General features: G+C 45.3%; 1 protein-coding gene across 1 annotated transcript; it reads left to right on the top strand.

Moving 5' to 3' along the window:
- Positions 1–40,634: 40,634 nt before the first annotated feature.
- On the top strand, positions 40,635–71,114 carry LOC143770048 (uncharacterized). Its single transcript, XM_077259276.1, has 11 exons — positions 40,635–40,639; positions 40,876–40,932; positions 41,828–41,849; positions 42,366–42,384; positions 42,633–42,698; positions 45,962–46,036; positions 50,203–50,265; positions 54,251–54,325; positions 66,148–66,201; positions 69,569–69,619; positions 70,978–71,114. Exons 2-11 carry the CDS (start codon positions 40,897–40,899, stop codon positions 70,994–70,996), a joined length of 480 nt encoding a protein of 159 aa, XP_077115391.1. The 5' UTR covers positions 40,635–40,639; positions 40,876–40,896; the 3' UTR covers positions 70,997–71,114.
- Positions 71,115–72,089: the final 975 nt, after the last annotated feature.

The following is a 72,089-nucleotide window of genomic DNA, read 5'->3' as shown; positions in this document are numbered from 1 at the left end:
TGCTACAACTGCCTTGACCCAGGACGTGCAGTTTCCAGATGACAATCACCTGTCCTCTGAAATTTCTGCCCGCATTAGCTGCACCAATTGTGAGAGGGACTGGTTCACACACAGGATTCAGTTTGTTGATTGAAAACAAACGTGCGGTTTATTAAATGTTCATAATCCTAACCCATCTGGTTTAACAAAATAAAACAGCCTTTTACAGGTACAAAAAAGGTATAACAAAACGAAAATGGAAACTGACCAGTTCTTATAAAGCACAAGCTCACCTGTTTAAATGTCAGTCCTTTACTCTCAGACTCCAACATGGACTGAGCAGCACATACTGTACAAGGCCTCCTCACCTTGCACACACACACAGACCAAGTGAGACAGAACCAGATTCTTTAAATTGCATATTCCAAGACCTAGACTGGAGGTCAGTGAGCAACTGATGCCACCCAGCTATTTCAGCTGCTCTTAGACCCAGATCTATATTCCGGATCTATTAAAACACCTCTCAGCACTATGTGCGCTGGCGCCTGCTTCTCCGGGCCCACATCACCAAGGCTTCGCGTCTTGGGGATACATACCTCCTGTCCACGACTTTGATTTTATAAAGATCACCAGATCACATTTTGCAGAAAAAACACTTTTGTACTTTGGCTTTACATTTGATCACCCAGAATCCTCACTATTGAACGACACTCTCTGTAGTGGCTGACACTTTACTATAGATAATTGACTGCAGGGGCCACTTGACATTTATTCGTTAGCTACTGTGTACATTTTAATGGCTTCTAAAACATTCTACCTACATAAACTGTTTCCCTTCTGTGTATTCCCCTAGCCAACTAAAATTCTCTGCCCAGAACAGGGTCATTTGGTTTTCCGACACAATGATTCACTGCATGCAAGTGCATTAGGTGTTCTGTAGAGTGTGCCCAGTGAATGGAGACTCTGTGCAGAAATGCCAGGACGATAGAGTAGTCTTCGCATAGACGAACCAGAACAGACACCTTATGTTCAGAAAGGATGCAAATTCAAGTGTGCTTTGTGCAGTGTAAAGAAGATTGCTTGTCCGCTCTGTGAGATTGAGCACATTAAGTAAACTTTGAAAGATCATAGTAATTGAGGAATGTACTGGATTCTTCATCAGAAGCTTTCATTATTTACTTTTATTGTAAAGTCGTATGTTTCTAAGGCTGTGTGCACGCGTTGCAGTTTTTTTGCGTTTTTTTTCGCATTTTTTCGCTATAAAAACACATAAAAATGCATACATATGCATCCTATGATTTAGGCTACTTTCACACTAGCGTTAACTGCAATACGTCGCAAATGCGTCGTTTTGCCGAAAATACGCATCCAGCAAAAGTTCTTGCTGGATACGTTTTTTCGTCATAGACTAACATTAGCGACGCATTTGCGACACATTTGCGACGCATTGCCAAACGTCGCGTCCGTTTTGCGACGCTAGGGCGTGTGGTAGCGGACCGTCGGGAGCAAAAAACGTTACATGTAACGTTTTTTGCTCCCGACGGTCCGCTTTTTCCGACCGCGCATGCGCGGCCGGAACTCCGCCCCCACCTCCCCGCACTTCCCCGCACCTCACAATGGGGCAGCGGATGCGTGGGAAAAATGCATCCGCTGCCCCCGTTGTGCGGCGGAGACCACGCTAGCGTCGGGAACGTCGGCCCGATGCACAGCGACGGGTCTTTCCCGACGCTAGTGTGAAAGTAGCCTTAGAATGCATTCTGCAATTTTTGTGCACATGATGCGTTTTTTTTCTGCGAAAAAAACGCATCGTGGTAAAAAACGCAGCATGTTCATTAATTTTGCATTTTTTTCACGTTTTTCCCACTATAGAATGCAATGGAAACGCGGAAAAAAAACGCGCAAAAAAAAAAACCACGAAAAAAACGCAAGCGGATATTTTGCAGAAAATTTCCGGTTTTCTTCAGGAATTTTCTGCAAGAAATTCTTACGTGTGCACGCACCCTAAATGTGCACCAAAATGTAAGTACTTTAATTCGAAGGAATATGTATGCTATAGCTGGTGTAGTGCAGCGGGGTTTCCATATATACAGTCCTTGTTCCGAGCCTGTTGCCATGGACAATAGTGACGGACGAGCACTAAAATGCTCAGGTGCTCATTGCTCAGGTCGAGCAGATTGGCATACTCGGTTACTCGACCCGAGCAACAAGCCCAATGTAAGTCTATGGGAGACCCGAGTATTTTTACCGTGATCCCCCTCCGGGGTCCTTTTAAGGTCTAAAAATGTCTGAAAATGATGGAAACTGCTCAAATGACACAGGAACCTCATGGGGATCGCCCCTGGAAGCATTTCTGACTCTTAGGTCACAGCTGTACAGGTGCACAAAAGCACATACAAAAACGAAACCCAAATGGATTTTGCTGGGAAATATGTTAATGTACATCCTTTCCAGGGTAATGACTTGTATATAAGGCAAAATAATTAACCCCAGACCAAAATGTTCCTCCACTAGGGCTATGTTCACACACAGCGTTTTTGATGTGTTTTTCAACGTTAACATTGCTTTCATCCAATACAAATAGATTCACTGGGAAACGTCATTGTAACATTTAACAACCCTAGCTGGGCATGTGGTGTGTGACACATAAGGAGACCCATCTTGTTCATTTATGAAGGAGGGACTCTTAAAGTCACAAAACCTCTTTTTAGAGGGGCATCAGGTGGCATTAATATTCCTACATACAGTACATGTACATGGCACACACTTACATACATGGCACACACACATACATACATGTACATGGCACACACCTACAGTACTTGTACATGGCACACACACATATATACATGTACATGGCACACACTTATACACACGTACACAGCACACACTTATACACACATATATATGGCACACACATGCGGCACAACAAATGCTCATTTGATACATGTGATTCATATAAACACATACACATAGCTCACAGACAGCACACACTACACATACCACACACTGCACACACCTCAGATACAGGCACTGCTTTATGATGGAGGGAATGAATGTTCCACAATATGAACTGCAGCTGTGGTGATATCACGGTCACATGGCAGGTCACATGATCGTGATGTCACTACAGGTCCTCAACCAGTCTCTACATTGGAAGCTTCACTGATTATGATTATCAATGGAGCTTCTGCTTTAGACACTGGGGCCCCCAAGGGAGTTGGGGACCTAGGCAGCTGCCTTGTCTGCCTTGCCCTAATACCAGCCCTGCCTCCATATATACCACATACTAAAGGGGTGCTCCCATTGGGACAAGTTAACACCTATCTATGGGATAAGATCAGAGTCCGATCACTGGGAACCGCACCAATCGCCAGAACAGGGCACTGTTATCCTGTTAGCAAGCAGCGGCAGTACCTCCCATGACCACTGGCGCTGTCAGAGAGCACCTAGTACAGCTACTGCAGGCCCCAGAGAGGATGCATGGAGCAGCAGTGGAGCATGTGCCCCTCCTCTACCTTCTAAGGCCGGTTTCACACGTCAGTGATTCCGGTACGTGAGGTGACAGTTTCCTCACGTACCGGAGACACTGACACACGTAGACCCATAAAAATCAATGCATCTGTTCAGATGTCATTGATTTTTTGCGGACCGTGTCTCCGTGTGCCAAACACGGAGACAAGTCAGTGTTCGTGGGAGCGCACGTTTTACACGGACCCAATAGAGTCAATGGGTCCATGTAAAACACGGACCTCACACGGACATTCTCCGTCTGGGGTCCGTGTGCGTGCAGGAGACAGCGCTACAGTAAGCGCTGTCCCCCCCACATGGTGCTGAAGCTGGTATTCATATCTTCCCTGCAGCAGCGTTTGCTGTAGAGAAAATATGAAGAATAGTGTTAAAAATAAAGATCTATCTGTCCACCGCCCTCCCACCCCCTGTGCGCCCCCCCGCTGTCCTGAAAATACTCACCCGCTCCCACGTTGGCTGTCACTCCTTCCTCTCTGCCCCGCGCCTCCTACTGTATGCGGTCACGTGGGGCCGATCATTTACAATCATGAATAGTCGGCTCCGCCCCTATGGGAGGTGGAGCCACATATTCATGACTGTAAATGATCGGCCCCACGTGACCGCATACACTAGAAGCCGCGGCCAGACCAGGAAGCAGCGAGGGAGGCGGGTAAGTATTTTCTGACCAGCGGGGGGGCGCACAGGGGGTGGGGGGGCGGCGGACACATGGATCTTTATTTTACTATTCTTCATATTTTCTCTGCAGCAAACACTGCTGCAGGGAAGATATGAATCGCAGCTTCAGCACCATGCAGAGTGGGTACCACACGCTCCGTGTGGTACCCACTCGCCATACGGGCGGCACACGTGTGCCGCACGTATGGCCTCCGTGAGTTCCCAGGCACACGGACACGGATAACTCCGGTACCGATTTATTCCGGTACCGGAATTATCTGGACGTGTGGGACAGCCCTAACAGGGATAAAAGTTCTGGTGATGGCTGGAGTTCCCAGCGGACGGACCCCATTGATCTATAAATCATCACCGACCCCATGTGTAAGGCGATAACTTGTTCTAACTGAAAACACCCCTGTAATCAAGATCACATAATTACCGATCAATATCCCATACATTTCACAATTTTGCACTTCCCTGCTCTTGAATTTATAGCCAATGTTTCTAAGATCAAAGAAATATGAATCATTTACCAAAACCCGTGCTAACTAGTCCTGAAGTCTTATAGGATTTGGATACATTTTGTCAATGAAGATGTCAGCGGTCACCATTTGGACAGGGTATTCTGCCAGTGCTGGATTAGGTAGTATCCATGAGTCTGTCATAACTGACCATTCTTGACACTATTGTTGGATGGGCTTCTGGGGCTTTACTTTATAGGGGTTGTCTATCTTCAGGGATATTTTTTTTAAATGCGTGTATTTTGGGGTAGAAATTATTTTTGCAATGAAGTTTACTGTACTGTCTATTGCTGGCTGCAGAATTAGCTAACTGAGACTCTATCAGTGAGCTCCTTCTGTCAGTCTTAAATGCAAGTTTGCAGCTTTTTTATATTTTTTTTCCTGAGTGTCGCTTAGTAAATGTCAGTAGTGGTGCTCTATCACATCCTCTTTATACGGTTAGGATTGATCCTAATATCTGGTTGTGTTTTCTTCAGTTTACGTCACACCTGAGGAGCAACTGAGAAGACTGGTGTATTGTACCAAGCTTCTGCTGTGTCACCCATCTACAAGAAGGAGGTCAGTGAGAAAGCTAAGTTAAAGGGCACCTGTCACCCCGTTTTTTCCGTATGAGATAAAAATACTGTTAAATAGGGCCTGAGCTGTGCATTACAACAGTGTATTTTGTGGACCCCGATTCCCACCTATGCTGCCAAAATACGTTACCAAAGTAGCCGTTTTCGCCTGTTAGTCAGGCTGGTCTGGTCAAAAGGGCGTGGTGTCTTCCCCCAGATCTTGCTTAGTTTTCCGTTGGTGGCGTAGTGGTGTGCGCATGCCCTAGGTCCCGAATCCACTGCACAGGGGAGTGAAAAGATCACGATGTGCGCTATTTCATTGGTGATCGGTGGGGGCGGCCATCTTCCTTTGGCCGCGCGTGCGCAGAAGCGGCGCTCTGCTGGCCGCAGCTTCAGGAAAATGGCCGCGGGATGCCGCGCGTGCGCAGATGGAGATCACGGCCGCCATTTTCCTGAAGCCGAGATGCGAATTCTGCTTCAGGAAAATGGCCGCCGCGATCTCCATCTGCGCACGCGCAGCATCCCGCGGCCATTTTCCTGAAGCCGCGGGCAGCAGAGCGCTCCATCTGCGCACGCGCGGCCAAAGGAAGATGGCCGCCCCCACCGATCAACAGGGAAATAACGCACATCGCGCTCTTTTCACTCCCCTGTGCAGTGGATTCGGGACCTTGGGCATGCGCAAACCACTATGCCACCAACGGAAAACTAAGCAAGATCTGGGGGAAGACACCACGCCCTTTTGACCAGACCAGCCTGATTGACAGGCGAAAACGGCTACTTTGGTAACGTATTTTGGCAGCATAGGTGGGGAATCGGGGTCCACAAAATACACTGTTGTAATGCACAGCTCAGGCCCTATTTAACACTATTTTTATCTCATACGGAAAAAACGGGGTGACAGGTGCCCTTTAAGATAGTCGTATACTCGGATATTCCTAGTCATCCTTCTAACTTTATTTCTACTCTTCCTAGCGCTTCATGACAACCAACCCAGAAGCCTAAAGAAGGTATGCTGTAAGGAATGAAGAATGGCCAACTCCATCCATAAGCATCCAAGCCAGGGAGAAAAGGAAGAGGGAAGAAGAAGAAATGATGCTGAGAGAACTGCGGGACTATTTGGCTGAAGAAAAAGACAAGAATGAAAAGAAGGAAGAAGGAGATGGCAGAAAAGAAGATCAAACTGGACATTAGGCTCTCGAAAAGCAGCACAAGAAGAAGCAGGACCAGGCCGCACAACTTCCAACACCAAGTCAGCCAAGCCTCTCCCATGACATGGAAGAACATCATATGGACCATCCTGCTGGGACCTCTCTGACGATAACATCAGACATGGCATTACCGGCCCGTAAGTATAAAAAACACTAGAAATAATAGTAGCATAATATAGTGGCAATATATCAGTATTAGATTAACAAGAGTAATTTGATTAGTGATAATAAGAAAATCATAAAATAGTAATAAAATAAGAAGTAATAGCAGAGTGATCCAGGGTTCTATGACTGATAGCCTTTTCTTGGGGTCAAAAAGGAATTTTTCCCCCGTGACACAAATTGTCCAAATGTGTCCTGGGGTTTTTGCCTTCTTTTGGTCAACATTGTAGGAACAGGGTAGTATTAATGATAATGGAAAAGTTAGAATAATATAGTCATAAAATAGCAGTATTAATAATAGTAAGAATATAAAATAGTTATATCTATAAAAAGGCAAGAAGCTAAATTATAATAATTATAGTCGTAGCTCAATCAGTGCTGTAATGTGAAATAGTTATAGAAAAGTTAGAATAGTGCTATAATAAGATAGCAGGATGTAAATAATAGATATAAAATCTATAAAAAGAACAAAACCCCATAAATTATAGTAATAATAACTATAGTAGTAGTAGAATTAGCACTGTAATATTAGTTAGATAACTAGTAATAACATAATTAGATTTGATCCAGGGTTCTAGGACAGATCGACTTTTCTTGGGGTCAAGAAGGAAGTTTTCTCCTGTGACACAAATTGGCTGAAACTGTCCTGGGGTTTTTGCCTTCATCTGGATCAAAAACATTAGTAATATCATTATTAGAGTCACAAGAGTATTAAAAATGATAAAACTAATAAATAAAAAAGTAAATGATAAATGGTATGTTTTAAATAAATAATAAAAAGTGTAGCAATAATAATAACAGATTTATGAGGCAGAGTCCAAGTTAGTTAATAAGTTAGTGTTAAGTTAGTGTAAGGACCATCTGAAGAGGTTGCCTTGTTGTTGGCAGATGGGCTTGCATAATTTGTTCAAAATGTGTGCTAAGAACCTCACATTTACAATATTTTTCAGACTATAAGATGCACTTTTTTCCCAAAAATTTTTGGAGGAAAGTGGGGGATGCAACTTATAGTCCAGATATACCTTACTTAGTCCAGCTGTGGCTGAGGGGGAGCAATATCAGTGGAGGAGCGGGTCACAGGAGGCAGGAGACAGCTGCTGCAGCTAACTCTTGTGCCCACTGTTATAGAAAATGAATATTCACTGCTCCCCATGCCCATTATCCCGCCCACCTCTCTGTACTGAAGCCAGCACCTAGAAGAGGGCGAGACTTTGGGTGTGGAGAGCAGTGAATATTTATTCTCCTTGATAGCAGGCAACACTGTTAACCACAGTGGCAGGCTTCCTGCAGCAGATGGTCGATCATGTGCCCTATGTTAAAGAGAGTTAATATTCACTGCTCCCCCCTAGAGATAGGAGGACATATGGATGTTCAGGTCAAGTGTAATACAGTTACAAAAAGTTCGGGCTCGGGTACCAGAACAGTACCCGGACCCAAACCTGGACACCATTCACTTGAAAGGGGGCCCGAACATTCAGTGTTTGCCATGTTGTCATGTGCATGACAGTGCAGCAAACACCGCCTCTGATCGGCAGTAAAATCATCACCGCCGGTCAGACAGCCCCGGTTCCGACGCTGTGAAATGACAGCATGAGCGTGCAGCTATGATTGAAGGTATATAGTTTAACTCCAGTCATTGGTGTTGGCTGATGGGCCGACACCTGCTGCCGCTAATAATAGTAAGAGCAGGCAGCTGCTGATAGGAGTATTCATCAGCTGGCACCTGCGCTGTAAATAATTCATTTGAGAAAACAATGGCATGGGTTCCCCTGTATTTTTTATATCCAGCCAGGCAAAACTCACAGCTGGGGGCTGCAACTGTCAGCTGTCAGCTTCAGCAAGGCTGGTTGTAAAAATAAAGGGGTCCCCACACCGTAATTTTTAAATTAAATAATTTAAGAAAACAACATGGGGTCCCCCATTTTTGACAACCAGCCTAGCTAAAGCAGCTGATATTCTAACACTGGTAAGGAGCCATGAATATTGACCCCCCTCAGCCTAAAAATAGCGTCCCACAGCCGCTCAGAAAAGGCACATCTATTAGATGTGCCAATTTTGCCTGACTCTTCTCACTAGTAGCGGTGGAAAGTGGGGGTCATTTTTGTAGGTGTGATGTTGTCACCTTTGTATTGTCAGGTGACATCAAGCCAACAGATTAGTAATGGAGAGGCGTCAATAAGACACATATTTATTACTAATCCTATAGTTGTATTGTAAATAAAGAGACAGCCAGAATACAGTATTTTACTTGAAATAAAACAAAACACACCTTTCCGTTTTTATTTAAAAATAACAAACACAGTTATACTCACCTAATGCCTAATTCAACTGAATCCCTTGTCTCCTGTAATAAAACAATAATAAAAAACAACAATATTTTTGACTAAAATGTAAATTTTTCTTTTATTCTGTAAACTTCAGACAACATGTCTCTGAATTTCAAAGCAATAAATTTTTTTGGGGGGGGGGGTTTGACAACGAAAAATGGTCAAAATTAAAAAAAACAGTGCTTTCTGACATCAAATGATGCAAAGAAAAAAGTTCATAATCATTTAGAAACAACAATACTAATGTTTTAACTCAGAAAGTGTTAAGAAATCATTATTTTGTGGAATAACCATGCTTTTTAATCACAGCTTTCATGCGTCTTGGCATGCTTTCCACCAGTGTTTCACACTGCTTCTGGCGCAAAAATGTAAGCAGTTCTTCTTTGTTTGATGGTTTGTGACTATCCATCATCCTTTTTATTACATTCCAGAAGTTTTCAATGGGGTTCAGGTCTGGAGATTGGGCTGCCCATGACAGGGTTTTGGTCTCTTAATTTTTTCCAGAGCTCTATATATATGTATATACTGTATATTACTGTACATAGGTAGATAGAAGAAAAGCTGGCAATTCAGCAGCCATGTACTGTAAAATCATAGCAGGAGCCGACCGGATAGAATAGATGGATTACATACAGTAAAAACATATAAAATAGATAGTTATACAGACATCAGTGACAAATACAATTAGTAAAGTGTGTGTGCAGCTTACTGTACATGTATTTAATTATTAAAAGATTATTTTTCTGGAAAAAATTGTGTAATCTCCTGCATAATTTTGTTAGCCAGCAGAGGGAAAGCTGATGGTGGGGGTCGATGTTTATAGTCTGGGAAGGGGGTAATACCCATGGAGCTTCCCAGGCAATTAATATCAGCTCACAGCTGTATACATAGCTTTTACTGGCTATTAAAATGGGGGACCCTAAAAAAAATGACATAGAGTCCCCCTATAAACAATAACCAGCAAGGTAATGCAGACAGCCTATGAAGGGGCCATGGATACTGGCACCCGCCCCAGCCTAAAAACTTCAGCTCTCAGTCACCCTAGGAAAGGCACATCTCTAAGACGTACCAATTCTGGCACTTAACCTCGCTTTTCCCACTTGCCCTGTAGCGGTGGCAAGTGGAGTGATAGCTGGGGAGTTGATGTCACCTTTGTCTTATCAGGGGACATCAAGCCCCAAGATTATTAATGGAGATACCTTAATAAGATGCCCCCATTACTAACCCCATAGTCATATCGTAAAAAAACACAGACACCCAGAAAAAGTAATTTAATTGAACTAATGACACAGACTCCTTTAAGAAATCTTAATTATACCATACCTACGACCTCGCCCATTCCACAGACGCCATTGTCTTCTGCAAGAGAGTTAAAAAAACAAACAACAATATTCCTCATCTTTCCGGAGAGAAGATGATAATCCATTTGTCCCACGACGGGTCTAGCTCTACTACATCTAAATGGCAGGCTGTATGGTTGCATAATGTGACCATAAAGCCTGCCATCCAACAGAGACACTGAGCACCGTGTGCTCAGTGTCTCCATGTGAACTCCTATTAGCTGTCTGAGGGCACTGCGAGCATGAGAAACTTTTCCTATATAGTCGTATAGTCAGTATAGTCATCATTATTTCTCCATTTCTCACATTCATGGATTTAGTTTTATTATCTTTAGCTCCTTCAGAAATATCCGGGTGAGTATTTTATTAACAGCGGGTGGGCGCACAGGGGGTGGGAGGTGGTAGGGGACAGGGATCTTTATTTTAAACACGAAAAAAAAAAAAAAAGGATTTTTCATATCTTCTCTCCAGCGAACGCTGCTGTAGAGAAGATATGAATGGCGGCTTCAGCACCACGTTGGGGGGACAGCGCTTACTGTAGCGCTATCTCCTGCACGGCACACGGACTGCACACGGACAGCACCCGTGTGCGGTACGTGTTTTACATGGACCCATTGATTTTAATGGGTCCGTGTGATCCGTGCGCTCTCACGAACACTGAAATGTCTCCGTGTTTTTCAAACGGACACACGGTCCGCCAAAACACGCTGACATGTGCAGAGACACATTGATTTTAATGTGTCTACGTGAGTCAGTGTCTCCGGTACGTGAGAAAACTGACACCTCACATATCGGAATCACTGATGTGTGAAACCGGCCTCAGTGGAAGCCCTGGAAATGACTCTGCAACACATCCCTGCAGTATTTCACCAGATATTGTTCCCGAGCCACTTACCGTCCATTAGATTGTTCTACATATTTTCATGAGACATTTCTTAATGATTTTGATATTCTAAATTAAAACCTGATGATAATTATTACCATATTTTTGGGACTATAAGATGCACCAGACCATAAGAGGCACCTACGTTTTAAAAATGGAAAACAGAAAAAAAATTGAAGCAAGAAATTTGGTTCTCACGCACTATTATGGGGAGGGGTCCCCAATCATAGTATACATGTCCCCCATCCTGGTATACATGGCCTGCCTTCCTGATATACATGACCCCCTTCATGGTATTCTAGGACCCCACCCCATCCAAAGATACATGGCCCCATCCCCATCCTGATATACATAGTCCCTCATCCTGGTATATATGTCCTCACTTCCTGGTATTCATGGCTCCCCTTCCTGGTATGCATGGATCCCATCCCCATATCTTGGTATATATTATTATTATTATTATTATTATTATTATTAATTTATATAGCACCATTGATTCCATGGTGCTGTACATGAGAATGGGTTACATACAAGTTACAGATATCACTTACAGTAAACAAACTAACAATGACAGATTTATACAGAGGGGTGAGGACCCTGCCCTTGCGGGCTTACATTCTACAGGATTATGGGGAAGGAGACAATAGGTTAAGGGTTGCAGGAGCTGCGGTGTTGGTGAGCCAGTATCTCCGGTAGTGATGAGGAGGCAGTGGGGTCAGTGCAGGCTGTAGGCTTTCCTGAAGAGATGGGTTTTCAGTAGTGTTGAGCATTCCGATACTGCAAGTATCGGGTATCGGCCGATATTTGCTGTATCGGAATTTCCGATACCGAGATCCGATACTTTTGTGGTATCGGGTATCGGGTATCGCAACAACATTAATGTAATAATGTGTAAAAGAGAGAATTAAAATAAAAAATATTGCTATACTCACCTCTCCGACGCAGCCTGGACCTCAGCGAGGGAACCGGCAGCGTTGTTTGTTTAAATTTCGCGCTTTTACTTGGTTACGTGAAGTCCCGGCTTGTGATTGGTCAGGGCGGCCATGTTGCCGGGACGCGGACCAATCACAGCAAGCCGTGACGAAATTACGTCACGGCTTGCTGTGATTGGTCCGCGTCCCGGCAACATGGCCGCCATTAACCAATCACAAGCCGTGACGTCACGGGAGGCTGGACATGCGCGTATTTTAAAAAGCGCGCGTGTCCAGCCTCCAGTGACGTCCCGGCTTATGATTGGTCACGGCGCCATGTTGCCGGGACGCGGACCAATCACAGCAAGCCGTGACGAAATTACGTCACGGCTTGCTGTGATTGGTCCGCGTCCCGGCAACATGGCCGCCATTAACCAATCACAAGCCGTGATGTCACGGGAGGCTGGACATGCGCGTATTTTAAAAAGCGCGCGTGTCCATCCTCCAGTGACGTCCCGGCTTATGATTGGTCACGGCGCCATGTTGCCGGGACGCGGACCAATCACAGCAAGCCGTGACGAAATTACGTCACGGCTTGCTGTGATTGGTCCGCGTCCCGGCAACATGGCCGCCATTAACCAATCACAAGCCGTGACGTCACGGGAGGCTGGACATGCGCGTATTTTAAAAAGCGCGCGTGTCCAGCCTCCAGTGACGTCCCGGCTTATGATTGGTCACGGCGCCATGTTGCCGGGACGCGGACCAATCACAGCAAGCCGTGACGAAATTACGTCACGGCTTGCTGTGATTGGTCCGCGTCCCGGCAACATGGCCGCCATTAACCAATCACAAGCCGTGACGTCACGGGAGGCTGGACATGCGCATATTTTAAAAAGCGCGCGTGTCCAGCCTCCCGTGACGTCACGGCTTGTGATTGGTTAATGGCGGCCATGTTGCCGGGACGCGGACCAATCACAGCAAGCCGTGACGTAATTTCGTCACGGCTTGCTGTGATTGGTCCGCGTCCCGGCAACATGGCCGCCCTGACCAATCACAAGCCGGGACTTCACGTAACCAAGTAAAAGCGCGAATTTTAAACAAACAACGCTGCCGGTTCCCTCGCTGAGGTCCAGGCTGCGTTGGACAGGTGAGTATAGCAATATTTTTTATTTTAATTCTTTATTTTACACATTTATATGGATCCCAGGGTCTGAAGGAGAGTTTCCTCTCCTTCAGACCCTGGGAACCATCAGGAATACCGTCCGATACTTGAGTCCCATTGACTTGTATTGGTATCGGGTATCGGTATCGGATTGGATCCGATACTTTGCCGGTATCGGCCGATACTTTCCGATACCGATACTTTCAAGTATCGGACGGTATCGCTCAACACTAGTTTTCAGGTTCCGTATGAAGGATCCAAATGTGGTTGATAGTCGGACGTGTTGGGGCAAAGAATTCCAGAGGATGGGGATATTTTGGAGAAGTCTTGGAGGCGGTTGGATGAGGAGCGAATAAGTGTAGAGGAGAGAAGGAGGTCTTGGGAGGACCGGAGATTACAAGAGGGAAGATATCGGGAGATTAGTTCAGAGATATATGGAGGACACAGATTATGGATGGCTTTGTAGGTCAGTATTAGTAATTTGAACTGGATACGCTGAGGGAATGGGAGCCAGTGAAGAGATTTGCAGAGGGGGGAAGCGGAGGAGTAGCGAGGAGAGAGATGAATTAGTTGGGCAGCAGAGTTAAGGATGGACTGGAGAGGTGCATGGGTGTTAGCAGGGAGGCCGCAGAAAAGGATGTTGCAGTAGTCAAGGCGGGAGATGATGAGGGCATGCACAAGCATTTTAGTAGATTGACGGTTGAGGAAAGGACAGATTCTGGAGATATATTTGAGCTGGAGGTGACAGGAGGTGGACAGAGCTTGGATGTGCGGTTTGAAAAACATGTCAGAGTCAAAGGTTACTCCGGGGCAGCGGACTTCTGGTATGGGGGAAAGCATGATGTCGTTGATTGCGATAGATAGGTCAGGAAAGGAAGATCTATGGGATGGAGGAAAGATGATGAATTCAGATTTGTCCAAATTGAGTTTGAGGAAGCGAGAAGAGAATAAGGAGGATATGGCTGATAGACACTCTGGGATTCTGGACAGCAGAGCGGTGACGTCTGGGCCAGAGAGGTAAATCTGAGTGTCATCAGCATAGAGGTGGTACTGGAGTCCATGGGACTTTATGAGTTGTCCCAGGCCAAGTGTATAGACTGAGAAGAGTAAGGGTCCTAGAACAGAGCCTTGGGGGACTCCAACAAAGAGAGGGTGGGATGAGGAGGTAGTGTGGGAGTGGGAGACGCTGAATGTGCAGTTGGAAAGGTACAAGGAGATCCAGGAGAGGGTGAGATCTTTGATGCCAAAGGAGGAGAGGATCTGTAGTAGGAGGCAGTGGTCAACTGTGTCGATAGAAGAGAACAGGTCTAGAAGGAGCAGTACAGAGTATTGTCCGTTAGCTTTGGCGGTAAGTAGGTCGTTAGTGATTTTGGTCAGGGCTGTCTCAGTTGAGTGATGGGGGCAGAAACCAGATTGCAGATTGTCAAAGAGCAAGTTAGATGAGAGGAGGGAGGAAATCTCAGAGTGGACGTGATGCTCCAGGAGTTTGGATGCGAATGGGAGCATCGATATTGAGCGATAACTGGACATAGCAGTTGGATCGAGGATGGCCCCCCATCCATGTATACATGGCATCCCATCTTGGTATACATGGCCCAAATCCCCATTCAGGTATACATGGTTCCCCATCTTGGTATACATGGCTCTCATCCCCTTTCTGGTATACATGGCCCAATTCCCCATTCTGGTATACATGGCCCCATCTCTCTCAAGGTATACATGGCCCTCCATCGAGGTATACATGGCTTTTCTCTTGGTGTACATGGCCCCCATCCTTATCCTGGTATACATGCTCCCCCATCCTGGTATATATGGCTCCCATCCCCATCCTGATATACATGATCCCTCATCCTGGTATACATGTCCCCTCATCTTGGTATACATGGCTCCCATCCCAATCCTGGTATACATGGCCCCCCACCCATGTATACATGGCATTTCTCTTGGTTTACATGGCCTCCCATCCTTATCCTGGTATACATGATCCCCCATCTTGGTATACATGGCCCCCATCCTGGTATACATGGCCCTCATCCTGGTATATATGTCCGAAATCCTGGTATACATAGCCCCTGTCCTCATCCTGGTATGCATGGCCCCCCATCCTCATCCTGGTATATATGGCCCCATCCTCATGCTAGTATACATGGTCCCATCCTCATCCTACTATATATGGTCCCATTCTCATCCTAGTATACAACACCTATAGTCAAATAAATGGCCCCTATCCTGATCCTGGTATACATTGTCCCATCTCCATCCTTGTATACATGGCCCCATCCCCATCCTGGTATACGTCGTCTCCAATCCTGGTATACATGGCTTCATTCCCATTCTGATATACATGATCCCCCATCCTCATCCCGATATACATGGCCCCCATCCTTATTCTGGTATACCTGTTACCCCATCCGCATCCTGGTATAGATGGCCCCCATCCTAATATACATGGTCTGCATTCCTATCCTGGTATATATAGCCCCCATCCTGGTATACAAGGCCCCCATTCTGGTATACATGGTCCCCTATCCTCATCCTGGTAGACCTGGCACCCTATCCCCATCCTGATATACATGGTCCCCATCCCTATCCTGGTATACATAGCTCAATCCCCATCATGGAATAAATGGCCCCGTCCCCAATCTGGTACACATTGCTCTCCATCCTGGAATACATGGCCCCCATTACACCGCACACATAAAAAAATAAACGATTCCACTCACTTTTCTTCCCTGCTCTGATGCCAGCAGCTGATTCCAGCATGTAAGCAGCGCATGACAACACTGACATGCACCCCCCCATGCCGAGATCAGCTGCTGGAATATTCCCTGCTCCCCATGTCTGAAATTATGGGCACGTGGAGCAGTGAATATTCATTTTCTTTAATAGCGGGCACACAGATTTGCTGCAGCAGCCGGGTCCGGTATCAGCGTGAATACCCATATTTTTCTTCATCTTTCTTAAAATGTATTTTAAGTATTATCTCTTTTAAATTTGTCAAACTGCAAAGCAGTAACCTCGTATACATGGTCCCCATCCCGATCCTGGTATAAATGGCCCCCATCCCCATTTTGGTATACGTGGCCTCCATCCCAATCCCGGTATAAATGGCCCCATTCCCATTCTGGTTTACATGGTCCCCCATCCTGGTATACATGACCCACCTCCTCATCATGGAATATATAGCCCAATCCAGGTATACATGTCCCCCATCCCCATCCTGGTATACATGGTCCCGATCCTCATCCAGGAGCCCAGGAGCTGTGGTATGATCAGACCATGTTCCTGCACGGTCAGATATAACCATTACAAAGCACACAGCACATTTATAAGATTATCTCAGCACACAACTTTTTATTTAAAACACAACCAATTGTGGAAATTATTATTATTCAAAGATCCTTTGACTAAAATGAACTTTGTGGCAACCCCTGTAATTCTTTAACACAGAATACATTATGGACAAATGTATGCTTCCAACACTGTAGGAACAGTTTGGAGAAGGCCCTTTTGTGTCCCAGCTTTTCTGTCCCTCCTTGGTCAGGCCTTATCGGGAATACTGTGTCCAGTTCTAGGTACCACATTTTAAAAAAGACATTGAAAAACCGGAGCAAGTTCAGAGAAGAGCGACCAGGATGGAGTGCGGACTGCAAAGTATGTTCTAAGAGGAACTGTTAAATGATCTCGGAATATTTAGCTTATAAAAAAGAAGGCTAAGAGGAGACTTAATAGCTGTCTCCAAATATCTGAAGGGCTGTCACAGTGTAGAGGGATCATCATTATTCTCATTTGCACATGGAAACATGAGAAGCAATGGAATAAAACTGAAAGAGAGGAGACACAGATTAGATATTAGAAAAAACTTTTTGACAGTGGGGGTGATTAATGGGTGGAACCGGCTGCCAAGAGAGGTGGTGACTGATCGCGAATCGCCGATAGGTTGTCAGGACAGCCGTGCTTGTCATTACGGAGCTTCTCTGAAACGCTGCCTGGGGCCAGGCTACAAAGGAGACTGTGATCTCTGCTATATGCGCTGATGCTGTGACATTGCTGCATATAGCACTAGCAATCACACAATTGCATCTTCAATCCCCCTAAGGCGGCTAACAAGATCAGTAAAAAGGAGGAAAAAAAGTTTGAAAATGTATATATAAAAAAAAAAATGAAAATAAAGATATTGTAAAAATAAAAAAAAAATAAACAATTCAGAAAATTCCAAACATCCATCATAATCTAAAATCAATTAACTTGATCAGTAAACAAATTAAAAGGAAAAAAAAACCTCTGGAACGCCAAAATTATATTTTTTTGGTTGCCATAGTCCCCCCCCCCCCCAAAATGCTGTAACAAGCGATCAAAAAGTCATATCTATCCAAAAATACTACTAATTAGTGATGATTGACTAGTGAAATATTCGGATTAAGGAAAATCGGCACAAATAATTTCTAATATCCGTGTATTCGTCCCGAATAACGAATCCCATGCAAGTCAATGGGAAAGCAGAATATTTTTCTGCTGGACCCAACAAACAGGTCTGGGGGCATGGGAAGAAAGCTGAAATGGAAGAGAAAGAGCAAAATTTAAATGTGAACAGCATGGAGAAGATGCCTGCATGCCTTTCTGACTCGCATATGGTATCTGGAAATAATGTTGTCAGATTATTGCATTGGTTTTACAGATTTTTAAAAAGACCTACCAAACCAAACCCCAATTTTTTTTTAAAGGGAAAATGCTAAGAAACATGATTTTCTCCTTCATAATTACATGTACTATACATAACCAGAGGTGTAGTTAGGGTTTTGGTTTGGGGGGGGGGGGGGGGGGGGGAAGCTTCTCAATGGGCTTCTAACCAGGTAACCTTCATTACAATTCGGTGACACGCCCTAATACTGGAGGAGAACCTCAGCAGATGACCGCACTATTACTGAAGATAATCTCTATATAAAGACCAACATGGATATTACCGCCACATGGTCAGTGGTAGATACCAGCCCTGCAGAACATGTAAGAGATCACAGCACAGTTACAGATAATGACTTACCGCAGATGTTCTCTGATGGAATCGTTCACTTTTCCCGTCTTTTCCATCTGGCACAGACAGACATGACAACTTCATCCACCCAGGACTCATCTGCAGAGAATACAACAAAGACACATTTCACTTCTCACATTCCAGCCCCATCACCATCTATTCCCAACCTGCACAAACTCCTCATCCTGCTGATGCCTCAATACTGAGCCGCTGCTGCCATATGTGTCCATATTACCGCTCCTGCTGTGTGGTTCTCTGTGCCTTCTAAATTCTAAAGCAACCCTCTATAAAATAGTAATGCTGGGCGCAAGTGTCCTAGAAAACAGTGCCCACAATTTGCTCCCTAGAAAGTAATATTGCCATGTGTGCCTCTTTAATAGTCACAGTAACCTGAGATCAATTATAACAAGAAGTGCCCACTTTACATTTAATAATGTCCCGAGTCTGCCCCCTGTACATCTCCCCTATACATTATAATGCCCCCTCACTGTATAGTACCATCCACACAGTATACTGACCCCTTAGTAGCCCCCAAACTGTTTGATGGCTCCAACACTGTATGATTGCCCCTTCACTGTAATCTCCACACTGTATGACGGCCCATTAGATGGCCTCCATATAGTATAATGCACCAGACCATCCTAACTATAGTATAACGCACTCCCCATAGGTCTCCATATACTGTAGTATAATACACTCCCCATAACCCTCCATATAGTATAATGCACTCCCCATAGGACTCCATATAGTATAAGGCACAACCCATAGGCCTACTCTATAGCACAAGGCAACACCCATAGGCAGACTCTATAGCACAAGACAGCACCCCCATAGGCAGACCCTGTAGTATAAGACAGCACCCCATAGGTAAACCCTGTAGTATAAGACAGCACCCCATAGTCAGATCCTGTAGTATAAGGCAGCACCTACAGGCAGACTCTATAGCACAAGACAGCACCCCCATAGGCAGACCCTGTAGTTTAAGACAGAGCACCCCATAGGTAGACCCTGTAGTATAAGACAGCACCCCATAGGCAGATCCTGTAGTATAAGGCATCACCTACAGGCAGACTCTATAGCACAAGACAGCACCCCCATAGGCAGACCCTGTAGTATAAGACAGCACCCCATAGGCAGACCCTGTAGTATAAGGCAGCACCCAATAGGCAGATTCTGAAGTGTAAGTCAGCACCCATATAGGCCGACCCTGTAGTATAAGGTAGCACCCCACAGGCAAACTCTAGTAAAAAGCAGCACCCATAGGAAGACCCTGTACTATAAGACAGCACCCCATAGGCAGACCCTGTAGTAAAAGGCAGTACCCCCATAGGCAGATTCTGAAGTATAAGGCAGCACCCATATAGGCAGATCCTGAAGTATAAGGTAGCCTCCCTATAGGCAGATCCTGAAGTATAAGGCAGCCCCCCTACAGTCAGATCCTGAAGTATAAGGCAGCCCCCTATAGGCAGATCCTGAAGTATTAGGCAGCCCCCCTATAGGAAGATCCTGAAGTATAAAGCAGCCCCCCTAAAGGCAGATCCTGAAGTATAAGGCAGCCCCCTATAGGCAGATCCTAAAGTTTAAGGCAGCCCTCTATAGGCAGATCCTGAAGTATAAGGCAGCCCCCCTATAGGAAGATCCTGAAGTATAAAGCAGCCCCCCTAAAGGCAGATCCTGAAGTTTAAGGCATCACTCATATAGACAAATGTCGGGTGCAAGTGCCCTAGAAAACAGTGCCCACAATTTGCTCCCTAGAAAGTAATATTGCCATGAGTGCCTCTTTAATAGTCACAGTAACCTGAGATCAACTATAACAAGAAGTGCCCACTTTACATTTAATAATGTCCCGAGTCTGCCCCCTGTTCATCTCCCCTATACATTATAATGCCCCCTCACTGTATAGTACCATCCACACAGTATACTGACCCCTTAGTAGCCCCCAAACTGTTTGATGGCTCCAACACTGTATGATGGCCCCTTCACTGTAATCTCCACACTGTATGACGGCCCATTAGATGGCCTCCATATAGTATAATGCACCAGATCATCCTAAATATAGTATAACGCACTCCCAATAGGTCTCCATATACTGTAGTATAATACACTCCCCATAACCCTCCATATAGTATAATGCACTCCCCATAGGACTCCATATAGTATAAGGCACTCCCCATAGGCCTACTCTATAGCACAAAGCAGCCCCCATAGGCAGACCCTGTAGCACAAGACAGCACCCCATAGGTAGACCCTGTAGTATAAGACAGCACCCCATAGGCAGATCCTGTAGTATAAGGCAGCACCTACAGGCAGACTCTATAGCACAAGACAGCACCCCCATAGGCAGACCCTGTAGTTTAAGACAGAGCACCCCATAGGTAGACCCTGTAGTATAAGACAGCACCCCATAGGCAGACCCTGTAGTATAAGGCAGCACCCAATAGGCAGATTCTGAAGTGTAAGGCAGCACCCATATAGGCAGACCCTGTATTATAAGGCAGCACCCCATAGGCAAACTCTAGTAAAAAGCAGCACCCATAGGAAGACTCTGTACTATAAGACAGCACCCCATAGGCAGACCCTGTAGTAAAAGGCAGAACCCCCATAGGCAGATTCTGCAGTATAAGGCAGCACCCATATAGGCAGATCCTGAAGTATAAGGCAGCCCACTAATAGGCACATCCTGAAGTATAAGGCAGCCCCCCTATAGGCAGATCCTGAAATATAAGGCAGCCCCCCTACAGGCAGATCCTGAAATATAAGGCAGCCCCCCTATAGGCAGATCTGGAAGTATTAGGCAGCCCCACTATAGGAAGATCCTGAAGTATAAAGCAGCCCCCCTAAAGGCAGATCCTGAAGTGAAAGGCAGCCCCCCTATAGGCAGATTCTAAAGTTTAAGGCAGCCCTCCTATAGGCAGATCCTGAAGTATAAGGCAGCCCCCCTATAGGCAGATCCTGAAGTATAAGACAGCCCCCGTATAGGCAGATCCTGAAGTTATTATTATTTATTTATTTATATAGCACCATTGATTCCATGGTGCTGTACATGAGAAGGGGTTACATACAAGTTACAGATATCACTTACAGTAAACAAACAATGACGGACTGATACAGAGGGGCGAGGACCCTGCCCTTGCGGGCTTACATTCTACAAGTTTAAGGCATCACTCATATAGACAGATCTGGAAGTATAAGGCAGCACCCCTGTAGGCAGATCCTGAAGTATAAGGCATCACCCATATAGACAGATCCGAAAGTATAAGGCAGCACCCCTATAGGCAGATCCTGAAGTATAAGGCAGCACCCCTATAGGCAGATCCTGAAGTATAAGGTAGCCCCCTATAGGCAGATCCTGAAGTATAAGGCAGCCCCCCCTATAGGCAGATCCTAAAGTATAAGGCAGCCCCCTATAGGCAGATCCTGATGTATAAGGCAGCCCCGCTATAGGCAGATACTGAAGTATAAGGCAGCCCCCCTATAGGCAGATCCTGAAGCTTAAGGCAGTACCCTTATAGGCAGATCCTGAAGTATAAGGCAGCACCCCTATAAGCAGATCCTGAAGTATAAGGCAGCCCCCATAAAAAAAAAACAATAAATAAATACTCACCTCTCTTCCTCCTTGTTCCAGTGGTGCTCCGACCTACCGCTCATCTTCTGACAGTGGGCACCGGGTGTTGACGTCATCGCGTCCACTGTCAGCGTCGGCATCGGTGACGCCAGACGCTGACAGGGGGATGATGGGAGAAGGAGCGCAGCGCTCCTTCCCTCATCAGTGCAGTGACGGACGGGGGATCCACTACTGGCATCGCCCCCCCCTCCGGCCTGCTGAGGGGCCTCATAGCGGGTGGCAGAGCAGGGAGATTGAGTCTCCCTGCTCTGCCGCAGAAGGTAACTGTATCGGCGTGCTGCTCCGGGTGGGCCCCCTCTGAGCTCCGGGCCAATGGACCCCTCTGCCCCCCAGTAGCTATGCTACTGTATATGACACACAAAAAAATAAAAACCTTCCCTTTAGCATTTGCTTAAAGAGTTTTGGCTTTAGTTTTTTGCTTTAACATTTGTGAGGTCCCTATCTCATGCCAAATAGTTTGCCAGAAAGTGGAATACATATTCCCAATCCCTTTACAATGCCAGCTAAAACATCCCCATTTGAATATTGGGCTTCGCCCGCCATCACCACCATGTCAACCGCCATGTTATTATGTTGCCCTCGCTTCACATTTTCAGAGTGCCAGCAGGTGCCATGAAACCTGAGTTTGGGAAGGGCCCTCAGGTTGCCCTGTATCATACATTTGGGAGGTACCTCCCTCATTCAACATAGTTACCTAGAAAGTGGAACACATATTCTCCATCCCTTTACAATGCCAGCTAAAACAAGCCCATTGGAATTTTGGGGATCTCCCACCACCACGTCCACCACCATGTCATTATGTGGCCCTCAATGACAATTAGCAGAGTGACAGCAGGGCTAATGAAACCAGAGTTTGGTAAGGGCCCTCAGGTGGCCCTGTATCATACATTTGGGAGAGCCCCAATATTTAAAAAAAATGTGTGTCATTAGTAACACTCAAGGTTATTTGTTGTTAGAAGAGGGCACTTGGGATATTATATCCTTCAAAGGAGCAAACAGGGCCTATAAACATTACTATAATTACTCCCTCCCCAAAAATTAAATTGTGTCCCATAGAAAGTATTAATGTCCCTACTGTGCAAAGGCCCTGTTTGCTCCTTTGAAGGATATAATATCCCAAGTGCCATCTTCCAGCAACAAATAACCTTGAGTGTCCACTTAAAGTTAACAATGTCCCCCCTCAAGAAAAAAAATATACTGGAACCTGAGTGCCTCTATCAAAACTAATAATGTCCCCATTTTTAAGAAATAATGTCATCTGAGAGCCCACACAGCTCTGTAAATACAGTATGATGGTCCTACAGCCCCCAATACACAGTACGATGGTGCCCAAAGCCCTTTAGTATACATTGAGGACCGCAGATCTCCCTATATGTAGTAAAATGGCCACACAACCCCTATATACAATATGATGTCCCCACTGCCCCCTCTATATATATATAGTATGACGGTCCCCACTGTCTCCTATATACAGTATGAAGCAGGGCCGGCTCCAGGTCTTCGTGGGCCCCTGGCGAAAAAGTCTCAGTGGGCCCCTTCAACACATACCACAGTTCATGATGCACAGATACAGCAGAAAATATAGGTATAGTACAATGTCAAAGACTTCAGTTACTTCTTACATTATATGAGTGATATCTATAGTAAATTCTACAATAGCTGAGAAACCGGACAGTATAGCCCTCGATACAGTATTATGGGCACCACATAGCGCTCAATACTCAATAATGGCACACATATATTGCTCCACACAGCATTATGGGCATCAGATATTGCTCCATACAGAATAATGGCGCCCATATATTGCTCCACACAGCATTATCGGCATCACATATTGCTCCATACAAAACAAAGACGCCCATTTATTGCTCCATACAGTATTATGGGCATCATATAGTGCTCCACACAGAATAATGGCGCTCTTATATTGCTCCATAAAGTATTATGGGCACCACATAGCGCTCAATACAGAATAATGGCGCCCATATATTACTCCACACAGCATTATGGGCACCACATATTGCTCCATACAAAATAATGACGCCCATATATTGCTCCATACACTATTATGGGCACCATATAGTGCTCCATACAGAATAATGACTCTCTTATATTGCTCTATACAGTATTATGGGCACCAAAAAGCGCTCCATACAGAATAATGGTGCCCATTTATTGCTCCATACAGTATTATGGACACCATATAGTGCTCCACACAGAATAATGATGCTCTTATATTGCCCTATACAGTATTATGGACTCCACATAGCGCTCAATACAGATTAATGGCGCCCATATATTGCGCAAAACAGTATTATGGGCACCACATAGCGCTCCATACAGAATAATGACGCCCATATATTGGGCCACACAGTATTATGGGCACCACATAGGTCCCTACTGCCCCTATATATAGTATGAAGGTCCTCACTGCTTCCTGTATATAGTAGGAGTAGGAAGGTCCCCACTGCCCCCTATATATAGTATGAAGGTCCCCACTGCCCCCTATATATAGTATGAAGATCCCCACTGCCCCTATATATAGTATGAAGGTCCCCACTGCCTCCTGTATATAGTAGGAAGGTCCCCACTGCCCCTATATATAGAATGAAGGTCCCCACTGTCCTTATATATAGTATGAAGGCCCCCACTGCCCCTATATATAGTATGAAGGTCCCCACTGTCTCTATATATAGTATGAAGGTCCCCACTGCCCCTATATATAGTATGAAGGTCCCATTGCCCCTATACATAGTATGAAGGTCCCCACTGCCACTATATATAGTATGAAGGTCCCCACTGCCCCTATATATATTATGAAGGTCCCATTGCCCCTATATATAGTATGAAGGTCCCCACTGCTCCTATATATAGTATGAAGGTCCCATTACCCCTATATATAGTATGAAGGTCCCCACTGCTCCTATATATAGTATGAAGGTCCCCACTGCCCCTATATATAGTATGAAGGTTCCCACTGTCCCTATATATAGTATGAAGGTCCCCACTGCCCCTATATATATATATATATGAAGGTCCCCTCTGCCCCTATATATTGTATGAAGGTCCCCACTGCCGCTGTATATAGTATGAAGGTCCCCACTGACCCTATATATAGTATGAAGATCCCCACTGCCCCTATCTACAGTACGAAGGTCCCCACTGCCCCTATATATAGTATGAAGGTTCCCACTGCCCATATATAGAGCATGAAGGTCCCATTGCCCCTATATATAGTATGAAGGTCCCATTGCCGCTATATATAGTATGAAGGTCCCCACTGCCCCTATATATAGTATGAAGGTCTCCACTGCCCCTATATATAGTATGAAGATCCCCACTGCCCCTATATATAGTACTAGACTGTGGCCCGATTCTAACGCATCGGGTATTCTAGAATATGCATGTCCCCGTAGTATATGGACAATGATGATTCCAGAATTCGCGGCAGACTGTGCCCGTCGCTGATTGGTCGAGGCAACCTTTATGACATCATCGTCGATACTGTGCCTGGCAGCCTCGACCAATCAGAGACGCGGGATTTCCAGGACAGACAGACAGAAAGACAGACAGACAGACAGACAGACAGACAGAAAGACAGAAAGACAGACAGACGGAAAAACCCTTAGACAATTATATATATAGATGAAGGTCCCCACTGCCCCTATATATTGTACGAAGGTCCCATTGCCCCTATATATAGTATGAAGGTCCCCACTGCCCCTATATAGAGCATGAAGGTCCCCACTGCCCCTATATAGAGCATGAAGGTCCCATTGCCCCTATATATAGTATGAAGGTCCCCACTGCCCCTATATATAGTATTAAGGTCCCATTTTTATAGTATGAAGGTCTTCACTGCCCCTATATATGATATGAAGGTCCCACTGTACCATATCTATAGCATGAAGGTCCTCACTGCCTCTATATAATATGAAGGTCCACACTGCCCCTATATATAGTATGAAGGTCCTCACTTACCCCTATATTTAGTATGAAGGTCCCCACTTCCCCTGTATATAGTATGAAGGTCCCACTGCCCCATATCTATCGTATGAAGGTCCCCACTTCCAAAATACAGGTGCTTCTCACAAAATTAGTATATCATCAGTTCAGTTCTTCAATACAAAAATTGAATCTCATGTATTATATAGAGTCATAACAAACAGAGTGATCTATTTCACGTGTTTATTTCTGTTAATGTTGATGATTATGGCTTACAGCCAGGGTTGGACTCTAGTGAAATTGACTCTAGGGGCCCAACCTATGTCTACCATAAACGGTTTTATTACTTGTTCATTTTTTGATCTCTCACTAAAACGTAGCAGACTATACAGTGTAGTGCTGGTTCTCTGGATAGTGGTGGTTACAGCGGTTGGATCCCCAACGATTGGAACGGTATCGCCTATCCAGAGGAGAGGGGATTATTTTCATGTGCCCTTAGTAATATAGAAAATTATAAACAAATAATTTGTCCACGACTCACGCTGCATTCTAAGATCACATTATTAACCGACCTCAATACACCAGAACGTACTGTCAGTAAATGTGATCGCTGGTTGCTGATGCAAAAAGTCAAAAAGATTTGTTTTTTTTCCACTTGAGTGCCGTGGTCCAGAAAACTTGCCAGATGCAATGCAGCCACATTCGCCACACAGTTGACGAGTAGCCCCAGCAAAATATTACCACTGTGCAGCATAAGCGCTGCAACACAATTCATATGCAGCATCTTACTAAGGCCTCGCTCACGCGGCTGGAGAAATTGGAAAGAGAAATTGACATGCTGCAGTCTGGAAAGATGCGCCACTTGTCCGTCTCCGCAGATGAGTCGCAGGCATCTGTGGACGCACAGTGAAACAGTTGTATTTAAAGGGAATCTGTCACCCCAAAATTGGCCTATAAGCCAAGGCCACTGGCATCAGGGGCTTACCTACAGCATTCTGTAATGCTCTAGATAAGCCTCCGATGTATCCTGAAAGATAAGAAAAACAGGTTATATTAGACTCACCCAGGGGTGAGCCCGGTCCGATGAGCGTCGCGGTCCGGGTCCAGCACCTCCCATCTTCATACGATGACGTCCTCTTCTTGTCTTCCTGCCGCGGCTCTTGCGCAGGTGTACTTTGTCTGTCCTGTTGAGGGCAGAGCAAAGTACTGCAGTGCCCAGGTGCCGGGAAAGGTCAGAGAGGCCCAGCCCCTGCGCACTGCAGTACTTTGCTATGCCCAGTTCCAACAGGACTGACAAAGTGTGCCTGCACAGGAACCACGGCAGGAAGAAAAGAAGAGGATGTCATAGTATGAAGATGGGAAGCGCTGGACCTGGACCGCGACGCCCATCGGACCGGACCTCATCGGGACCGCCCCTGGGTGAGTATAATGTAACTTGTTTTTCTTATCTTTCAGGTGACATCAGGGGCTTATCTACAGCATTTCAGAATACTGTAGATAAGCCCCTGATGCCGGTGGCCTTAGCTTTTAGGCCAATTTTGAGGTGACAGATTCCCTTTAAACCAGGTATTGGTGCTTTTGACAGTGTGGAAAGGTGCCAAGTCCTGCTGGAGAATGAAATTTCCATCTCCATAAAGCTTGTTGGCAAAGGGAACTGCAGCGCCCCAGAGTCCTGGTCGTTGCAGTACTGTGGCTCCGCCACTATGGGGAGCTATGGTGCGTCTGATGGCACTGAAGGAGTTCATCTGATCAGGTATCACAGACACCAATACATTTCACAGCCGGGCCTCCGGGGGGAGCTAAGGGTTCTATTCACTAGGCCACTCCCCACCATAGTGGGTAAACTGGGGGTCAGGCAGGAAGTTAGAAGAGAAAGCTGACTGGGTTGGAACCAGGCAACACCTTGTGGCAGAGGGTGTTGTAGGGGAAGATACAGTAGGGTCTCTGTCAGGGGTGGGATCCTGGCAGAGGCTTGGCAACTTGAACGAACGTAACGGGACCGTGCCTGCTCAGGATAGCGGCGGTGCCCAGGGAAGGATTAGAAGCGAGATAGATTGTGCTGAGTGAGAAACGAGATCACGCAAAAGGAGAAACACCAGTAGGAGTCGTGCTGTAAGACCGAAGCAACATCCTACTGAGGCGCACTACCGGTGGCCGGAACGCCGAGGGAGTATCATAACATTCAGCTTCAAGCAATACTCCCAACAGCGGCAGGACAGTCAGTTTAAGGCGGGCTGTCTAACTTTAATCACCTATGCAGTCTTGGGGGGCAACTTGTGGAGAGGGGCGACTCTAGGGTCCCGGAAGAGCTCCGAGCCTACCCGTCAAACGGGTGCCGTCCCAACCAGAACATCAGGGAGGGACGGAGGATTAGCAGAACATCATCTAATCGAGTTGTGAGGGAACTTAAGAAACAGACACAACAGTTGTGGGGACTTTCCGTAAGCACAGCAGGGAAGGACCACAACACATAGCGCTAGAAGGAAGGCACCGATTTCCACCTGTGAAGAGAACTCTGGAGGTGCCATTGGACCGGCCGGACTTGCGCAGCCTGGTGAACCGTATTCTGGACTGAGGACCCAGAGACCTTCAGTAAAGAGGTAAAGAGACTGCAACCTGGTGTCCTCGTTATTTACTGCACCGCACCACTACAGCCTCATCACCACCATCTACATCATACCTATCACTGTGCGCCCCTCGGCAGGGTCACGGACCGGGCCTAGCCACCGTGACAACCCCAGAGCAGAGACTCAGAGGCCCGGTACCGGGTACCCCTCGGCCCTGCGGCGGTGGGGGCGCTACAAATTTTGGCGTCACGAACAGGATCTACTTAAGCCTGAAGAATCAGGTCATGTGTGCCTTGGAACTGTGATTTACGGTACTTTATTGAGAGACTGTGTGCTGCGCCATTTACCGCCAAAATCCGCCGCCATTGCAGCGCTGAGGAGAGTGCAGGAGAAGAGGAGGGGCGTGGAGTAGGCGTAGGCAAGCTGGAGAGCGCAAACAACAATGGCCGCCCAGTCTAAATATTTCTGTGTCCTGCGGACGTGTCCGTCAACAGCCGAGGTCCGCCTCCTGATCCTGTTTGGAGGGTGGAGACCATGGAGACGGGGCCGCCCACGAAAGAGACCACGGGAAGAAGACACTGGAGAAGGAGAAAAGATGGCGACACCGAGAACACCGCGTGGGACTGACCCGACCCAACCTGAGGCTGCGCCACTCGACATAGCCCCAGACGCGCCAACGTTGCGGGGACTGACCCTCACGGAACCACCGATGGGCCGACCCCCCTTGCCACCGTCTGAGGAGTGTGTAGCTGCAGCCGAGGCCCGCCGGATAGCACGCCGCTTGGAGGCTGATGCCCGCGTGCTCGTTCGGCTGGGCCAGCCCACGGAGGTCCACTTGTCTCCAGTGTCCCCTGCTCCTCCCAACCCGGCCACGGCTGAAAGTGCGCTGCAGACGCAGGGCCTGAAGATCATGCCAGAGGCCGAACACCTGCGGCGCTTGGTGGCTGCATGGCGAGACCGACCACAGCCGGCAACCCAGGTGGATCTGACTACCGTTACAGAGGTCCCCTCGTCCCACTGGGGTGTAGTGGTCTCCTTCAACCCCCGACATGGACGCGGGGTTATACAGGAGATCGGAGAGCCGCTACAAGTCCACGTGGACCAGGAGGAGGTAGAGCCCTGCGGAGGAAGATGCCCTCGCGACCTGGAGCCAGGTGATGCTGTGACCTACACCAGGTGGAGGAGAGCAACAGGCGAAGCTGGCTGGATGGCGCGGGGTGTCCAGCGGTGCGTCGCGCTTCAGGCCACCGCTGCAACGTCTGCAGATGGGCCTCCCGCCGAAAAGGCAACGGGACCTGACCCTGCGGAGCAGCGGGGAACCCGGACCCACCATGTACCTTGGGGGCGTGCAGGATCCTCGGTGAAAAGAACATCCCGGCGAGGGATCCTGTCGTTGTTGGGGCGGGACCCGATCCTGGAACCAGCAGGATGACCCGTTGGTCTGGTGAGGCCCGGGAGGAAACCACCTTCTTCCCCGAAGAACGAGTAAGCATGACTGCTTTAAATATGTACATAGTTCTTAACTGTTGGTTTGTTGATTTCTGATTTTGCTAAACCCGTCCAGGGTTAACTCTTAAAGGGGATCCTTCTGTTGACCCGGGATCCCTATTGTTTTGTTTTGTTTGTTTTTTCAAAGTTTTTGCACAAGTTTTTAGTTGAAAAGAACTGCTGAAATCATGAACAGTGCATGATACGAACTTTTTGTACATAGTTTGCACCTTATTAAAGGTGCTCCCTACTGGTTTTACTTAAAGAAGGACTCTTTGTGAAGATACCACACTGGAACCTTTGCTGAGTATGGACTGGTAGCTTGAGAAGGCGTGCTACCTCATAGAGACTTGGTCCCCTCTTAAAGGGGATGTTCATTTGTCGCACTTAAACGATGATATTGCTTTAAGACAGGTAGCAATAATGTTTTGACGAAAGAAAGTGATGATAATGTTTACATGAGTAAGTTATATGTGTTCAACTAGTTAATTGTGAAGAAATGCTGATGATGTTCCCTGAAAAGAAAAAGTGAAAGACAGTAGAAGGATGCAGTGGGCCCGTAGGGGTAGATGTGGTGTCCAGCATGCATGTTAGTGAGAAAGATTTATATAAAGAAAACGGTTGATAACGTTGATAGATAATTAGGATAGAAGGTAAACCCTGAGTCCTTATAGGAGTCATATAGAGATGGCTCAGTCCTTTAGAAATGAAAGTAATGTTATGTTCTATACCGTGTATAGTAGTTGAAAAGGCAGTAGGCCCGGGCTGAACGGGGCGGTCTTGTAATAGAAAGGAGAGGCAGTAGGTCTGGTGCCGTTAGGACAGGCGGTCCTGCAGATTTAAAGAAGGAGAATGAAAAAGTTAAATTGCCTTATAATGTGATTATAAGAAGGTCTTTAGTGGATTCAGAGTGTATGTCCTTAAAGGCAATGTTAAATTATTGTTCCACAATTTAGCACTTAGTAGAATACCCGGTTGGGTAAGAAAAGTTAATTGTAGCATGTTGCTATGATATTTAACCATGTTTGTAACGTTCAAGTGTCCTCACCTCCCATAAAGGGAAGCTCTGTTTAAATATGCTTATTGTTATTACACTCAACAAAACTGTATGTCTTTTTGCTAACTTGTATTGTTGTTTTCTTCCCAGTCCCGGAGTACTGTGTTTAACCAGGGGGGAGTGCAGCGCCCCAGAGTCCTGGTCGTTGCAGTACTGTGGCTCCGCCACTATGGGGAGCTATGGTGCGTCTGATGGCACTGAAGGAGTTCATCTGATCAGGTATCACAGACACCAATACATTTCACAGCCGGGCCTCCGGGGGGAGCTAAGGGTTCTATTCACTAGGCCACTCCCCACCATAGTGGGTAAACTGGGGGTCAGGCAGGAAGTTAGAAGAGAAAGCTGACTGGGTTGGAACCAGGCAACACCTTGTGGCAGAGGGTGTTGTAGGGGAAGATACAGTAGGGTCTCTGTCAGGGGTGGGATCCTGGCAGAGGCTTGGCAACTTGAACGAACGTAACGGGACCGTGCCTGCTCAGGATAGCGGCGGTGCCCAAGGAAGGATTAGAAGCGAGATAGATTGTGCTGAGTGAGAAACGAGATCACGCAAAAGGAGAAACACCAGTAGGAGTCGTGCTGTAAGACCGAAGCAACATCCTACTGAGGCGCACTACCGGTGGCCGGAACGCCGAGGGAGTATCATAACATTCAGCTTCAAGCAATACTCCCAACAGCGGCAGGACAGTCAGTTTAAGGCGGGCTGTCTAATTTTAATCACCTATGCAGTCTTGGGGGGCAACTTGTGGAGAGGGGCGACTCTAGGGTCCCGGAAGAGCTCCGAGCCTACCCGTCAAACGGGTGCCGTCCCAACCAGAACATCAGGGAGGGACGGAGGATTAGCAGAACATCATCTAATCGAGTTGTGAGGGAACTTAAGAAACAGACACAACAGTTGTGGGGACTTTCCGTAAGCACAGCAGGGAAGGACCACAACACATAGCGCTAGAAGGAAGGCACCGATTTCCACCTGTGAAGAGAACTCTGGAGGTGCCATTGGACCGGCCGGACTTGCGCAGCCTGGTGAACCGTATTCTGGACTGAGGACCCAGAGACCTTCAGTAAAGAGGTAAAGAGACTGCAACCTGGTGTCCTCGTTATTTACTGCACCGCACCACTACAGCCTCATCACCACCATCTACATCATACCTATCACTGTGCGCCCCTCGGCAGGGTCACGGACCGGGCCTAGCCACCGTGACAACCCCAGAGCAGAGACTCAGAGGCCCGATACCGGGTACCCCTCGGCCCTGCGGCGGTGGGGGCGCTACAGAACCGTGAATTGCTCTAAAATTTCCTGGTAGACGGCTGTGCTAACTTTGGTCTTGATAAAACACAGTGGACCTACACCAGCAGATGACATGGCTCCCCAAACCATCACTGATTGTAGAAACTTCACATTAGACCTACATATATGGAGGGAACTGGGGCCATCATATTATAAAAATGGGGGAACTGAGGCCATCATACTACATATATGGCGAGAACTGGGGGCATCATGCTATATATATATGGGGAGAACTGGGGCCATCATCCTATACAGGTGCTTCTCACACAATTTCAAAAAGTGAAACTCATATTATACAGAGTCATTACAAACAGAGTGATCTATTTCAAGTGTTTATTTCTGATAATGTTGATAATTATGGCTTACAGCTGCGACGACCACCAGGGCCGTGAGGTACTCGGAACCGGGTTGGACAGTTCTTTGGGGGAAGTCACGGGGCCGTGACCAGACTCCGTGGCCCTGGGCATGCAATAAAAATGCAAGGGGGAAAATTATATGGGATTGATTCGTGACGCCACCCGTGGTGCTCGGCAAGAGAAAAATCAGACAAACTGAACATTTTGCAGTGGTCTCTTAATTTTTGCCAGAGCTGTACATACTATGATGGCCCCAGTTCTCCCCAAATATATAGTTGGATGGCCCCAATTCCCTCCATATACAGTGCCTTGTGAAAGTATTTGGCCCCCTGGAACTTTTCAACCTTTTCCCACATATCATGCTTCAAACATAAAGATACCAAATGTAAATTTTTGGTGAAGAATCAACAACAATTGGAACACAATTGTGAAGTTGAATGAAATTTATTGGTTATTTTAAATTTTTGTGGAAATTCAAAAACTGAAAAGTGGGGCGTGCAATATTATTCGGCCCCTTTAACTTAATACTTTATAGCTCCACCTTTTGCTGCGATTACAGCTGCAAGTCGCTTGGGGTATGTCTCTATCAGTTTTGTACATTGAGAGACTGAAATTCTTGCCCATTCTTCCTTGGCAAACAGCTCGAGCTCAGTGAGGTTGGATGGAGATCGTTTGTGAACAGCAGTTTTCAGCTCTTTCCACAGATTCTTGATTGGATTGAGGTCTGGAATTTGACTTGGCCATTCTAACACCTGGATACGTTTATTTGTGAACCATTCCACTGTAGATTTTGCTTTATGTTTGGGATCATTGTCTTGTTGGAAGATAAATCTCCGTCCCAGTCTCTGGTCTTTTGCCGACTCCAACAGGTTTTCTTCAATAATGATCCTGTATTTGGCTCCATCCATCTTCCCATCAATTTTAACCATCTTCTCTGTCCCTGCTGAAGAAATGCAGGCCCAAACCATGATGCTTCCACCACCATGTTTGACAGTGGGGATGGTGTGTTCAGGGTGATGAGCTGTGTTGCCTTTACGCCAAACATATAGTTTGACATTGTTGTCAAAAAGTTCGATTTTGGTTTCATCTGACCAGAGCACCTTCTTCCATATGTTTGGTGTGTCTCCCAGGTGGCTTGTTGCAAATTTTAAATGACTCTTTTTATGGATATCTTTGAGAAATAACTTTCTTCTTGCCACTCTTCCATAAAGGCCAGATTTGTGCAGCGTACTACTGATTGTTGTCCTATGGACAGACTGTCTCATCTCAGCTGTAGATCTCTGCAGTTCATCTAGAGTGATCATGGGCCTCTTGGCTGCATCTCTGGTCTTCTCCTTGTTTGAGATGAAAGTTTAGATGAAAGTCAGTAGCGTAGCTACTGGGGGGGCAGAGGGGGCCATCGCCCCGGGCCCTGTCACATGAAGGGGCCCACCGGGAGCCAGGCCACTTCTGTGCCAAGGCAGAACACCGCATAGGAGGAGAGCAGTATAATGTCTGCTCCCATCTGACAAGCTGCAAACTGGCTATTAGCACAGTGGCCGGCTGTAGAGTCTCCCTCCTGCAGTGAATGGTTTCGCCCGTCTGACCTGATGATGAAGCTTTTCCCCGGCTGCAGTTTTCCTTCACTCTGTGCACGCTGGGATTGACTCAGGCACGCTGGGTCCTAGTGCCCACCCTGCATTTCACTTACACTTCCTGGTCCTGCCTGCAGTGCAAACGTTATCAGTAAGTGCTGGGGATGGAACTTATTAGGTTTATTAAATTCAGGTATGTCACTGAGTCCGTTGGGGTATTGTGGGCGCTGAAAGTGGGTGAGGGGGGACAGGGTACTGGGGGGTGAATGTGAGACCATGGGGGTATTGTGGGGGAGGGGAGACAGGGTACTGGGGGGTGAATGTTAGACCATTTGGGGGTTGTGAGGGCAGAAGGTGGGTGAGGTGGGACAGGGCACTGAGGGGGTGGATGTGAGATGATGGGGGTATTGGGGCTGAAGTGGGGGAGGGGAGACAGGTCACTGGGGGCTGAATATTATAATGTTTTGTTCTGATATTATATGTGCTCCATCATGTAATATTTGCTGTCTGGAGGGGCTGGCGATGGGGGGGTAGGGGGCTTTTGATACGTACCACCTGGGTCTTTTATGAGTATTAGTATAAGGAGCCGCATACAGTAACCAAGAGCTGCATCACATTTACAGCACCACTCCAGCATTATTTTTTATTTCATTGCTGGAGCGGTGCTGACAATCCCCGTCCCCTGCCTCCTGTCTGATACTCACCTTCTGGCGTTTTCATCTGTTTTAGTCTCCGCTCAGCTCCGTCTCCTGCAGTTTGTGACCTGTCCGAGGCTCCAGTGTTTGGCTATGTGCACACGTCAGGATTTTGTCAGGATTTTGTCCGGCTTTTTCATCAGGTTTTGTAGCCAAAACCAGGAGTGGGTGATAAATGCAGAAGTGGTGCATATGTTTCTATTATACTTTTCCTCTAATTGTTCCACTCCTGGTTTTGGCTAAAAATCCTGAGGAAAAATCCTGACAAAATCCTGACAAAATCCTGACAAAATCCTGACGTGTGCACATAGCCTTTCATGGAGCAGCGCAGAGGTCACTAATCAATGTGAGTCTGTGGGAGCCTCGTTCTGGCCTCTTTCTCACTCTCAGGCTGTGTGCACACATTGCGGATTAGCCGCTGCGGATCTGCAGCAGTTTTCCATCTGGTTTACAGTGCCATTTAAACCTATGGAAAACCAAATCCGCAGTGCCCATGATGCGGAAAATACCACACAGAAACGCTGCGTTTTATTTTCTGCAGCATGTCAATTCTATTTGCGGATTCCGCAGCGTTTTACACCTGCTCCTGTATAGGAATCCGCAGGTGGTAAACCGCAGGTGAAATCTGCACAAAAAACACAGGAAATCCACGGTGAATCTGCAACAAGTGCACATAGCCTCATAGTCTTACATTGAGCGCTTGTGACATAGCTTCTAACTTCTGGCCTGTCAGAAGCTGCGCTCAAGTTTGAGCAGCGGCACTGCAGCAGTGCCACAAAATAGTGAATACGCCGGAGGATGAGTAAATGACCGGGGCATCCAAATCATGACAGGGAGCTGCGGGCCCTTCATACTGTGTATAAGGGAGCTGGGGGTCCATCATACTGTGTATACGGGAGCTGGGGGTCCAGCATACTGTGTATACGGGAGCTGCGGGCCCATCATACTGTGTATACGGGAGCTGCGAGCCCATCATACTGTGTATACGGGAGCTGCGGGCCAATCATACTGTGTATAAGGGAGCTGCGGGCCCATCATACTGTGTATAAGGAAGCTGTGCACACATCATACTGTGTATAAGGAAGCTGCGAGCCCATCATACTGTGTATACGGGAGCTGCCGGTCCATCATACTGTGTATAAGGGAGCTGCGGGCCCATCATACTGTGTATAAGGGAGCTGCGAGCCCATGATACTGTGTATAAGGGAGCTGTGGGCCCATCATACTGTGTATAAGGAAGCTGTGGGCCCATCATACTGTGTATAAGGAAGCTGTGGGCCCATCATACTGTGTACAGGGGAACTGTGGGGGACATCATACTGTTTGACGGGAGATGCCGGCCCATCATACTGTGTATAGGAAACTGTGAAGGCATATTGTGCATATGGGAGATGTTGGCCCATTACACTGTATATAGGGGAGCTCTGGGGGGCATTATACTTTCTATAGTGGAGTTCTGTCATCATTATACTGTGTATAGGGGAGCATTGGGATCATATTATCTATAGGGGAGCAGTGGGAACATCATACTGTGTAAATAGGGGAGCAGTGGGAACATCATACGGTGTATAGGGGAGTTATAGAATCATCATACTGTGTATAGGGGAGCTGTGGGGGCCTTAGACTGTGTATAGGGAAGCTTTAAGCTCACCATACTGTGTATAATGGAGCAGTACATGGGGGAACTTAGGGGACATTATTAAATGTTAAATGGGCACTTAAGCATTATTGTTATAGGGGCACTCAGAGTATTGTGACCATCAAAGCTGCATATGGTCACAATATGGCGGTAAAGTCAATGTTCGTTTTTGTATATAGATTTATTTTCAATAACAGTAGGGTAATATTCTGAGGTTCCCCTATATTCACAACTAGAGTGCGCAACCGTAGTTGTAATCAGGGTTAGCTGGTTAGGGGCCCACTCAGATGTTTCGCCCCCCCTAAGTTGAAACCCTAGCTACGCCTCTGAGAAAGTTGAGATGCTGTGGTATGATACTCCTTCCATTTCAATATGATCGCTTGCACAGTGCTCATTGGGATGTTTAAAGTTTTGAAAATATTTTTTTTATCCAAATCCGGCTTTAAACTTCTCCATAACAGTATCATGGACCTGCCTGTTGTGTTCCTTGGTCTTCATGATGCTCTCTGTGCTTCAAACCGAACCCTGAGACTATCACCGAGCATTTATACGGAGACTTGATTACACACAGGTGGATTATATTTATCATCATTAGGCATTTAGGACAACATTGGATCATTCAGAGATCCACAATGAACTTCTGGAGTGAGTTTGCTGCCGTTGAACTTCACAATTGTGTTCCACTTGTTGCTGATTCTTCACCAAAAATTTACATTTGGCATCTTTATGTTTGAAGCATGAAATGTGGGAAAAGGTTGAAAAGTTCCAGGGGGCCGAATACTTTCGCAAGGCACTGTATATAGCAGGATGGCCCCAGTTCCCTCCACATGTATAGTATGATGGCTCCAGTTCTCCCCATATATATAGTATGATGGCCCCAGTTTTCCCCATATATAGTATGATAGCCCCAGTTCTCCCCATATATATAGTATGATGGCCCCAGTTCTCCCCATATATATAGTATGATGGCCCCAATTCCCTCCATATATATAGTATGATGGCCCCAGTTCCCTCCATAAATATATAGTATGATGGCCCAAATTTCTTCCATATATATAGTATGATGGCCCCAGTTCTCCCCATATATACAGTATGGTGGCCCCATTTCCTTCCATAAACATAGTATGATGACCCCAGTTCCCTCCATATATATAGTATGATAGCCCCATTTCCCTCCATATATATTGTATGATGGCCCCAGTTCCCTCCATATATATAGTATGATAGCCCCATTTCCCTCCATAAACATAGTATGATGGCCCTAGTTCCCTCCATATATATAGTATGATGGCCCCAGTTCTCCCCATATATATAGTATTATGGCCCCAATTCCCTCCATATATACAGTATGGTGGCCCTAGTTCCCTCCATATATATAGTATGATGGCCCCAGTTCTCCCCATATATATAGTATTATGGCCCCAATTCCCTCCATATATACAGTATGGTGGCCCCAGTTCCCTCCATAAACATAGTATGATGGCCCCAGTTCTCCCCATATATATAGTATTATGGTCCAAATGCCTTCCATATATATAGTATGATGGCCCCAGTTCTCCCCATATATATAGTATTATGGCCCCAATTCCCTCCATATATATAGTATGATGGCCCCAGTTCTCCCCATATATACAGTATGGTGGCCCCAGTTCCCTCCATATATATAGTATGATGGCCCAAATTCCTTCCATATATATAGTATGATGGCCCCAGTTCTCCCCATATATATAGTAATATGGCCCAAATGCCTTCCATATATATAGTATGATGGCCCCAGTTCTCCCCATATATATAGTATTATGGCCCCAATTCCCTCCATATATATAGTATGATGGCCCCAGTTCTCCCCATATATACAGTATGGTGGCCCCAGTTCCCTCCATATATATAGTATGATGGCCCAAATTCCTTCCATATATATAGTATGATGGCCCCAGTTCTCCCCATATATATAGTAATATGGCCCAAATGCCTTCCATATATATAGTATGATGGCCCCAGTTCTCCCTATATATACACAGTATGGTGGACCCAGTTCCCTCCATATATATAGTTTGATAGCCCCAATTCCCTCCATAAACAGTATAATGGCCCCAGTTCTCCCCATATGTACAGTATGATGGCCCCAGTTGCCTCCATATATATAAATAGTTTGATAGCCCCAATTCCCTCCATAAACATAGTATGATGGCCCCAGTTCTCCCCATATATATAGTATTATGGCCCAAATGCCTTCCATATACATAGTATGATGGCCCCAGTTCTCCCTATATATACAGTATGGTGGACCCAGTTCCCTCCATATATATAGTATGATAGCCCCAATTCCCTCGATTTCCCCATATATAGTATGATGGCCCCAGTTCTCCCCATATATACAGTATGATGGCCCCAGTTGCCTCCATATATATATATATATATATATAGCCCCAATTCCCTCCATAAACATAGCATGATGGGCCCAGTTCTCCCCATATATATAGTTGGATGGCCCCAGTTCCCTCATATATAGTAGCATGGCCCCACAGCATGTTCATATAGCAAATAATGAAGTTTATATTCACCTCATCCTGATTCCTGGCACCGCGGCCTCCGTTTTCTCTTTTGGTCTGCGCCCCCTGCGTGAGCACACTGATGACTCTGCGGCTTATGAAACAGACTGATGCGTGCAGCCGTGTCTGCTGCCGGCCACAGCACAGTACAGAACAGCAGACACGGCTGGGCGCAGTTTGCTGTGAGCGGCCATCTGGCGGCCGGCCCTGCACGGCTGCTGGGGGAGCATTTGCCTCCCTGCCCCCTAGCTCAGCCCACCCCAGCATATGTAAATTCTTTTATGCCAAATCAACAGACAAAAATATTCTAGGAGTGATACCTATACTGGTCAGCAAGAAAAAAATATACTTGCAAGCGTTGCGAGCACAGAGGCCCCTTCATCAGGCAGGTTTACAAATGAAAGACTGAGTAAAGAACAAAACATTTAAGAGATGTCCCAACAGGATATTTATACATGGGGTGGATGGAGTGATGTCTTCTGTAGATAAACCAAGGTGCTAAGATTGAGGTTTTTGTGACAAAGGTGATGGGAGCGATGGCTTAGGAGTGTAGTGATGTGGAGTCAGTCTGGTGGAGTTGGGCCATGGTTCCTTATCAGCTTTTATATCCAGATTTTGCTCCATCTTTCTTAAAATGTCTTTTCAGCATTATCACTTTTACAATCTGCCATACTGCAGAGCAGTGGAAACGTGTCCTGTGCAGTCACGGATTGCGCTTCTCTGTCTTCTGATGGACGACTCCAGGTTTGGTGAATGCCAGGAGATGTTACCTGCCTGACTGCATTGTGCCAGCTGTAGAGTTTGGCGGAGGAGGGTAATGCTATAGGGTTGGTTTTCAGGGGTCGACTTAGGGATCTAAGTTTAAGTGAAGGTAAGGTTTAATTCTTCAGCACAGAAGACATTATGAAGAAATATATGCTTCCAATATAGTGGAGAAGGGCCTTTTCTTTCCCAGCACGACTATGCTCCAGTGCACAAAGCAAGGTCCATAAAGACAAGGTTGGGGGAGTTTGGTGGGGAAGAATCTGACTGGCCACACAGAGTCCGGACTTCCACCCCATCAGAATTTACTAGAATGGAGATTGCCAGCCCGGACCACCCATCCAGCATCAGTGTCTGACATCACAAATGCTCTTCTGAATGAAGGGGCAAAAATTCCCACAGACACCTCCAAAATCTTGTAGAAAGGGCGAAAATTCAAATTAATGCCTATGGATGTAGAATGGGATGTCCTAAAATTCTGTATGCCTATACTTCTGCCCATATGGTGTATAAGAACAATATAAGAAAAAAACTTGGATGATAAGAGGCTTCCGTGTATATGTGTTCTCGTGTCTGTGGGGGGTTGTTGTTTCCTATCATTTGTAGCAATTTACTGTATCAGATTATTTACATACTATTATAAACCCTCCATAGACTTTATTACACATATTTCTATTGATCTGATTGGCTGCAGGGCTTGCTCTAGCACATTATAGAATGGTGTGACATCACAGGATCGGCGCCATGGTGACTGGATATTGTGACATCATGAGGAATATATAAGCAGCCGCTCGCCCAGAATTCCGTTGAGGGTTATAGTAGGGAATTTCCTCGTGAGTATGAGCGTCTTATACTCCTGTCCTTATTATTCCCCATTTCCTATCCATATAAGTCTCTGATTTCTTCTGGCAAGCTTCCTCTACTCCCCAGTTCTCATATCCTATACATTTTTAATTAAAAAACCTTATATTTGATAATTAGCTCGTTATGGCAATATGTACTATTGATACAACTGGCATTTAACATTAGGATATTTAGAAGGAAACCTCTCTCTTTTTAACCAATTCAGGCTTACGCGATTATTTATTGTATGAGAATGACGAGCGCAATTTGGGAAAACATTTATGTAAGTTCGAAATAAGAAAAGTCATGTAATTCAGAATAGTGATTGTAACGATATCTCTATACATATATATAAAAATGAATTTCTGTTGTCTGATGTCCGTTATTTTCGCACCACCAACTGCCTGGACCAATCAGATCAGTATGATTACGATGATACCAAATCTGCATTTTTTTAAATTTAGTAGAAATCTGTCAGCAGGTTTTAGCTATGTAAACTGAAGACAGCATGCTGTAGGGGTTAATACACAGATGTCAGTGATGCCTCTTATCAAGCTCCATGCTGCTGGTTGCTTGCAATAATTGTATTAGTACCAGTAGCTTATCAATGCTGGGACTAGCTGGTCCCTGAGCCCTGGTCCAACGCGCCCCTCCTGTGGCAGGCAGCTCACTGTCTATGGACATTGTACATACAGAGCCTGGTGTAGGCGGGGGCAGCTTTCTCAGCTCTGCTGACAGTGGCATTAAACAGGTTAATAGCGGCAATCAGCGGGTACGCCAACTGCTGACGATGTAGGATGATGACATCTACATAATACAGACAACTGAACGCTGTGGAGTGGGCTCTGCATCTGAGACCCCTCTAAAGACCCTGACACACTTCATGATGAATATAGTATGCCCATATTTTTTAGCATAAATAAATATGGAAAAAATGGCCGCAGCTTCAGAGATTCATAAGATGCCGCTCATTTATAGATATATTCCACATATTTAATACTTGAATAAATGGACAATAAAGTCAGATGTCGCTGAGTTGTCACTTACCAGGCGTGCGGTTTATGGACTATATGAATGCTGCATGGGGCATGGACTGGCGCTCTGCTCATACATTGCCTTACAATTAATAAATCTATCTTGTGTGATTATTTGATACATTTCTCTTTTTACTATTACAGACGGCAATTTCCAACATGAGATGTAAGTATTGACATTCTCAGTACTGACAATTACAGCATTTATACCTCGCCGTCTCCTCCCAGCGCCCTGCTCCAGTCTGTGCAGTGCGGGGACTGAGGCTTTGCACCGCAGGCGCGATCTATTGATGTAATGGCGTCTGCTGAGCTGAGTCTCAGACGCACAGGGGCAGGCTGAATGGTGGGACCATTGTGGGCGTGCGCTAGCGATGCGTCCGACATTGCTTTCAATGGCGGCGTTAACGGACTACATTACACCGCATTATGCCGTGGTGTAACGAAGTCTGTTTAACGGAGTCACTGAACGCAATGTGAACCCAGCCTAAGAGAAATTCATGACATACTGATGGTAAAAATGGGCACAAAAGACAAAAAAAAATTTAAAAAGCTTAAAATCAGATGCAGCACACTAATGAATGCTAGTTGTCTTAGTTTTGTGTGAATGAGAATAAATTGAAGTGTGAATAAAACCTAACAATAAGTCATTAAATCTAACTGTAAACTGTTGTTTGCCTTTCAGCTACAGAACTAATTCACAGGTACGAGTCTTTCGTCTCATTGTACAGTGTGTGGGGCGCATGCGTCACCTCGGCTCCATCCTATGGGACATCTCAGAGCTGGAGGTCCCAGCGGACAGATCCCCCCATAATCAGTAACTTATTCCTTATACTGTGGATGGGGAGAACTAAGTTCTGACATCTTTTTTAATAAATGACCAGTGTAACAAAAAAGTCCCAGTTTCTCCCTTACCTAACATACACAGTGACATGTTCTCTTTGTACTATAGGGTGAATCCCCTGAAAATAATTCTGGAAGATCTGAGTAAAAATATTAAAGAGAGATTCACAATAACGTAAGTAAAAAATGTACAGTAACGCACTATTATAAGCAAACCTTACAGATCACACAGTGATATCGATGTGTCCTGATGTCAGACAGCTGATTCTCTTATTCAGGTAGCTCATAGCAATCCGGCAGTGACAACCATAGAGGTCCGCTGGAGACTTCTTGTCGTCATGCCAACCCATCGGTGATCCGCGATCATGTGACGGGGTCGCCGATGGGCGGGATTTTGCTTGCCGGGAGTGTGCGTTAAATGCTGCTGTCAGGGTTTGACCGCGGCATTTAACTAGTTAAAAGCCGCGGGTGGATTGTGATTCCACCCGCGGCTGTTAGAGGCACATGTAAGTTGTTCAACACAGCCGACATGTGCCGGGAAAGATGTGGGCTCAGTGCCGATGCCCACATCAAAGGGAGGGAATCCGACATTGGTGTACTATTACACCCAATGTCGCAAAGGGGTTTATATAGCTAATTCATAAAAAATGTAAAAAGTTACAGCCTAAACCAAAACGTATGAGTTTAATGGCACAATATGTTAGCTTTTAGGGCTATTTATCCATTGTGAAAATTAAAAAATTGGAGCTAAAACAACATTTTAGCAGAAGAACATGTAATTTTCATTTTCACAACCACATTTTAAAACGTTCACAGAAGCCCCTGGGAGTCTAACGTGCTAAACATGGCCGCATGTGAATTTCTGGATGGGTTTTCAATATGACAATCTAATGTTACCCAATCCTGTGTAGTACCAGTGAGCTCACAATGCTCCCCATACCTCTGGATTATATCCTTGAGAGCTATAGGTTCCACAATGGGGTCACTTGTGGGGGTTTCTGCTGTTTACACACCTTAAGGACCCTGCAAATGCAACATAGCACCCGCAATCTATTTCAGCCAAATTTGTGTTCCAAAACTGAAATCTTGCTCCTTCTCTTCTGAGCCCGGGCATTTGTCCACACAGGTTTCTGACCACATGTGGGGATCAGCGCACTCAGAAGAAACTGAGTTACACATTCTGAGGTCCATTTTCTTGTGCTATCCTTTATAAAGGTGAAAACATTGGGCCTGAAGCAACATTTTGGTGGGATGGTAGTCAGCAGGGGCTGCTGTGCGATGCTCCACCAGTCAGTACACAGATTACTGGCACACACAGATTAAAATTGGATCCGGCGCACTGATAACATTACGTTTTCTTGTACGCCCCCAGAGAAGCACATTGGGAAACGCACGTTGGGGTCTGCCTTTCCCACGCTTGCTGCAGGGTTGTCTGTCTATCTACTTATGCCTTAGCACTGTGAATATATTTGGAATACCCAGTGGAGTATTTATGGTCAGACCTTTTCTTATACTTATATTATTGTCTTAAAACATTGAGTGTCAGTGTCACTATATTACTTCTGTTATATTTTATGGATATGCTATGAAATTTAAGCACTATGCACTTTATGCAAACCTTACTTGTACATGTTTAGGATTAATCTTTTAGTCTGACCCTATTACTATCTATATACAGAGTTACTACCAGTATACCATCTCAGACTCTCTCCAGTCGTGTACATAGACATTTGTATTACTTTTCTGCTCTGGCGTGGCATTCAGGTGTCATTTCCCTTTGTATTTTAATTTTGTTTATAATGAATCTATATTGAATTTTGTGATACAATATTCTGTGATAAAAGTTGTTAACTCCAAAATATCCTAACAGGCCAAGTTACATGTTAACCTAGGAACCCTTCTTTGATATCACCTTCACAATTCTTGCATCCATTGAACTTGTGAGTTTATGGAGAGTTTCTGCTTGTATTTCTTTGCATGAAGTCAGAATAGCCTCCCAGAGCTGCTGTTTTGATGTGAACTGCCTCCCACCCTCATAGATCTTTGCTTGATGATACTCCAAAGGTTCTCTATAAGGTTGAGGTCAGGGGAAGATGGTGGCCACACCATGAGTTTATCTCCTTTTATGCCCATAGCAGCCAGTGAGGTATTCTTTGCAGCATGAGATGGTGCATTGTCATGCATGAAGATGATTTTGCTCCTGAAGGCACGTTCCTGCTTTTTATACCATGGAAGAAACTTGTCAGTCAGAAACTCTATATACTTTGCAGAGGTCATTTTCACACCTTCAGGAACCTTAAAGGGGACTACCAGCTGTTTTCCCATGATTCCGGCCCAAAACATAATTCCTCCACCTCCTTGCTGACGTCGCAGCCTTGTTGGGACATGGTGGCCATCCACCAACCATCCACTACTCCATCCATCTGGACTATCCAGGGTTGCTCGACACTCATAAGTAAACAAGACTGTTTGAAAATTTGTCATCATGTATGTCTGGGCCCACTGCAACCGTTTCTACTTGTGAACACTGTTTAGGGGTGGCCGAGTAGTAGGTTTATGCACCACAGCAAGCCTTTGAAGGATCCTACACCTTGAGGTTCGAGGGACTCCAGAGGCACCAGCAGCTTCAAATTACTGTTTGCTGCTTTGTAATGGCTTTTTAGCAGCTGCTCTCTTAATGAGACAAACTTGTCTGGCAGAAACCTTCCTCATTATGCCTTTATCAGCACAAACACATCTGTGCTCAGATACAGCCACAAATCTCTTAACAGTACGATGATCACGCTTAAGTTTTCGGGAAATATCTAATGTTTTCATCCCTTGACTAAGGCATTCCACTATTTGATGCCTTTCGGCAGCAGAGAGATCGTTTTTCTTTCCCATGTTACTTGAAAACTGTGGCCTGCTTAATAATGTGGAATATCATTTTTAAGTAGTTTTCCTTTAATTAGAATCACCTGGAAAACTAATTATCATACGTGTTTAAGATTGATTTCAGTGATTCTATTGAGCCCTGAGACACAACACCATCCATGAGTTTATTTGAAAAACAAAAAAATTAAATCTTTATGACACTTAAATCCAATTTGCGTAATAATTTGGAACACGGTATAGTCCTTTACTGATAATCTCCTGCTGATAAACCAGTGATTTTATTTAACCTACAGCAAGCAGCCCAGTTAGTGACATATTGCTGAAATCAAGGTCTCTGCCCCTACATCATGCTGCTCTCAGATTAAATAGTAAAAACCTGCAGACAGATTCCCTTTACCTGTGGAATGTAGTCAATGTAAAATGTTGGCAAAGAAAGTACCTAGAATGGAGGTAGAAGGGGAGGAATTTATCCCAGTTTGTCATGGTTACTAATGCTGTTGTATATCGTGATAATTAATTGCATTTGTACATTTCAATATGAGATATATTTTCCATGTACACTAGGGAGAGGAACTTACATCTGATAGAGAAGAAGATCAAAGAGGAGAACATCGCCCTCAAAAATATTCATCTGACTCTGTAAGTGCTGAGACTTATCGAGCTAATAAAAGTTATCGTTCTAGATAACAATGATCTATATTCTTACAGTTTCTTCTCTCCTCCCCACCATGGGCTGTAACTCAGTGCGGAGCTTAGTTACACTTTATTATTATTATTTATTATTACTATTTATTATTATAGCACCATTTATTCCATGGCGCTTTACATGTTGTACATGCTTTACACTAAATTACATGGAAACTTTGAGAATGTGACTGGGGGACACAATAGTTACCAGCAAGATTCAATAAAAAACCCACCTACTATGCGGGGGGCTACAGCACAGCTCTATGTAGGTGACTGAGCAGTGCTGCACTTAAGGCCTCATTCACACGGTCAGTATTTGGTCAGTATTTTACTTATTTATTTGTAAGCCAAAATCAGGAGAGGAACAATCAGAGGAAAAGTATAATAGAAACACATCACCACTTCTGTATTATCACCCACTACTGGTCTTGGATTACAAATACTGATGTAAAATACTGACCAAATACTGATAGTGTGAATGTGGCCTAATACAGACATGGCTGAGCACATAGTGGTACATGGAATAATAGAGAACATGCGGCAATAAACCAGCACTACGGACCCTTCACTCTCAGGATCTGTAGCAGTACTGGTAGTCGGACCTCCACCAGGTAGAAAGTGGAGACCTGGACTGGGAGGAGGGGGTGTTCGGTGGTGCGAAGCTGTGGCGGGTTCCGGGCTGGGAGGAGGGGGTGTTCGGCGGTGTGATGCTGTGGCGAGCCAAAAGTTTGCAGATTGAGATCTCTGATCCCAAGATCTCATCTCCCAAGATCTCAACCTGTTCATGCGCTGCCTCCCACAGACATTTTTCCAAGGTACACCGCAGTGAATACGATTGGAATTGTGAGCCCGCCACAGCCTCGCACCGCCAAACATCCCTTCCTCCCAGCCCACAGCCCGCCACAGCCTCGCACCGCTGAACACCCCCTCCTCCCAGCCCGGAACCCGCCACAGCCTCTCACCACCGAACACCCCCTCCTCCCAGCCCGGAACCTGCCACAGCCTCGCACTGCCGAACACCCCCTCCTCCCAGCCCTGAACCCGCCACAGCCTCACACTGCCTCACACCCCCTCCTCCCAGCCCGGAACCCGCCACAGCCTCACACTGCCGAACACCCCCTCCTCCCAGCCCTGAACCCGCCACAGCCTCACACTGCCAAACACCCCCTCCTCCCAAACGGGAACCAGCCACAGCCTCACACCGCCAAACATCCCCTCCTCCCAAACCGGAACCCGCCACAGCCTCACACCACCGAACACCCCCTCCTCCTAGCCAGGAGCACACAGCATCGCTCCTCTCCTCCTACCACCACCAGCTTCCTGCAGCAGTGACACTGCCTCCTGGCACCCCGCTCCTCCACCGTAGTCCTCCCAGTAGGCTACCATAAAAACCTGCCACAGCCTCACACCACCAAACACCCCCTTCTCCCAGCCCGAAACCAGCCACTGCCTCACACCACCAAACACCCCCTCCTCCCAAACGGGAACCAGCCACAGCCTCACACCGCCAAACATCCCCTCCTCCCAAACCGGAACCCGCCACAGCCTCACACCACCGAACACTCCCTCCTCCTAGCCAGGAGCACACAGCATCGCTCCTCTCCTCCTACCACCACCACCTTCCTGCAGCAGTGACACTGCCTCCTGGCACCCCGCTCCTCCACCGTAGTCCTCCCAGTAGGCTACCATAAAAACCTGCCACAGCCTCACACCACCAAACACCCCCTCCTCCCAGCCCGAAACCCGCCACAGCCTCACACCAAACACCCCCTCCTCCGAGCCCGGAACCCGCCACAGCCTTGCACCACCGAACACCCTCTCCTCCCAGCCCGGAACCCGCCACAGCCTCACACCGCCAAACACCCCCTCCTCCCAGCCCGGAACCCGCCACAGCCTCTCACCACCGAACACCCCCTCCTCCCAGCCCGGAACCTGCCACAGCCTCGCACTGCCGAACACCCCCTCCTCCCAGCCTGGAACCTGCCACAGCCTCACACCGCCAAACACCCCCTCCTCCCAGCCCAGAACCTGCCACAGCCTCTCACCACCGAACACCCCCTCCTCCCAGCCCTGATCCCGCCACAGCCTCACACCGCCTCACACCCCCTCCTCCCAGCCTGGAACCCGCCACAGCCTCACACCGCCGAACACCCCCTCTTCCCTGCCCGGAACCTGCCACAGCCTCACACAGCCGAACATCCCCTCCTCCTAGCTAGGAGCACACAGCATCGCTCCTCTCCTCCTACCACCACCAGCTTCCTGCAGCAGTGACACTACCTCCTGGCACCCCCCTCCGCCGCCATGGTCCTCCCAGTAGGCTACCGTAAAAATAGGACTATAAAACGCATGACTATTTTAATCAAAAATATTTTTTCTTATATTTCTCCCTGAAATTTGGGGGCTTCTTATGGTCCACAAAATTAGGTATATTGTATCAGAGAATATAGTATTATATACAGCTCTGGCAAAAATTAAGAGACCACTGCAAAATGCTCATTTATAGGTATATTTTTGAGTAAAATGTTAATTATTCTTTTATTCTATAAACTTCTGACAACATGTCTCCGAATTTCCAAGCAATAAATTTTGTATTTTTTTTCTGAAAAGGAGAAATGGTCAAAATAAAAAAAACAGTGCTTTCAGACCTCAAATAATGCAAAGAAAACACGTTCATAATCATTTAGGAACAACAATACTAATGTTGTAATTCAGGAAGAGTTCAGAAATCAATATTTTGTGGAATAACCATGATTTTTAATCACAGCTTTCATGTGTCTTGGTATGCTTTCCATCAGTATTTCACACTGCTTCTGGCGCAAAAATGTAAGCAGCTCTTCTTTGTTTGATGGCTTGTGACTATCCATCATCCTCTTGATTACATTCCAGAGGTTTTCAATCGGGTTCAGGTCTGGAGATTGGGCTGCCCATGACAGAGTTTTCATGTGGTGGTCTCTTTTTTTGCCAGAGCTGTAGTATTATATGTAAATGAGGATGTAAGTGCCCCGAGAGCAGGATGATTTTGGTCTGGTGCATATATTCTCCACACTGTTCCCTGCCTGGTGCTGCCTAGTGCGCCAATATTATCAGGTGAATAAAAATCTTATACTCCTGTTGCTGACAATCAGTCAGCCCGACCTAATGGGATTTATCCTTTGGATACAATATCATCAGGTTGGTGCCAGTCGGAGAAAAGGCCGACTCTACAGCATGCTGTGCTTGTAAAAAAAAAAATGCCACTGACCCCCACAAGAAAGGGTGAAGAATTACACCACAGGAAAGGTGCACCGTTTGGAGGAGTTTGTAGGGAACCTGTCAGGTCCCCAAATGCTATTAGCCTGCAGATATGGGGTAAATGTGCAGGTTAAGGGTTCGGTCACACGAGCCTATAACACGGCCGAGTGCTACATGATAAAACATCTCACACTACTCGGACCAATGTTATTCTATGGGGCAGCTCAGATCAGAGTTTATTTTCACATGCCGATTTAGCAATTGTATCACACTCACCCATACAAGTCTATGGGTGTGTGCGAAGCTTCGGACTGCACTTGGATGTCATCCGAGTGTAGTGCGCTTACCGTATATACCGGTAATAGAGGAGCCTCCGGCTTTCAGTCATAGAGGAGTGACCGGCACAGCTTCAGTCACAGTGAGGGCGGCTGTAACTGCACACCGACACTGACTGACAGCCGGCTCTGCACTGATGCACTTCTGAGCAACTTGTTAATCGCCACTCACAACTCTGTGAGCCGTGACTGTAATTCCTCCGGGCATGCCTGCATGACTGAAAGCCGGTGGCTCCCAGAAGAAAAACAGATAATTTTCTCCCAGGTGACGCACTTTCAGTACAGCGGCCAGCAAATTCATAACACTATTGACTTGTAGATTAATCCAATATCTGCAGATAATAGCGTTATAAGACCTGACAGGTTCACTTTAAACTGATTTTTTTGGCGGGGATGGTGCGTTCAAGACGCAGGAGTCATTGGAACTGGCTCATAAGTGGAGAAGGAAGCAAATTTCTCTGATAAGCTATATTACAAAGCTTCTTACATTTTCTCGTACTATTGAGTTTGTGACCATTTAACATAAATGGATGTATCTTCATTGTACAATAGTGAGAAAGAGAAAAATGAAAGAAAGAAAAAAACAAAACTGATGAAGAACAGAATAATGATTATGTAAGTGCCGACAATTACTGATCTAATATAAGCAAACCTTATAGATCCCATAATGATACAGACGTTTCCTTATCCCCGATGTGTGATTGTCTGTATTCAGGGACAGATGATGTAAACCTGTCTGCACATGATACACCGTATATCTACTACACAGAGGCCGGGGTCACACTAGAGAGGAATAAGGACGAGCGAGAGGCGCAAAAACTACACATTGCACACGGACCAATGTTTCTCTATGGGGCAGCTCCCATCAGCCTTATATTTCTCGGCCGTATTTTACGGGCTGAGAAAATCGCAGCATGATGCGATTGTCAGCGTATTCCTCCAAAAATACGCCAATGCAAGTCTATGGGGGCGAGAAAAATACGGATTACACACGGACCAATGTTTCTCTATGGGGCAGCTCCCATCAGCCTTATATTTCTCAGCCGTATTTTACGGGCTGAGAAAATCGCAGCATGATGCGATTGTCAGCGTATTCCTCCAAAAATACGCCAATGCAAGTCTATGGGGGCGAGAAAAATACGGATTACACACGGACCATCAGTGTGACTTGCGAGAAATACGCAGCGGTGTTCTATGGAAAAGCCGGTAATTCAGTGCGGTGTACAGTAAAATCACACTGACAGAATAGAATAGAATAGGTAGAATAAATGACTACACATAGAATAGGTATAAATATATATTTATATGTCATACAGCGCTAGATAGCATAAAAGCCAGTAATTCAATTGCCGGCTTTTGCTATCTCCTTATCAAACCCGACAGGATATGAGACAAGGTTTACAGACAGTAAACCATCTCATATCCCTTATATTATTACATATTCCTCACTAATAATGTTAGTAGTGTGTGTGTGTGTGCAAAATTTGGGAGCTCTAGGTGTTAAAATTAAGGGTTAAATCACGGAAAAAACTGGCATGGGCTCCGGCTCAATTTTCTCCGCCAGAGTGGGAAAGCCAGTGACTGAGGGCAGATATTAATAGCCTAGAGAGGGTCCATGGTTATTGCCCCCCGGCAAAAAACATCTGCTCCCAGCCACCCCAGAAAAGGCACATCTGTAAGATGATGTTTGATGTTTTCCCCGTCCTCTATATATGTGACATTACTGCCGGCCTCCTCTATGCACAGTGAGCTCTGGGGGTCTCATATCCCCCTACAGCACAGGGTGACTGATCAGGCTGGACTATGCACACTGCTCTATGGGGTGGGAGATTCTCCCCTCTGCTTGTAGATGGACCAGCCCAGAGCAGGGGCATGTCTCAGACTCCCCAAGAACACTGTCTGGAGACTCCTGGCGCTCACACATGAAGGGAAGGTCTAGAGAGCAGAGGAATAGTGGCGGATAGAGGAAGCAGGCGGCCACCAGGGGTCAGATCTGCATTATACATGGATTGTGGTTCTGTATTGTGAGTGGGAAGGTCGCTTTATCCCGATGATGGCGGCATGTGGTCACATCAGGAGTATAGAGCGGCTCAGAAGCTGCATCAGGTAGATACTTGCTGTGTTTCACAGCCATCATCTGCCTATAACAGCACAGCCGGACTGAGCTCCACCTGCGGCTGTTCACCTATTTAACCCCTTACCATCATGGTGATTTTCCATTTTTTGTGTATTCATTCCCCCCCACTACTAAGTGCCATAATTTTTTGTTTTTCCATTGACATAGCCATATGAGGGCTTGTTTTTTTGCTGGATGAGTTGTATATTTGAAAAACACTTTTTAATTTATCATGTGATTAGAAATAAAATTCCAAGTGCTTCAAAGCTGCAGGAAAAAAGAAATTCTGCAATGGTTTTTGGGTATTTTTACTTAGAATGTTAATTATACAGTAGGAATGACCTGACGATATGATTCTCCAGGTCAGTATGATTATGACCACACATGCAGAAATACATTTTACAAATGAAAAAATAATAATAATTCTGCTTGTGTCAACAAATCCTCAAATGTCTGTGTAGACCAAAACATAAAGGGATGTGGCTCTTGGAAGGAGGGGAGTAAAAAAATGAAGGCTCCAAAATGGAAAATTAAAGCATTAAAATAAGTCTGGGACATATATATATATATATATATATATATATATATATATATATATATATATATATTTATATATATATATATATATAATTGTCTAAGAGTTTAATTGTCTGTCTGTCCTGGAAATCCCACGTCACTGATTGGTCGAGGCCAGCCGGCCTCCACTGCTGTCAAGTGCCGCCGTTGTGTTGTCTAAGGGTCTAATTGTCTGTCTGTCTCGGAAATCCCGCCTTGCTGATTGGTCGAGGCCTCCACTGCTGTCAAGTGCCGCCATTGTGTAGAGAGTGTGTGCCTGCGTCTCCCTGTATGGGAAGCATCTCCCTGTGTTTCTATCTTAGAATGGGTCGTAAACGAAAATACGCCAATGAGGATGACAGAAAAGCAGCAGCAAGAAAACGACAACATCAGGAACAGGAGACACCACAACAAACTGCCGCCAGACAAACCCAGGATGTGGAATCTCACAGACAATGTCGCCAACAGGAGGCACCACAACAAACTGCTGCTAGACAAGCCCAGGATGCGGAATCTCACAGACACCGTCGCCAACCGGAGACACTACAACAAACTGTTGTATGACAGGAACAACATGATCACCAAATTCATAAAAAACGAATGCTCTACCAACTAAGGCACGACCAGGACAAAATTCAACAACTTGCACATTACGTAACAGACAATGAAAGTACAATTCATGAACACTACTGTGGGAATATGAATGCAGTTTGCTCTAAATGCGACTCTCTGAATTTCATTGATGAAAAACCATCTGACAATCAGTTTACTCAATGCTGCCAAAAAGGAAAAATTATGCTACCGAGACCTCACTACTCAGATCCGTTTGAGCAGTTAATGAAAGGAATGCATCAACACAGTAGAAATTTCATGGAAAATATCAGAAGCATCAACAGTTCTCATGCGTTTGCTTCAATCGGTGCCAACATTGCACCGCCCCCTGGATTTGGACCGTATTGTGTGCAATATACTGCGTGGGCTGTGCAATATACTACGTGGGCTGTGCAATATACTGCGTGGGCTGTGCTATATACTACGTGGGCTGTACAATATACTACGTGGGCTGTGTTATACACTACATGGGCTGTGTTATACACTACGTTGGCTGTGTTATACACTACGTGGGCTGTGTTATACACTACGTGGGCTGTGTTATACACTACGTGGGCTGTGTTATACACTACATGGGCTGTGTTATACACTACATGGGCTGTGTTATACACTACGTTGGCTGTGTTATACACTACGTGGGCTGTGTTATACACTACGTGGGCTGTGTTATACACTACGTGGGCTGTGTTATACACTACATGGGCTGTGTTATACACTACATGGGCTGTGTTATACACTACGTGCGCTGTGTTATGCACTATGTGCGAGGGCTGTTATATGCTATGTGGGCTGTTATGCACTCTGTGGGCTGTGCTATATACTACGTGGCTGTGCAATATACTACGTGGGCTGTTATATACTACATGGCCAGCCGTGAACAATCAGCGACAGACGCAGTGTATGAATCCTGTGTATTCAATGTATTATTCTAAAATCTTCATAAATAAACTACATACATATTCTAGAATACCCGATGCGTTAGAATCGGGCCACCATCTAGTATATATATATATATATATATATATATATATATATATATATATATATATATATATATATATATACATATATATAGAAAATATATAATACCCATGGGGTCTATTTATGCCGCCAGCCCTCTAGGCTTCTATCCCCACAGAGTGAGCGCCCCCTAGTGATAGCTCTGAGTATACAAGTTTGTATCATTTGTGTGATGTAGTTGTGTTGGGAAAGTATTTGGGATGGAGACGGAGGGGAATGTGATCGCTGCTGCTCCTCAAATTGCTGATATTTATACATAAACATATGAAATAATGATTTATGTTCCATGTACAACAGGGGAGAAATCAAACTAAAATTACAAGAAAGATTGGAAAAGGAGACGGAAGAGCTTCACATGATGGAGAAAACTTTGTAAGTGCTTTTTTTCCAGGTAGAAATGATATGTCTGCACACATTATACATCTGTCTACGCTGATAGTTGTCATTTCTCAGTTTAGGAGGTTTATAGGACTCAGGAGGTCGGCACATGTCCAATCTGTATCCTCATATATATGGCTGAATACAATAGTGGAGCCGGGAGCCATCAGCTTCCTGCACCACCACACGGCCTGTGCTCCCCGCGCTGCGTAATCCTATGGCTGCATATACATTAAATGGGAGTATACTCAGGACTACAGATCATGAGTAGGGATTCTGGTAACACGTAAGCTGAGCAGCAGTACTCAATGTCAGGCAGCAGCTGCAAAAGCAACAAGATTTTACGGTGTATAAAAAGAGATGAATTCCTGCGATCCCATACTGTTAGCCCTTTATAAATCACTTGTCAGGCCACATCTGGAATATGGGATCCAGTTTTGGGTTCCACACTTTAAAAAGGATATTCAGAAGATAGAGTCAGTTCAAAGACAGAAACTAGATTATTACCAGGAATGGAGACTTCTCATATGATGAAAGGTTGGAAAAGTTGGGCTTGTTTAGATCAGAAAATAGATGTCTCGGAGGAGATCTCCTTCATAAATATACATGTGGTCAGTACAAAGGACTACACATGACTTATTCCTCCCAAGGACCGTACTAAGGACCAGGGGCACTCATTACAGCTGGAAGAAAGGCGATTCCAGCAGCTAAATAGGAAAGGGTTCTTTACAGTTACAGCAGTCAGACTGTGGAATGCCGACCACAGGAGGAAGTAATGGCTGACACTTAAGGGCTGGATGATTTCCGCAATACACATAACATTGCAGGTTATAGTTAGTTTAGTGACAAAATGCACAATTAGTGGAGAAAGGATGAACCTGATGGACCGGGGTCTTTTTTACAACCTATGTAATAAATAGACCTCACATGTAAAAACGACAAAGTATAGATGAGAATGGCACCAGGCGAGAAAATGAAGATAATTCGATACCAGGATTAGGATTCCATTGAAGACACAATTGGCACATGTATTGCAGCAATACGCGGGTGGTGCTCAACAATAAAAGTTAATGTGAATCCAAATGCAGAGAAATAGAAGTGGCACTCACCCCAATGTTGCTGTGAATCAAAGTCCTTTATTCATATTATGCTATAATGGACATAATACGGAGTGGCGGCTGGTAGAGGAAAAGGTGCAGGGGAGAGAAAAGGACAACGGCCGTTTCGCGCTTGTGCGCTTCCACGGGTCCAGGTGCATGAATTAAAAACGTCATATCCTATATAGGAAACTAGACGACTAAATACATACAGGTGAGTGATAAAAACAAAGCTAATTATAAACACCAAATAACACGTATAAGCGTCTTAAATATTTTTCATAAAAAGTCACATTTACCGGACAATAGCTTTACAAAGGGAATATATAATTTTTTTACAAAAAAATGGTCATATCAAGCTTGTCATTCAGTCCGATAGGTCCCTGTGCGTTGGTCTCCATAATCCACCTAGCTTCGCATTGAAGTAGCAGTTTTTTGCGATCCCCCCCGTTAAGCGGGGTATTAACTGTTTCAAGACCAGCAAATCGTAGAACATTTGGGTTTGCATTATGTATCTCCCGCATATGTTTAATGAATCGGGGGCAACCTTTACCAGATGAAACGGAATTATAATGTTCTCTGAATCTATGAAACATGGGGCGTATGGTTTTCCCAATATAGAAAAAATGGCAGGGACAACGAATAAGGTAAACTACGTACTGGGTTTTACATGTAACTAATTGACGGACTGTGTGACAAACAGGACCAATGTGAATAGGATTGTCCAGGAGTCTAAGGTGGCAGAAGCTACAATTCCCACATTTATAATTACCAGTAGGTTGTAATCTTTTCAACCAATTCTTTTCTGTGGGTGCCAATCGATTTTTAACCAAAAGGTCTCCTAAATTTGTCGTGCGTTTATATGCGAAGGTGGGGTGATTAACCAACACTGAAGATAATTCTCTATCGTTCTGCAAAATATGCCAGTTTTTATTTATAGCCGCATAAATTTCTTTATCCATTGGGCTATGTGTAAAGGTAAATACAAATTTTGTATTTTTATCCGTTCTCTCACTGCGAGAGGTTGTAGACCTTTTACGATTTCTTAATAAATCTAATTGTGTTAGTTTCATCACCCTGCCTTCGGCTGTTGACAAAATTTTTAGAGGGATAATTTCTCTTAAGAAGATTAGTTTTGAGTTCAGTTATTTGCTTTTTAAAAATTGTGTCATTATTATTGATTTTTCTATAGCGAATCATTTGGCTATAGGGTATACTATTCCTTGTATGGAAAGGATGGGCGCTATTGAAATGAAGTATGCTATTAGTTGCAGTAGGTTTTTTATGTACCGATGTATTTATTATTCCTTCTATTATATCAATTTTCACATCGAGGAATTCGAGCGAATCACCTCCAAAACAAGCTGTGAATTGCATATTGTCCTCATTGATAGAATTAAGGTGGGCAGTGAAGTCAAGGAAGTCATTTTTTGTACCATCCCACACAATAAAAATATCGTCCGCAAATCTATGGTACGTACGTATATAATGCAGAAACGGGTTGGTAACGGATGTGATGTATTTTTCTTCAAAAACCGCTAAAAATAAATTTGCAAAAACGCATGCAACAGGCGTACCCATTGCGGTTCCTGTGCATTGCAGGAACCATTTATCACAAAATTTAAATGCGTTGTGTGCCAAAATAAATTGCAAGCTCTCAGTAATGAACTCAATGAAATCACGATCTTTGTCAGTGTTGAGTAGAATCGTGCGAATAGCATCGATGCCCTTATCATGCGGAATCCTTGAAAATCCCCCGAACTGAACTCAAAACTAATCTTCTTAAGAGAAATTATCCCTCTAAAATTTTGTCAACAGCCGAAGGCAGGGTGATGAAACTAACACAATTAGATTTATTAAGAAATCGTAAAAGGTCTACAACCTCTCGCAGTGAGAGAACGGATAAAAATACAAAATTTGTATTTACCTTTACACATAGCCCAATGGATAAAGAAATTTATGCGGCTATAAATAAAAACTGGCATATTTTGCAGAACGATAGAGAATTATCTTCAGTGTTGGTTAATCACCCCACCTTCGCATATAAACGCACGACAAATTTAGGAGACCTTTTGGTTAAAAATCGATTGGCACCCACAGAAAAGAATTGGTTGAAAAGATTACAACCTACTGGTAATTATAAATGTGGGAATTGTAGCTTCTGCCACCTTAGACTCCTGGACAATCCTATTCACATTGGTCCTGTTTGTCACACAGTCCGTCAATTAGTTACATGTAAAACCCAGTACGTAGTTTACCTTATTCGTTGTCCCTGCCATTTTTTCTATATTGGGAAAACCATACGCCCCATGTTTCATAGATTCAGAGAACATTATAATTCCGTTTCATCTGGTAAAGGTTGCCCCCGATTCATTAAACATATGCGGGAGATACATAATGCAAACCCAAATGTTCTACGATTTGCTGGTCTTGAAACAGTTAATACCCCGCTTAATGGGGGGGATCGCAAAAAACTGCTACTTCAATGCGAAGCTAGGTGGATTATGGAGACCAACGCACAGGGACCTATCGGACTGAATGACAAGCTTGATATGACCATTTTTTTGTAAAAAAATTATATATTCCCTTTGTAAAGCTATTGTCCGGTAAATGTGACTTTTTATGAAAAATATTTAAGACGCTTATACGTGTTATTTGGTGTTTATAATTAGCTTTGTTTTTATCACTCACCTGTATGTATTTAGTCGTCTAGTTTCCTATATAGGATATGACGTTTTTAATTCATGCACCTGGACCCGTGGAAGCGCACAAGCGCGAAACGGCCGTTGTCCTTTTCTCTCCCCTGCACCTTTTCCTCTACCAGACCAGCCGCCACTCCGTATTATGTCCATTATAGCATAATATGAATAAAGGACTTTGATTCACAGCAACATTGGGGTGAGTGCCACTTCTATTTCTCTGCATTTAGACCTCACATGTAAACACAGGTGCAGATGAAATAGAAAATAATTCCCTAAAATCATTATCATCCCGTCTGTAAATTGTAATATTAAAGCTGAAAGAAAACCAAAATGTCACTTTTTTATTGTAGATTTTGAACTTATGCCCCAAGTCACCACAGGGGGCGCATTACTCATCTTGACAAAGAGCGCATGTTGCTCGAAACACCTCAAAGGAGGCCTGTACTCACTTTTTTGTGAACACAATTTCAATCTTTGCATCATGTACCTTGGATAATGAAATGCACTTTCTTGGACTTAGGGCTGTCCCACACGTCCAGATAATTCCGGTACCGGAAACAATCGGTACCGGAATTATCCGTGTCCGTGTGCCCCTGCGTTTCTGGTGAACATCAGTGTGGCACACGTGTGCCGCCCGTGTGCCCACTGGGTACCACACGCACCGTGCTAGGTACCACGCGTACTACCAGCATCTGGTGCTGAATCCGCAATTCATATGTTCCCTGCAGCAGCGTTTGCTGCAGAGAAAATATGAATAATAGTGTTTAAAATAAAGATCTATGTGTCCGCCGCCCTCCCACCCCCTGTGCGCCCCCCCCGCTGTTCTGAAAATACTCACCCGCTCCCTCGTTGGCTGTCGCTGCTTCCTGGTCTGGCCGCGGCTTCTACTGTATGCGGTCACGTGGGGCCGCTCATTTACAGTCATGAATAGGCGGCTCCACCCCTATGGGAGGTGGAGCCACATATTCATGACTCTAATCGTCGGCCCCATGTGACCGCATACAGTAGAAGGGGCGGCCAGCACAGAACACAGCGAGGGAGGCGGGTGAGTATTTTCAGAACAGCGGGGGGGGGGGGCGCACAGGGGGTGGGAGGGCGGCGGACACATAGATCTTTATTTTAAACACTATTATTCATATTTTCTCTGCAGCAAACGCTGCTGCAGGGAACATATGAATCGCGGATTCAGCACCAGTGGGGGGGACAGCGCTTACTGTAGCGCTGTCTCCTGCACGCCACACGGACTGCAAACGGAGAAGGTCCGTGTGAGGTACGTGTTTTACACGGACCCATTGACTTTAATGGGTCCGTGTAATACGTGCGCTCCCACGAACACTGACATGTCTCCGTGTTTGGCACACGGAGACACGGTCCGCAAAAAATCAATGACATCTGCACAGATGCATTGATTTTTATGGGTCTACGTGTGTCAGTGGCTCTGGTACGTGAGGAAACTGTCACCTCACGTACACTGACACTGACGTGTGAAACCGGCCTTAATCTGTGAGCTGGATTTTTCTGTTTTCTGCATTACTCAGCTGCCTTAAGTGCGTTACACCCCTTAATGACCTGACTAATTTTATCTTTAACCCCTTCGTGACATGCGCCGTACTAGTACGGCGCTGCCGGCACTGCATTAGTGCCAGCCGCAGTACTAGTACGGCGCCCCGATCACCGCGGTCTCGCGCTGAGCGCCGCGGTGATCGGGTGCGGGTGTCAGCTGTATATGACAGCTGACACCCCGCAGCAATGCCCACGATCGGCGCTGTCGCCGATCGCGGGCATTTAACCCCTCTGATGCCGCTGTCAATAGTGACAGCGGCATAGAGGGGGATCGCGCAGGGACGGGGGCTCCCTGCGCTCTCCCACCGGAGCAGCGCGATGAGATCGCGCTGCTCCGGTGACCTGGAAGGAGTCCCCGGATCCAAGATGGCCGCGGGACTCCTTCCGGGTCATAAGATGACCCTGCTTGCCGGCGTCTGCTGAGAATCCTCATAGCAGGCGCCGGCAAGCCTCTGTTACGTGCCTGTCACATCGGTGATCAGACCGAGTGCTATGCACACGGTCTGATCACCGATCTGTGATGTCCCCTCCTGGGACAAAGTAAAAAAGTAAAAAAAAAATTTTTCCAAATGTGTAAAAAAAAAAAAAAAAAAAATTCCTAAATAAAGAAAAAAAAAAAAAATATATTCCCATAAATACATTTCTTTATCTAAATAAAAAAAACACCACACAATAAAAGTACACATATTTAGTATCGCCGCGTCCGTAACAACCCCACCTATAAAACTATATCACTAGTTAACCCCTTCAGTGAACACCGTAAAAAAAAAAAAAAAAAAACGAGGCAAAAAACAACGCTTTATTCTCATACCGCCAAACAAAAAGTGGAATAACACGCGATCAAAAAGACGGATATAAATAACCATGGTACCGCTGAAAACGTCATCTTGTCCCGCAAAAAAAAAGCCGCCATACAGCATCATCAGCAGAAAAATAAAAAAGTTATAGCTCTCAGAATAAAGCGATGCAAAAACAATTATTTTTTTATATAAAATAGTTTTTATTGTGTAAAAGCGCCAAAACATAAAAAAATGATATAAATGAGGTATCGCTGTAATCGTACTGACCCGAAGAATAAAACTGCTTTATCCTTTTTACCAAACGCGGAACGGTATAAACGCCCCCCCTAAAAGAATTTCAGGAATTGCTGGTTTTTGTTCATTCCGCCTCCCAAAAATCGGAATAAAAAGCGATCAAAAAATGTCATGTACCCGAAAATGGTACCAGCAAAAACGTCAACTCGTCCCGCAAAAAACAAGATCTCACATGACTCTGTGGACCAAAATATGGAAAAATTATAGCTCTCAAAATGTGGTGATGCAAAAACTATTGTTTGCAATAAAAAGCGTCTTTTAGTGTGTGATGGCTGCCAACCATAAAAATCCGCCCAAAAAACGCTATAAAAGTAAATCAAATCCCCCTTCATCACCCCCTTAGTTAGGAAAAATAATAAAATTTTAAAAAATATATTTATTTCCATTTTCCCGTTAGGCTACTTTCACACTAGCATCGGTACGGGGCCGTCGCGCTGCGTCGGCCCGACATACCGACGCATACTGTGCAAGCGCCGCACAACGGGGGCAGCGGATGCTGTTTTTCCACGCATCCGCTGCCCCATTGTGAGGTGCGGGGAGGTGGGGGCGGAGTTCCAGCCGCGCATGCGCGGTCGGAAATGGTGGACCGTCGGCACAAAAAAAGTTACATGTAACGTTTGTTGCTGCCGGCTGTCCGCCACAACACGACGCAACCGTCGCACGACGCTTGCGACGTGTGTCAATACGTCGCTAATGTTAGTCTATGGGGAAAAAACGCATCCTGCAGATGACTTTGCAGGATGCGTTTTTTCGCCAAAACGACGCATTGCGACGTATGCAAAAAAACGCTAGTGTGAAAGTAGCGCTAGGGTTAGGACTAGGGTTAGGGTTGGGGTTAGGGTTTCAGTTAGAATTGGGGAGTTTTCACTGTTTAGGCACATCAGGGGCTTTCCAAACGCGACATGGCGTCCGATCTCAACGCGTTTGTTTGCGTTAAAAACGCATGCGTTTTTATAGAAAAAAAACAGAACACACTGAAAAGTCACCCACCACCATCAAGGTGATAAAGGGATCCAAACCCTAACCCTACCCCTAAACTCATCCCTAACCGTTTAATGAACATTTTCTGACAGTCATAGTGCCACGTATTTCAGTGCCACGTATTTCAGTGCCACGTATTTCAGTGCCACGTATTTCAGTGCCACGTATTTCAGTGCCACAATATTTCAGTGCCACGATATTTCAGTGCCACGATATTTCAGTGCCACGATATTTCAGTGCCACGTATTTAAGTGCCACGGTATTTCAGTGAAATACGTGGCACTGAAATATCGTGGCATTTACGTGAAATACGTGGCACTTAAATACGTGGCACTTAAATACGTGGCACTTAAATACGTGGCACTTAAATACGTGGCACTTAAATACGTGGCACTTAAATACGTGGCACTTAAATATCGTGGCATGTACATGAAATACGTGGCACTTATATACGTGGCACTTATATACGTGGCACTTATATACGTGGCACTTATATACGTGGCACTTATATACGTGGCCACTGAAATATCGTGGCACTTATATACGTATATACGTATATACGTATATAAACGTATTTCAGTGCCACGTATTTCAGTGCCACGTATTTCAGGTTAGGGGTAGGGGTAGGGTTAGGGGTAGGGTTAGGGTTTTTTGTTTTTTTCTTGTTTTCTTGTGTTTTTCTATAAAAACGCATGCGTCTAAAAAAACGCATGCGTTTTACCGCGATTACATGCGTTTTTTCACACATGCGTTTTTTAAAAAAACGCAAGTGTGAAACCAGCCTTATCCTTGGAAAAATAAAAACATGGGGGCTAAAATATAATTTTCGTGGAAAAAAATATATTTTTTATTTTCGCGGCTCTGCGTTATAAACTGTAGTGAAGCACTTGGGGGTTCAAAGTTCTCACAACACATCTAGATAAGTTCCGTGGGGGGTCTAGTTTCCAATATGGGGTCACTTGTGGGGGGTTTCTACTGTTTAGGTACATCAGGGGCTCTGCAAATGCAACATGACACCTGCAGACCAATCCATCTAAGTCTGCATTTCAAACGGCGCTCCTTCCCTTCCGAGCTCTGCCGTGCGCCCAAACAGTGGTTTATCCCCATATATGAAGTATCAGCGTACTCAGGACAAATTGGACAACAACTTTTGTTGTCCAATTTCTCCTGTTACCCTTGGGAAAATAAAAATGTGGGGGCTAAAATATAATTTTCGTGGAAAAAAAAAAATTTTTTATTTTCATGGCTCTGCGTGATAAACTGTAGTGAAACACTTGTTGGTTCAAAGTTCTCACAACACATCTAGATAAGTTCCGTGGGGGGTCTAGTTTCCAATATGGGGTCACTTGTGGGGGGTTTCTACTGTTTAGGTACATCAGGGGCTCTGCAAATGCAACATGACACCTGCAGACCAATCCATCTAAGTCTGCATTTCAAACAGCGCTCCTTCCCTTCCGAGCTCTGCCGTGCGCCCAAACAGTGGTTCCCCCCAATGTATGGGGTATCAGCGTACTCAGGACAAATTGGACAATAACTTTTGTGGTCCAATTTCTCCTGTTACCCTTGGGGGAAAAAAAATTGCGGGCTAAAACATCATTTTGTGGAAAGAAAAAATGATTTTTTGATTTTCACAGCGCTACATTCTAAACTTTAGTGAAACAACTGGGGGTTAAAAGTGCTCACCACACATCTAAATAAGTTCCTTAGGGGGTCTTCTTTCCAAAATGGTGTCACTTGTGGGGGTTTCCACTGTTTAGGCACGTCAGGGGCTCTCCAAACACGACATGGGTTCCGATCTCAATTCCAGCCAATTTTGCATTGAAAAGTCAAATGGCGCTCCTTCCCTTCCGAGCTCTGCCATGCGCCCAAACAGTGGTTTATCCCCATATATGAAGTATCAGCGTACTCAGGACAAATTGCACAACAACTTTTGGCATCCAATTTATCCTGCTACCCTTGGGAAAATAAAAAATTTGGGGCAAAAAGATCATTTTTTGTGAAAATTAATATTAATTTTTTTTTACGGCTCTACATTATAAACTTCTGTGAAGCACTTGGAGGTTCAAAGTGCTCACCACACATCTAGATAAGTTCCTTAGGGGGTCTTCTTTCCAAAATGGTGTCACTTGTGGGGGTTTCCACTGTTTAGGCACGTCAGGGGCTCTCCAAACACGACATGGGTTCCGATCTCAATTCCAGCCAATTTTGCATTGAAAAGTCAAATGGCGCTCCTTCCCTTCCGAGCTCTGCCATGCGCCCAAACAGTGGTTTATCCCCATATATGAAGTATCAGCGTACTCAGGACAAATTGCACAACAACTTTTGGCATCCAATTTATCCTGCTACCCTTGGGAAAATAAAAAATTTGGGGCAAAAAGATCATTTTTTGTGAAAATTAATATTAATTTTTTTTTACGGCTCTACATTATAAACTTCTGTGAAGCACTTGGAGGTTCAAAGTGCTCACCACACATCTAGATAAGTTCCTTAGGGGGTCTTCTTTCCAAAATGGTGTCACTTGTGGGGGTTTCCACTGTTTAGGCACGTCAGGGGCTCTCCAAACACGACATGGGTTCCGATCTCAATTCCAGCCAATTTTGCATTGAAAAGTCAAATGGCGCTCCTTCCCTTCCGAGCTCTGCCATGCGCCCAAACAGTGGTTTACCCCCACATATGGGGTATCAGCGTACTCAGGACAAATTGCACAACAACTTTTGGGGTCCAATTTATCCTGCTACCCTTGGGAAAATAAAAAATTTGGGGCAAAAAATCATTTTTTGTGAAAATTAATATTAATTTTTTTTACGGCTCTACATTATAAACTTCTGTGAAGCACTTGGAGGTTCAAAGTGCTCACCACACATCTAGATTAGTTCCTTAGAGGGTCTACTTTCCAAAATGGTGTCACTTGTGGGGGTTTCCACTGTTTAGGCACGTCAGGGGCTCTCCAATCGCGACATGGGCTCCGATCTCAATTCCAGCAAATCTTGCATTGAAAAGTCAAATGGCGCTCCTTCCCTTCCGAGCTCTGCCATGTGCCCAATCAATGGTTTACCCCAACATGTGGGGTATCGGCGTACTCAGGACAAATTGTACAACGACTTTTTTGGTCCAATTTCTCCTGTTACCCTTGGTAAAATAAAACAAATTGGATCTGAAGTAAAAATTTTGTGAAAAAAAAGTTAAATATTCAATTTTTTTTAAACATTCCAAAAATTCCTGTGAAGCACCTGAAGGGTTAATAAACTTTTTGAATGTGGTTTAGAGTACCTTGAGGGGTGCAGTTTTTAGAATGGTGTCACTTTTGGACATTTTCTGTCATATAGACCCCTCAAAGTCACTTCAAGTGTGAGGTGGTCCGTAAAAAAAATGGTTTTGCAAATTTTGTTGCAAAAATGAGAAATCGCTGGTCAACTTTTAACCCTTATAACTCCCTAACAAAAAAAAATTATGTTTCCAAAATTGTGCTGATGTAAAGCAGACATGTGGGAAATGTTGTTTATTAACTATATTATGTGATATAACTCTCTAATTTAAGGGCATAAAAACGAAAAATTTGAAAATTGCTAAATTTTCATAATTTTCGACAAATTTCTGTTTTTTTCACAAATAAATGCAAGTCATATCGAAGAAGTTTTACCACTATCATAAAGTACAATATGTCACGAGAAAACAATCTCAGAATCACCAGGATCCGTTGAAGCGTTTCAGAGTTATGACCTCATAAAGTGACAGTGGTCAGAATTGTAAAAATTGGCCGTGTCACTTAGGTGAAAACAGGCTTTGGGGTGAAGGGGTTAAGAAACATTTAACTTTAAAAGCAGAAGAAAAAACTGGATAAGAGTTTTACTATGAAAGAAAAACTAAGGCTCCGATACATGAAGACCGGTGATTTTCTCGCTGGTCTTGATGCGGGTCGTGGTGGCGTCAGAGGCTCCTAGTCCATGAAGTAGTGTCTGCCTCTTCATGAATCAGGGGCATCTGACCAGTGGCGGCCACCATGTTGGCGGAGCTGGGAGAAAGTGATGTGGAAACACCAAAAGATGAAAATATTAAGGCAACTCCAAGTTGTGCCAACATTTTACAATTTATCTCAGAATTCTGGTTAAACTACTTTGATAAATTCGGTTCTTAGACTGTATGAAAAATTAAAGGATCAGTAAAAAAACACATTATTAACCCTCCATCATCCTGAGCTGATGAAAGACGCTGCAGAGAGAGGAAGCTGCTATTAGATAGTGGCGCCCCCTGCAGGCACACTGCACCCTGAACATTGCGATCTCTCCCATATGTCACCGTTGTCGGATCATTGAGTGTCTGAGGTCGCTGTCATACATTTGCTGCTGTGAAACTTTGTCATTACTTTTCTTTTACAACAGAAGGATCCACAAAATCACAGAAAGACTGTTCAGTCCATTCAGAGAAACCATCCAGTAAGTATGTTATTCCTGGAAATATACCGTAATATTATGTGACATCGTACAGTATTTGTAGTGCTCCTGATATTCATTGCTTGCACCCATTGCTCCAGTGCTTTCTATTACTCCCCCGTTATCCAGCAGTAGTTTTGCCACCACACACCGGGCTGACTAGTGGCTCCGCTTAATAATAACATATAAGGCTATGTGCACACGTTGCGGATTAGTGTGCGGATTTTTCCGCACTGTTTTTGCAAAATCTGCAGGTAAACCGCACTGGGGATTCCTATTGAGGAGCAGGTGTAAACCGCTGCAGAATCCACACAAAGAATTGACATGCAGCGGAAAAAACACCGCTGCACTTCTGCATGTTTTTTTCCGCAGCATGTGTCCTGCGGATTTTGTTTTCCATATGTTTACATGGTACTTTACAATGCATGGAAAACAGCTGCAGATCCACATCATCAAATCCACAACATGTGCACATAGCCCAAGGAATTCACACCAAGCGCCATTATAGTCACACCTAGCGCTGTTATATTCACACCTAGCCCTGTTATATTCACACCTAGCCCTGTTATAGTCACACCTAGCCCGGTTATAGTCACACCTAGCCCGGTTATATTCACACCTAGCGCTGCTATATTCACACCTAGCGCTGCTATATTCACACCTAGCCCTGTTATATTCACACCTAGCCCTGTTATAGTCACACCTAGCCCGGTTATATTCACACCTAGCCCTGTTATATTCACACCTAGCGCTGCTATATTCACACCTAGCCCTGTTATATTCACACCTAGCCCTGTTATATTCACACCTAGCCCTGTTATATTCACACCTAGCCCTGTTATATTCACACCTAGCCCTGTTATATTCACACCTAGCCCTGTTATATTCACACCTAGCCCTGTTATATTCACACCTAGCCCTGTTATATTCACACCTAGCCCTGTTATATTCACACCTAGCCCTGTTATATTCACACCTAGCCCTGTTATATTCACACCTAGAGCTGTTATATTCACACCTAGCGCTGTTATATTCACACCTAGCCGTTATATTCACACCTAGCCCTGTTATAGTCACACCTAGCCCTGTTATAGTCACACCTAGCCCTGTTATAGTCATACCTAGCCCTGTTATAGTCACACCTAGCCCTGCTATATTCACACCTAGCCCTGCTATATTCACACCTAGCCCTGCTATATTCACACCTAGCCCTGCTATATTCACACCTAGCCCTGCTATATTCACACCTAGCCCTGTTATAGTCACACCTAGCCCTGTTATAGTCACACCTAGCCCTGTTATATTCACACCTAGCCCTGTTATATTCACACCTAGCCCTGTTATATTCACACCTAGCCCTGTTATATTCACACCTAGCCCTGTTATATTCACACCTAGCCCTGTTATATTCACACCTAGCCCTGTTATATTCACACCTAGCCCTGTTATATTCACACCTAGCCCTGTTATATTCACACCTAGCCCTGTTATATTCACACCTAGCCCTGTTATATTCACACCTAGCCCTGTTATATTCACACCTAGCCCTGTTATATTCACACCTAGCCCTGCTATATTCACACCTAGCCCTGCTATATTCACACCTAGCCCTGCTATATTCACACCTAGCCCTGCTATATTCACACCTAGCCCTGCTATATTCACACCTAACACTGTTGTATTCACACCTAGGTGTTATATTCACACTTATTGCTAAAAGTGTTGTAGGCAGTATGTATTTCAGTGTGGAGCGTGGCCATTTTATTGATATCTATTATGACCGCACTCGCACAATTTATCTCCGTATTGTGTTCTACCCGATACGTCCAGAGAGTAATGTGTAGCGAGGTTCATTTATGCAATTTCTGGCAGCCTTGACACGTGCAGCCATATTGTTGTCACTTCCGGTCATGCAAGTGCACTAACCCGATGCGTTCCCGAGTGGACCGTGTAGCCATCTTAGGTTACGTCACTTCCAGCCGCGGTGAGCATGAAATATTATTTTGGTATGGTATTCAGCCTCCCTGGGTGGGATATTAGGGAGAGACCCTCCGTCTCTGGGGGTAAGGGGGCTCGCCACATCCAGTCCTGGACACACGTAAGGAGCAGAGCTTCACAGCTGTGGGAAAAAATCTTCCTATGGGGCCAGTCAGCTCTGGAGGATATATTCTTTCATATGTGCTTCCATTGGGGGGTCCACACTCCATTGGACCTGTGGTTACTGAAAGCCATTGAAATGAGCCAAGTCCTTTGGTGTCTGATGCCGGAGGGGAAACCGTTGAAACGTTGAATGATCTGGTTACACTATGTTTAGCACAGATTTGGGCGATGTCATTTAGGCTACATTAATTATTAATGCCGTATGTGAGAACTTGCTCTATACTGTTTGGATTTCCACAAAAAATCTACGGTAGTTTAACTTTTTATTTGCTGATGATGAGGATATGAAGCCATGCTAGGCTGCTTTCATAGATCAGTTTTTTGCCATCAGGCTCAATCCAGAGAATTTTGTAAAAGAACGGATCCGGTGAATGATGTCGCTGGATCTGTTTTTTTCCCATAGATTTGCTAAAAAGACTTGTATTAGCGACAGTTTGCGCCGGATGGCCCCACGTTTCATCCATTGACAAAAATTGTTGATCTGGTGACGGGAAAAAACGTACAAAGTTAAATTTTTTGTCTCCTGCGGTGTCCGGCATTTGCTACAATGGAACCCTATGACGTCGGATCCGTCAAATCACGGAATCCGGCAACGGATTCCGTTTTTTTAAACTGACCATACTCCAATTTTTTGGGGATCCAATTAGCTGCATCAGCTAGTCGGATCCGTCGAAAAAACTGATTCGTTGCATCAGTTTTTCACAATCTGAGATGGATCAGTTTGTTTCAACATTCGACGGATTGTGCCTGATGGCAAAAAACTGATGTGTGACTATCGGCATATGTCGGCTTGTGTGGGTAATATACCTGTGTCCTAATATGATCCTTCTGTAATTTGGCTGAACTGTGACCTGTTCCCATATGGAAAAGATTGTTTGGGCCCATTAAGAATTATTGGGGCCAGTGTTTTAGCCGGGGCGTCATTTGCGTTTTCTAGGGTGCCAACCTCCGCGGCTAGGTAGGATATGTAATAGGGTCAGTTTGGGACCCCACATTGTCAGATGTTACACTAGTAGTTTTCCATTAGGGCCACTACCCGGCACACGGGACATTTTTTGGTTGAGTTGTGTGTTGGTGTTCGGTATTGCTCTTTTTACTGCATATCTAATAAAGTATGATTTTATTGTATATTTTCACTGTGAATATTGATCCTAATCTGCACTGTTACTTGCACATTTACATGAGATGATCTATGTTTCATGTCCTGTAGGGACGAGACCAACGACAATGAGAAGGGGAAGAAGACCACCACCCTGATCATGTAAGAGCAGAGATTACTGAGCAAACCTTCTAGATGACATAATGATACAGATGATTCCTCACTACTGTATATATCTGACAGCACAGACAGCGGCCAATTATTGTTACCGCTCACGCATCTTATACACCTGATTATTAAGAGGTTTTGGAAGAGGTTTTTTTTACATGAAGCTTCTGTGCTGCCTTCTGATTGGACGGTGCCATGTTTGGAGAGGTTTCCTTTTGGATCCTGTTCAAAGAAATGACATGTAATTTATTTCTTTTCACCAGGTGTTTGTCTAAACCTCTTCACAGAAAAAAAAATCCTCCTCATATTAACAAAGTGGATTTTTTATACAAATGACCTAGAATTGCTTTCCAAGAGTTCCTGAAATAATTTTTTGATGTGAATTTTGGAGACGATTTGCTTAAAAAAAGCCCTTAAACAAAGTTACATGCACATACTCTTGGTGAAGTAACCAATTTTTAGCATTAGGCTATGTGCACATGTTGTGTTTTTTCAGTGTTTTTTTCCACAGGCAAAACCTGCTTTCTTGACAGTAAAGAAGCAACTTACATAAAGCAGGTTTTGCTGTGTTTTTGCTGCGCTTTATTGCTGTACCGAAAAAAAGGGACTATATATGCCTTAAAATATGCAGTGGGGTTGGAAGCCTTCCTTACTGCGCTGTGTTGTAGTCCCTTGCTGCCTAAGGCCTCACACAAGGTCACCACTTTCTCTCTGTCCTATTAGTAGGACAATATCCGTATGGCAGGCAGCTCAAGCCTTTTTACAGGTGTCCCTACTTGCGGCGACTCTGGGCTCTATATGCTGATGTGCCTTCGGATGTAATGGTGGACAAGCGATTTGAAATCTCCTGCCCGCCGGTTTCTGCTGTGGGGCATACAGTTGCCCCCACAACCTCGGAATTCAGGCTTCCGGTTTCTTGCTCTGATTCTGGAGTGAGCCCTCTCGTAGCTCCACTCCCAGTTTCTTTCCTCTCCTTTGCTCCTTCTCCCCTCACAGTGTCTTACAATCTGCTCTGTCTCTCTCTTCTCTTTCCAGGAACTGCAGAACCTCATGTCTGCACGGCCCCAGCTTTCCACTCCTCACTCCTTACTCCTCTCTGATAGACTAACTAACTCCTCCCCCAGCCAGAATGTACATAGAGAAGCTCCCCTGAAACCGGGTCTAGAGCTCCCCCTTCTGGCCTGAAGTCAGAACAGTGTTGTGTGTACATGTTACCTGTTAAAGGGATTTTCATCGCTTTCAAGCATGGCATCGCCCTCCCCGTGAGGAAGGCGATACCACTGTGACAACCAAACTCCTGGGGTTTCACAAATACGCTTTAACATTATTTGTTATATCTCCATTCTATATAGCTATGAATCCTCTGTTTAACATCGAAAACAACACCAACCTTATTCCATCTGGCAGCGACCACCACCACCAGCCTGTTCCACCTGGCAGCGACCACCTACACCACCAGCCTGTTCCACCTGGCAGCAACCACCACCACCACCAGCCTGTTCCACCTAGCAGTGACCACAACCACCACCACCAGCCTATTCCAACTGGTAGCGACCCCCATCACCACCAGCCTGTTCCATCTGGCAGCGACCACCATCACCACCAGCCTGTTCCACCTGGCAGCCACCACCACCAGCCTGTTCCACCTGATAGCGACCATCAGTACCATCAGCCTATTCCACTTGGCAACGACCACCACCAGCCTGTTCCACCTAGCAGCGACCACCACCACCAACTGCCTGTTCCACCTGGCAGCAACCACCACCACCAGCCTGTTCCACCTGGCAGTGACCACCATCACCACCAACCTGTTCCACCTGGCAGCCACCATCATCAGCCTGTTCCACCTGGCAGCGACCACCATCACCACCAGCCTGTTCCACCTGGCAGCGACCACCACCACAAACTGCCTGTTCCACCTGGCAGTGACCACCACCACCAGCCTGTTCCACCTGGCAGTGACCACCACCACCAGCCTGTTCCACCTGGCAGCGACCACCACCAGCCTCTTCCACCTGGCAGCGACCACCATCACCACCAGCCTGTTCCACCTGGCAGCCACCACCATCAGCCTCTTCCACCTGGCAGCGACCACCATCACCACCAGCCTGTTCCACCTGGCAGCCACCACCACCAGCCTGTGCCACCTGATAGCGACCACCACCACCAACAGCCTGTTCCACCTGGCAGCGACCACCACCAGCCTTTTCCACCTGGCAGCGACCACTACCACCACCGGCCTGTTCCACCTGGCAGCCACCACCACCAGCCTGTTCCACCCGATAGCGACCACCACTACCATCAGCCTGTTCCACCTGGCAGAGACCACCAACAGCCTGTTCCATCTGGCAGCGACCACCACCAACAACTGCCTGTTCCACCTGGCAGCAACCACCACCAGCCTGTTCCACCTGGCAGCGAACACCACCAGCCTGTTCCACCTGGCAGCGACCACCACCAGCCT

This window comes from Ranitomeya variabilis, chromosome 4 (genome assembly GCF_051348905.1).
Source record: "Ranitomeya variabilis isolate aRanVar5 chromosome 4, aRanVar5.hap1, whole genome shotgun sequence".
Classification (NCBI taxonomy): domain Eukaryota; kingdom Metazoa; phylum Chordata; class Amphibia; order Anura; family Dendrobatidae; genus Ranitomeya; species Ranitomeya variabilis.
The sequence above is the reverse complement of the archived record's forward strand: the minus strand, read 5'-3'. Positions and strand labels throughout refer to the sequence as shown.

Coding starts and splice junctions, on each gene's coding strand:
- LOC143770048 (XM_077259276.1), top strand. CDS start 40,897: ATGAGAATGACGAGCGCAATTTGGGAAAACATTTAT. Junction 54,326..66,147: donor CACATGATGGAGAAAACTTT/GTAAGTGCTTTT, acceptor CTTTTACAACAG/AAGGATCCACAAAATCACAG. Junction 66,202..69,568: donor CCATTCAGAGAAACCATCCA/GTAAGTATGTTA, acceptor CATGTCCTGTAG/GGACGAGACCAACGACAATG.